The sequence below is a fragment of the Schistocerca serialis genome, chromosome 3 (genome assembly GCF_023864345.2).
Source record: "Schistocerca serialis cubense isolate TAMUIC-IGC-003099 chromosome 3, iqSchSeri2.2, whole genome shotgun sequence".
In the NCBI taxonomy this organism is placed as follows: domain Eukaryota; kingdom Metazoa; phylum Arthropoda; class Insecta; order Orthoptera; family Acrididae; genus Schistocerca; species Schistocerca serialis.
In genome coordinates this window covers 382,236,507-382,308,595 of record NC_064640.1, presented here as the reverse complement: position 1 = coordinate 382,308,595, position 72,089 = coordinate 382,236,507, and positions in this window count along the sequence as shown.

The window sequence follows — 72,089 nt, the reverse complement described above, 5'->3', positions numbered from 1 at the left end:
CCCTGGTTTTTCGAAGTAGGGTCTTAATGCGTGAATTCCAAATCTAGAATCGATCAAACACTGTTAACTCCGTAGTCTAGAATTAGCTGTGACAGATTTGTTGCTGTTGTGTCGAACAAAACTAAGCTTTCTTCGAAAGCTATACATAATCTTTGTGTTCAAATAGAGCTTTAGCCTCCCGTCTCGGAATTGTGAACAGCTCCGTATGATATTTCATACCAATAAACGAGAAAAAGTGTGAGCATATTGATATTCTAAGGTTAGGTCACGAGTGTTTCGATGAATAGTCTTACGGAAGCAAAGACAATGCTGAATAAAATGATACTGGGAAGCAGATAGAACGATAAATGATTTCATCCCATTTCGCTCATTTTTTAAAGGGTCCTTGAACATGCGTTCATAACCCATGACCAGCATATGTAGTGAGTGGGAGACTGTAATATACCCTGAATTCTCGAATTCCTGAGATTGTTGGAACGTCATTGGTTTTTTTTTTTTTCTTTATTGTGATTTCAGTCCCCTGCCCATATGAGGTAGGGGTCTGGCAGCAACACAGTCCGCCCTCCTCAGCTGAGTGACATTACAGTTACATAGAAAGAGGAAACTATACATAAAAATGGCGGGAAATGGGGGACATTAAAACATAATGAGTGGAGACAATGGGGGTTAAAATATACACTGACATGGGGACATTCACTGTGGGGCAGTTACAAAAAAAAGGCCTATATAAACTTAAAATAACACAGTTGGCGAGTCATTGAGCATATAAAATACACTGGAGTCACATGCGCAAGTTAAAAGTTGCCCACAGTTTGAAAAAACACAGAAAGAGAGACACTTAAAAGCTCACTGTAAGCGATGGAGCACACACGAAGAATGAAAGCTTCAGGGAGGGACCTGCCGAGGAAGAGAGGCCTGAGAGGAGGGAACAAGAGGGGAGAGGAAGGTACTGCGGGGAAGGGAGGGTGGGGGGGGGAAAGAAAAAATGGGGTTCGGGGGGCACGAAGAGGCAGGAGATGGGCAGGCAGGATATGGAGATGGAGGTAAGTTAGGAGGGAGCACAGACACACAGAAGGGGGGCATGGGAAGGGAAGGGGGTGTAGGAAGGAGGAAAACTGCCCAGGGGAAGGGAAAAGGAGGGGAGAGGAGTGCCTGAGGAGTAGGAAGGGGGAAGGTGGGGTTAGGTTTTGTAGGAGGGGCAGAGATCAGGTCAAAGCTCATCATCCAGGAGGGGTAGGTGTTGGAAGTCTCGTTGGGAAAGGAGGTGGACAGTATGGAGATGGAGAGTGGGTGGGACACAGCGCTAAAGGAGCGGCAACTGGCTGGGGATAGAGAAGATAGAAGACACCAGGGGATGGGGGAGGTCGAATTGGCAGATGATGTACAGGGTGCGGATGTGTTCAAGGAAAATAAGAAGATTTGGGAAGGGGATGAGGTCGTAGAGGATCCGTGTGGGGGATGGAATGCGGTTATGGAAGGCAAGGCAGAGTGCATGGCGTTCGAGGATTTGGAGGGCTTTATAGAATCTGGGAGGGGCTGGAATCCAAGCGACGCTGGCATAAGAAAGGATGGGACAGATCAAGGATTTGTAGGTGTGAAGGATGCTGTAAGGATGCAGTCCCCCTGACCAAGCAGACAGGAGTTTCAGGAGGCAGAGTCTATTGTGGGCTTTGTGTTGGATCATAAGGAGATGTAAAGTCCAGGTGAGGTGATGGTCGAGGGTGAGGCCAAGGTATTTCTGGGTAAAAGAGAGGTGGATGGACAACCATAAATGGTGAATTAAAAATCATAGAGCCGGCAGGAGCGGGTGGTACGTCCTATGATGACTGCCTGGGTATTGGAAGGGTTGATGCGAAGGATCCACTGGTTGCACCAGGTGGTGAACTGGTCGCATCATTGGTATCCTTTCGGACCTTTGTCTTTTTGGAAGTCCATTAGAGTTATGGGTTCAGTTTTTCACTTTCGTTCACAGTATAATGACAGGTACCTGGTTCGAATCCTGGCAGGCAGCACATACAAGGCTATCGCCGTTTGCGCCACATGATGTTATCTCTAAACAACAATTTACCGAAGTACTTGAAATCGTGTTGCGACTACAGAATTTTATTACACTGGACATGCACTATATGATCAGAAGTTCCGGAGACTCCCTATATAACGTTGAATCGACCACAACATGTCACAAGAGGCGGATGCGCCAGTATAAAAGCAGGCAGAGTGCCGTGGCACCAATGGCATAACACGCGACTAATTCATCATGTGGGTTGCAGTGAGCTCAACCCCTACAGTGCAGACGACATGGAAATTCGCAATCCCAGATCTCTGCGGCCAGATCAACAGAGGGCGCCAACGGCACTCTGGCCAGTTCACCAGGCGCCATACGCGGCGACAGTAGTGGTCGTTGGCAAACTGCATCTCTTCAGGTATCCACCATCTCATGTGCCAAAATTATTTCAGCATTTATCCGTTCGCGAGGCGGCTGATTTAGCCAGCGCCAAGCTCCAGATAGCAGTTGTATCACAGCCAGCAACCTCAACATCTCCGCTATGCCGTGCCTAGGACTCAACCATCAACTTATGGACAGCACGCTGCCTCCTCAACTGGGACTCTAAGAGCTCAGAGACGTGGTCGGTGAGATCTGGAATAACTATACTGTTGTTCATCTGATGTTCACTGAAGTGTGTGTAGCTCTTTCAAGTAACACCGGACTTTTTTATTTACATTGTGGTTCTGGAAGTCTAAGAGGCTCCAACATTTTGTTTCACTTACTGAAGAACCATCCTTTCTTTTGTTTCATTGTGGAGAATATTTTTGTGGGAATTGTGTTAATTAAACTTTTGTTCCTTCCCTGAACCTGGGCTCTTTACTGGTGCCTGCCAGTGACGGACACATCACGGGGAGTATATCATTTTCAGTATAGAAGCAGTAGCAGCATAATGGGTCGACCAGGAGAGCTCAGTGACTTCGAACGTGAACTAATTATCCTTCTAAAGCTGCTCTCATGAACTGTTGTTGATTTGATTGTGATGAGGAAACACGAATGAGCACTCACAGCTTAACCAAAACCATGCAGATCTGATGTACTGATGGACAGGTACTGCCAAACATTGTGGAGGGTGATGGTAAATAATAGCATGAAATCACTTGTGAGTTTCAGAGTGCTATCAATAGTGGAACTAGCACAATGGTTGGCGTTATAAGTTAAAAAGGAAGCAGTACATTGGTCGAGCAGCTCCTCATAAGCGACGTGTCTCTGTAGTCAGTGCTAATGAACGCTTGATGTGGTGTATAGAGCGACGCCACTGGACTATGGAAGACTAGAAACGACTGATTTGAGGAATGGTGAATCACGCTAGTCCAATGGAAGCGCTTGAGTTTGGCCAATTCCTGGAGAACAATAGGTTGCGTCATGTGCAGTGCCAATAATGAAATATGAAGGAGGCGGTTTTACGGTATGGGGACGTTTCTCCTGGATATGATGAGCACCCCTTACTGCGCTCAAGAAACACAGAAGGATAGGAATACATTTTATAACAGTGTGTACTGCTTACATTCGAGGTACAGTTCAGAGACGATGATTGTTTGTATCATCATGACAATGCACTCTGTAATAATGCAGCATGAGTAGGAAGATGAACTGTGCACAATAACATTTCTAAAATGAACTGACCTGCCCAAAGTCCGGACCTCAACCCAATGCAACACATGTGGAATAAGTTAGAACGTTGAATTCGTTCCAGACTCCAGCGTCCAAAAGTACTACCGCCTCTAGTCTTGGCATTTGAGGAAGAATTGGCTACGGTTCCACTGCAGACATTCAGACACCTAATTGAAAGTGTCGACAGCAGAGTTCAAACCGACGTAAAGTCAATGGGTGGACACACGCTACATTAATTTCCACTAATATGTGTCCGCGCATTTTTGATGAGACAGTGTATGGGAAGAAACGGACTGTGATCTACAGAGGACGAACATTTTGTTTAATAGACCTCGATAGTGAATGTGCTGCAAGACGTAGACATCAGAAACTTGATCATATTATGATTTGTCAGAAAAGAGGAAACCAGATTATCTCTACTCCTTAATGTGGTAATCATTGCGAACTGACTTAGTTTCTTAACAATAAGCGAAAGACTAATAACATTAAGTCATGTACCTGAAGTAAAAGCACCCCAGTTTAGTGATGTTTACCTGAACTAGATACAGCACTAAGTGCCATAGCTCCGAAGAAAAAAAAAAGATTAACGACATTCACAGTAGACGGAGCTGGAAGAAAAATAATTGATATGTTTAATTGCCAGATTTATCTGTAATACGGTAAGACGGCTACATAAATGGGGTGGAAAATAGATCAATAAATTATGAGGGAGTTAACAGAGCAGCTGGAAAGCCGAACAGAGACATTAACAAACAAACGGCCTACTTGTTAAAATCTTCGTTAAGACTGTACAGTTTAAGAATATGTAAGATCCAGATGCGCTCATATCAACATCGTAGATTAAGACAGCTGGTAACGACAGAGGATATATCTGTAACGTATTTAAAGCTTACCTCAACAATGACAGTGTTGTTCGTGATACAGCAAAGGAATGAAATGTTCCAGACAAGGAAAACACAGAGCACTGTATTTGAAGTCCTACTTCAGGGTATTTAAATTCCATCGAAAGAGCAATATTTGATGAAGTATCTACGCACATCATGCACTTCCCATAATTAGAAGGGGTTGGCTACAGTTTGCATGAAAATGCTGTGAGACGACGCGGCCATTTGGATGCACTTTTGATAACTTTTCTTATGTCTTGATAACATTTTTATTTTTACAACAAACTTACGCGGTTATACTTTACGTCATTTTCAAAGGCGGTGTTGTGTCAGTCACATAAAATTGTTCATTAGATACATTGTATTACGTCGACATTCCTTATCACGAGACAAGTACAAACTGTTCACACTTGTCTCGTGATCGAGATATAACACTGCATTTGAAAATAACCTAAAGTCGAAAGGCGTTACGGTGTTGGGAAAATGAAAGTGTGGTCAAGATACAAGAAAAGTTGTCGAACGCAAGGGAGGTTGGTTTGTGGGAGTCACCCGATAACGTCCTAGTTTGGTATCATCGGATTCGGATAAGCCGAATTTGATGACCAAGACGTCAACGTGAGTTCAGTATCATGCTCCTCAAACCACTGCAGCACGATTCTGGTCTTGGGATAGGGACATTTATCCTGCTGGAAGATGTCACCGCTGTTGGGGAAGACATTAAACATAAGGGATTATACGTGACACCAGATAATGTTCACGTAGTCCACAACTGTTATGGTGCCTTCGATTACTGCCGCAGGTCCCATGGAAGCCCAAATGAATTTCTCCCATAGCATAATACTCCTCCCACAGGCCTGCGTCTGTGGCGCGCTGCTTGTTGCGAGCAGCGGTTCGGCTGGATGACGGCTTACCTGTGCACGCCATCGACCTGGTTTAACGATGAAGGAGACTTCATCCGACCAGGCGACACGATTCCACTGATCCGCCATCCATTCTCGATGATCCAGTGCCCACTGTAATCATAACCGACGATGTTGTTAAGTCAACATGGGAACACGTAGAGGTCTTCTGCTACAGAACACCATGTTTAACACTGTGCGCTGAACGGTGCGCTCCACAACGCTTGTGCCTGCGCCAGCACTGCACTCTGTCGTTAGATCCGCCACAGATCGCCGCCTATCTTGTTTCAGAGAGTGGGCAAACCTTCGATCCCTATGTTCTATGATGAGGTATGGAAATCCAACTTCTTGTCGCTTACTCGTGCTTTCAGTAATTTTCAACAACTTTCCAAAGATGCTTACGACAGTAGCACGCAAACAGCCGACCAGCCTCTCTGTTTCCGAGATGCTCACTCCCAGGCGCTGGGGCACAACAATCTGGCTTTTTTCAATGTCGCTTATGGCGGAGGATTTCCGCATTTGTGCCACTTATCGTCGCTGGAATGATTCCCTATTTGTCTCCGCTCCGCTCATATACTTCTCTTACTGCATCACGTGCCCTCGGCGACTCTAGGCAGCATACAACCTCACGGTGTGCAGTGGTCATAATATTTTGGCTCTTCAGCGTATATTCAGAACCTCTTTCAACCAGAATAAATACTGTTAAGAGTATTAGAAAAATGAGACAATCTCCATCACAGGAAAAAGAGAAAAAAAGAGAAAAAAGTGACAACCGTTATAATACTGGAAAGTACATCTTATACATAGAATCTTTAACACTTTAACACCCAGATGATGCAAAATAAAGGCATAAATAACATTAGACTTTCATTTATTTTCATTCTAAAAATTATAAGAAACGTAAAGGAACTGAAAATTGTAATTTGGTTGTCTATTCGCTAATCGTCTCCTTAGGAGAAACATCGTTTTGTGTCTTGTGTGAATCATGTAAAAAAGAATAAAACGCTGGACTCTTCCTCGTCTTCTCCCTACGAAATCACTAAAGAATCATTCGCTAGCGCGGCCCACGTGAAACAGCAGAATTACACATTCTCTTATACACAGATCAAAAAAAGGTTTGCATAACCCCAGTTCCCAGAACTCCTGAAGATAGACGTTGATTGTGGATACTGTATCAACGACACAGTCCCTTTGTTCAGAGATGTCTCTAAACCCGCCCAAAGATGTAAACAACTATGCATGAGCAGCGCCTATTAGACGGAGGTGGTCTGAAATCCGAACAGTTCCAGTCATTCGTCCTGGAAGGAGGTACACGGCTCGTGTTGTCTGTAGTTCAACCATGCCTAGACTGTCAATGCCACGGTTCGATCGTGTCGGCATTGTTACTTTGTGCCATGAAAGGCTCTTAACAGGGGAAGTGTCCATCCGTCTCGCAATGAACCAAAGCGATGTTGTTCGGACATGGAGGAGATACAGAGAGACACGAAATGTCGATGACATGCCGCGCACAGGCCGCCCAAGGGCTACTACTGCAGTGGATGATCGATACCTGCGGATTTTGGCTCGCAGGAACCCTTACAGCAACGCCATCATGTTGAATAATGCTTTTCGTGCAGCCACAGGACATCGTGTTACTACTCAAACTGTGCGCAATAGGCTGCATGATGCGCAACTTCACTCCAGAGTTCCATGGTGAGGTCCACTTTTGCAACCACGACACCATGCAGCGCGGTACAGATGGGCCCAACAACATGCAAAATGGACAACTCAGGATTGGCATCACGTTCTCTTCACCAATGAGTATCGCATATGCCTTCAACCAGACAATCGTCGGAGACGCATTTGGAGGCAACCTGGCCAGGCTGAACGCCTTAGACACACTGTCCAGAGAGTGCAGCAAGGAGGTGGTTCCCTGATGTTTTCCGGTGGCATTATGTGGGACCGACGTAAGCCGCTGGTGGTCATGGAAGTTGATATTTACAAAATTTGTCATTTAAATGATACGCTTCTGTATGAAATGTCGATCGTTAAGATCGACCAAAGCATTCAGATTTTAGCATTCAAGTCCTTGTTACAAAACTTGTGAATTTCACTTTAATAGTAAATCCTAAACTATTAAATATGTGATCAATATTCAAGTTTTATTGGAGTCACCATGAAAATTTATGAAGGATGGTGGATTAAAATAACTGTGGCTTATTTCCCAGCATTACTACAGACTTAAATAGTTTCCATAAATGTTTCCCTTTATAGCCGATCTTAGGTCCTCCATATGTAACACAAATGCCTTCTACTGGGTTTCCCAATGACGTAGGTTCTCGTCTGTGTCACTCGCACACTACAGCGCTTAGGCCACAATAGACAATAGACGCCTGTGAATTTCCCCATCTCGTGGTGAATTTGCGCCTTTTGTGGCACACGGTCCTGGACGACAGGGTACGTTTCACAATTCCTGTAGGCTGACTCTTTTGGCCATATATTTAAATGAGAGCGCAATACTCGTTAACTCACAGTGTGTACAACAATCAGGACCACCACCTCTGAAGGTCTCGCGCTATGGTGTACAACACGCAATATGTGGTTTTCATGAGAAATAGGAAGGGTGGAAATGATTTTTATGTTGATCTCTATTCCAGTTTTCTGCACAGGTTCTGGAACTCTCGGAACCGAAATGATGCAAAGCTTTTTTTGATGTGTGTATATTCACACCAGATAATATAATTTTCAGTTTCTATTTTTATGTATAAATATTTGAATTATTACTGTACAGCATTGAATAGTTTACTTACTGGGCTTTCTATCTACGCCTTATTATAATGTTTCCACTCGTTCGTTTTAGCACTGACACACTACACGAATACGATAGTGTGTTACTCAATCTCTTTACAGGTGAAATGTGCGAATATCTCATTCATTGATGACACTTAATAAGTAATTTTTGAGGTATAGATGTCGTCGTCATCGACCGCACCCTAATCGTCGCACGCCGCTCTCGTCTCTGCAGAAAAAAATTTAAACTGACTGCCGTAAGTAGCTGCCAGAGAGGGCTCTCCAGACTCCGCCAGGTGGCGCTTCACACGCCACTGACGGATGCTGAACTCGGTTCACCTCACTATCTGCAATTGTGATTAGACCGCGAATCCTTTTAAGCTGCCGCACTCAGATATCCACCTCTGCACGGCGTGGTGCAAACGTCACAGACGAGGGCGTTATGCCACAGTGTGCGGATCGTGGTGCATGATTGGTCGAGGCGGCTGCCTCTACCGCGCAGGAGTCGGCTGACAGCCAGCCGTTCAGCGGGGCTTGGTCCATCGGCTGCCTCAGTTAGGACGACTCAGGGTACGGCAGGCGGACATCCGATTACAACAAAAACGGTTCATGCCATGGCAGAGGGAAGACGCACGACGGAGAGCTTGTTTCCCTGGAGGCCCCTGTCAGGCACAAAGCTGCTCCAAGCTGGCAAACTAAAACCAGACTGCGTCAGCTGGAATAGGGATCACCTGGCCATTTGGAGAGGGTGCAGCGCATTTCAACAGGTGCTCTGCACATACACAGTACTTCGCCAACGGGCGAAGGAAAGAGCGCAACAAGCGTTCCAAGCAGCAGTGCAAGTGCCACCAACAGTGAATCACATGTCAGACTTCCCTTCTCCACCAACAAAGCTGTCAGTTTTTACATCGACCACTCAGACCAACGAACAAGTCGGAGGAAGACAACCATTAAGCAACTAGCAGCCAGAGAAGATGTCATCCAGTAACGACTTTCTAGTGTCCATTATGGCCAGCATCATGGGCTCCTTGGTGACCTTGGAGCAGAGGAACATTCTGACCAGCCTAAAGGAGACATTCCAGAAATTCTGTGCAGTATCAACCACATTGATGAAAATCATAGCCCTCTTTGAGGCAGTCATTAACGTCTTCGCCCCAAGCCATGGCCCATATACCTTCACAGACTGAAAAGCTCACATTTTGTGTATATAATGCCAAAGATCTCTAAATCAAGACTTTTGAACTAGAAGACTTCTTACACCTTCACCATGTTGACATCCCCATACAAATAGAAACACGTCTCCGACCAATGCAGTCATGCAAGCTTTACAATATGGTGGACTATGACACTTATAGAGACAGCGACCATGGTGTGCGGATGACCATCTATGGACGTAGGACCATCACTCGCGTCTAGTCGCCTTGCCACAACTAGAAACACTGGAGGCCATGGCGATCGCCATTTCCATTGCATGTGGTGTCATTACACTCATCACAGCCTACCTTATCCCTAATAGGACGTTCTAAGAAGACAAATTTTGGCGCTGTTCGATAGCTTGGACAAAATATTCGAAGGAGGTTACCTGAACCCGAATTATTTCGCATGGAACCCCTATGGCAACTATCTGTATGCACTGGAAGGACACCTTGAGGCAGTTACCTTTGGTCCTGATGAGCCAACCATACACCAGATATCTTGTACATCGCCATGGTAAAATACTTGTGCCTGGACCCTCATCTTATCACAGTAACAGAATTAATTTCAGACTACAGTCCAGTGCTCAGTACCATCGCTGACACTGTCAACCAACTCTGCCCATCCTAGACCACCAATACAAACTCTCACCAGTACAGCACATGGCTCAGTAACAACGTCAGACCAACTCAAGACATCTCCACTACTGCCAACAGTGATTTCCACTCTCACTGGAAAACTGCACACGTCGTTCCAACAATTCGCCATCAGATCTGCACAGCCTACTGGGAAATAATACGAATTGTCTCCCTTGCTTCAGGACATGCAGACCTTGAGGCACAGAACCTGGAAATGGTGCCAGTGCTACCGAAAACCAGCAGAAAGACACGAGATGAAACGCCTCTCGCAGGAGTTACACAATCACGTCGTGGAAGATAGCACAGAAGTTTAGGAGGACAGACTGCCAACTTCATACTTCAGTCTCGCGACGAATGGTCGCTCGTAAAGGAATTGAAAACATCTCGTGCACCAAAGCATGCACTCCAGGGTCCTGCCTGCCTCCTCTGCGACCCAATGGCAAAGACAAAAATATTCACGAACACCTACAAACGTCAGAACGCTCTGGACATCCAAGACGACAACGCTGAAGTGGACAGGGCGCATCGATGGCTGCATTACCTTCATCTGGATGACCTGTAGGTTGACATAACGCCAAGACGACCCTCCGACAGCTGGGCACTCACTTGATGCTGGGATCATACGGCATTACAAACGCCCACTGAAGCAGTTACCAAGAAAAGCAATAGACCGTCATTACTAGGATTTTCAATAGTTCCCTCCACGTGGGCTACTTTCCATCCTGCTGGAAGATAGCAAGGATCGTGCCAATCTCCTAACTGGGCAAAGATTTAAGTCAACCAGGAAATCACTGACCCATCAGCCACTCACCTAGCATGGCCAAGGTCTTCAAATGGCTGTTACTGCAACGACTGAAATTCCTTCTCACCACTCATGACGTCATATGGCCAGACCAATTTATCTTCTAGCCATCCCTCTCTGCCGAGCTCCAACTGCTGTGGGCCTCAGAAAACACCGCCTACAACCTCAACTGTGTCAGCCATGCAGCAGCGGTGTTCCTGGATGTGGAGGAGGTGTGTGATAGGGTCTGTAAGGAAAACTTTCTCCTTCAGTTACTGAACCTTCACACTTTCCCAGACTACCTAGTGAAAGTTATTTTCAGCTTCCTAATGGAACAGAGATATTTTTTCAATATTGATGGACATCAATCTACTATCATGGCTTCACAGCAAGGAATTCCACAAGGTTCAGTGCTGTCCCCCACACTGTTTGTAATCTATGCCAATGACGTACCAGTGCTCTCCCAGGTGGTGCTTGCACAATTCTCCAACGGTACAACCTGCTCAAGAGTAGTAGACGAGTTACCGTCGTCATCAACGGAATGAACATTGTGGTGAACTGGGCAGCTGACCACATCACTCATCTGAACGCCACAAAAACAAGGGTCATAATGTTTACGATTTGCAGACCTGACCTTTGGGACAGATCGGTGTCGAGTAGAAAATAAATCACCAGGACAAACCTCTTCAAGAACCTCGGTGTGCATTTTTACAGCAAGCTGCTTTCCAAACTCCACCTGTATGAGAACAGAAAAAGAATCCTTGGGGTGGCGAAGACGCCTTTCAAAATATATTTCATCTATTCACGTGTTTTATTGTTTGATATGTAATTTTTAACCGAATTTTATTGCCTTCGATGCTTGACAATACTCGGGATTTTTTGAAGTATATTTGAAAGCAAGTTTCTTTTGCTACTCCTTTTCATACATTAATTTGTTCTGTTACTGTTTCAAAATTTTATCCTTATGGCTATATCATCTGCAAAAGAAGATAAACATGTTATTTACACAGACCTTTCTTAGTTTATACCCTTAAATATTTAACCAGGTTAAGGAATTTTGTTTCCTGGTACCATTCTTGTACTTTTTTCCGAATACGCAGTTGGATAGTTGCCCTGTCGGACTTGTTTCGATTTGAAAGGATTTAAAGAATCATGCTTAGAATTTTGATTTGGACTTCGTGTTAGTCAGAGCTGCTCTTATAATTCCTAGCAGTTAATGTTTCATTAACTTCCATTTCTACCAGTAAGTTATTTAGCACATCACTCTCGCTGGAGTCATGTACCTTTACTACAATTTACGAAATACTGTGTTTCTCTGAGAATACAACATCTTACTAAGGTTTTTAGATACACTGTTTTAATATAATGGTAATATCCGTGTAATTCATTTTGCTTTGGTGCCAAATTTTAATCATAATGGCAGATAACAGCAAAGTTTAATTTTTCTCTAGTATCACACTGCCCTGAGCAGTTTTGACAATTAATTTTGCAAGTCCTATGTCCAAATGTTGACACTGGTGTTAGCAGATATCAGCAAACATCATGTTGTCACAACACTGTACTGGCCTCAAAAATATCCAGTTCTAGATAAAATCAGGTTGAATATTTAATATATCACTTTTCGTAAGCACTAGTTCTTCATGAAGCCATACACTAATCTCAAAGGAGAACGATAAGTCTGTATTTCTGTGGAACGTGTGCTGCACTGAGTTCACTCGGTTTATGGTCGACATTTCCCGTGAATAATCACACAACAACAGTGAAGTACACTAGTCTCATTAAGGCTAGAACCAAAGATCTCTACGAACTCCAGCGGCTTACGTGTTACACAGTTTATGTAATTTGTTACAGATGGAATTAGTTCGGACGTAGCCACTATGAAAGTCTCCGTAACTGAGAAAATGTTTGATGTGATATAGTGCAGACAGGTGCAATAGCATCATGAACCTCAAATTCTGGAGTAAAATCACTTGTGTACCAACCAGGAAAACGAAATGAAACAAACGTGCTTTCCAAACTGGCATTCTATTTGTTGACAGTCTGAATGTTGAACATCACTAGAAGGAATAGCTTTCCTTCCATATCATGCATTGCGTCTACGATTCCGTTCCAGATATGCAGATATGCAGTTGTTTCTTTTTGCGATAGGTCTTGCGTACTTATTAAGCATTTTTCATGTAACCTTCAAACAATATTATTTTTTAAGGGTGAGGCAATGTTGACTAAAAACTGAATATGTTTCTTTTTCATGCGTCATACCTGTGCAGCACTGTTACGCCACCTGTTAATTCTCTCGGTGAATGTTTTGTGCTGTAGAAAGTTCCAACTTCATAATGAAAACCACGAAGTCTACTTTCCCCTCTCTGTGAGACACAATTTTCCACCTTCACGCGTAATTGTTGTCGCCGAGGCATTCACAGAGCTTACGCAAACTGAAGGCAGAGCAATCCTAGAGTGGAGGAGCACGGACTCGCAAATCCGCAGTTAGAGAAAAATACCCGAGCTCCTCGACTTGCGCACAGTTATTTTTAGATTAAAAATATTTCTCACTTTTGTTCTCAAAACCCCGTATAAGAAATAAAACAGTTTCCATGCCACTTCATGGTAACAGGATCTGGATAAAAATAATAAATTATGTGCTGTATAATGTATTTACTTCGATTTCAGTATACGTAGCTTCAAGTACGATACAGATATGTCCCCACATTTATGAAAAATCTTGTAGTTTAAGTTAAATTAAGACTACGCTATTTGATACTATTTATGAGACAAAAATCGTAGGTGGACGTATGTTTTGAATGTGTGCTGGTTCGCACATCGTGAAAAATACTCTGAAGGGGTATCTTAAATTTCAGTTTCCTTTTCTTATCTTTAATATAAAAAATCTCTTGAGAACCCATTTTTCAACATTTTTGGTACCATTAGCATATTCTCTGCCAACTAAACAGTATAATAATGGAAATTAGAAAACAAGTGTACAGAAATATTCACAAGATTTCTGTCACAACATGTATAAGTACATTATTGGGGACAAATGACGAGAGGTGCACTCAAAACACAATGAAAGTAATTCTACTTTTCATTAAATTTCAGATATTTTTCCACAAAAAACTTTTGTTAGATTTTAAGAATTGTCAGCTCCTCGACCGACGGCTTTACTCCACATTATACAACCTTCCGCTGCAATCGTGTTCTTCTGAGTTAGCGATCATCGTAATATACTTTCAGTTACTTAACTTTTGACTTCGATTTTGTTATATTTTTCAAGAAATCCGATTGCCTTATACTGTTCCAAACTCATACTGCTCCACTGAAGTGACAGACTCGACTTTAAAATGGCAGTTTTTGAAGTCATTGGGTCTGAAGAAGTCATAGTAGTATGTGTCAGGGCTCATCATATGATAACAGTCCTCTGACGTAGTGCGGCATTTAACATAGTTTAGCCCCGTATTTTGGAGGAGTCAGGTTCAGATTTAATGTTACCGTAGTTTTCTCTACTTGTGGCAGATATCACGAGAAACGCTTAGGCAAGGAGAACCGCCTGCTATTGATATAATGGCGGTCCACCCCTCACCGTTAGATCTTTATTTTATTTTTTTGTTTTAGACATATTGCGTTCCCCCCTGGAAAGGAGAGGGTGAGCACTTGTAGAATTTAATTCATCTGAACCAAAACAATATTGCTGCCTTAGTTGCAGCAGAATCTCAGCTCCGAGGAATAATTTGTCTCACGGCACGTTATTTTTTAACTCACTTGCACAAACATGCAGTCGCGGGAGCAAGAGCTGCTCTCACTATTCATAACATTTACTTGCGACAGTATTATATTCTTACCGTATATCTCACATTCTATAACCAACGTATAGTATGACAATTGCCAGGACAACAGAGGGAGAACAGACACGTCAATGACCGGACGGAGCGTTCGTAATTTTGTGAAAAAATAAATGAGGCACGTGGGAGATTAGAGCACGGAACTCCCGCCTTACAGTCCAGCACTGTGATCACACAATCACGAGGTGGCGGTTTTTGCAGTTCGCTCGGTGTTACACGTCTTTAGCTTGGACCGTTGTCTGTTTCGCTTTTCCTTCTTTTGTCACAAAATGGTTCAAATGGCTCTGACCACCATGCGACTTAACTTCTGGGGTCATCAGTCGCCTAGAACTAAGAACTAATTAAACCTAACTAACCTAAGGACATCACACACATCCATGGCCGAGGCAGGTTTCGAACCTGCGACCGTAGCGGTCGCTCGGTTCCAGACTGTAGCGCCTAGAACCGCACGGCCACTCCGGCCGGCCTCTTTTGTCACAGTTCAGTACACTTTCTTCCTGTTTTCATGCTTAAACTGTGTTTTGATGGGCTATCCACTGGACCATTTTACTACTAAATCTGAGGGGGAGGGGGTGCGATGGGGAGTTTCCCTTGTTAAAATGTTACCCTGACGTTAAACTCTTTTATGTTATTCTTAATTATTGCTCCAGGATGGAGACGAGTGAATTTCTGTTGTAATTAATAAACCTATTGTTTATTGTCTACCTGTGGGTAAGTTCTTCCACACGAAGCCCAGTGAGGCCTACTTCAATTGGCGGTGACGTTATTTGAGAATTTAGACTGAACTCTTGTGCTGCATCCTAGGTAGACAGTGTTATTACACTTTTATATTTGGTATGTATACATCAGATCTCCGTTTCCACGGCAACCACGGACGTAACTACCTTAGCGGTACTGCTTTCGTACAACATGCAACGTGTACAGGAACTGATGTTGGAGACTCCAGATGAAGAACTTCCAGGCATTGCCACCGCCGTTTCATTCATTCGGCAGTAAAGCAGAACCATGGGCCAACTACGTCACCCACTTAGAACAGTATTTCATTGTCCACGGAACTTCATATGAGACTCAACAACGCACTTTTTAGTGTACTTACGCAAGGGCTGATGTCTATCGCTTCTTGCATCAGTTAAATCCAGATGCACAACAACATGTCTTCACCTATGAAGATCTGAAAACTTGTTTGTTAGCATATTCGCAGGTTCGTGTGGGAGCCGCCAGCCGTGAATATTTTCGTTGTCATAAATGGAACGGAGAATCTTGCTGGGATTGGGTAGCTCAATTGCAGCGACTTTCCTGGGATTGCCATTTTCAGTGCTCCAATGCTAAGTGCATACAAACACATGCCGAATCGTTGGTTACGGATATGACTGTACACTGAAGAGCCAAAGAAACTGGTATCGTATAGGGCCTCCGTGAGCACGCAGAAGTCCCGCAACACGACGTGGCATGGACTCGACTAATGTCTGAAGTAGTGCAGGAGGGAACTGAATCCATCAATCATGCAGTACTGTCCATAAATCCGTAAGAGTACAGGGGGGTGGGGGGGTGGGGGGTGGAGATCTTTCTGAACAGCACGTTGCAAGGTATCCGAGATACGCTCAATAATGATCATGTCTGGGAGTTTGGTGGCCACTGCAAATGTTTGTACTCAGAAGAGTGTTCCTGGAGCCATTCTGTAGCAATTCTGGACGTGTGGGGAGTCGCGTTGTCCTGCTGGAATTGCCCAAGTCCGTCGGAATGCGCACTGGACGTAAATGGATGCAGGTGATCAGACAGAATGCTTACGTACGTGTCACCCGTCAGGGTCGTATCTAGACGTATCAGTTGTCCCATATCACTCCAACTGCACACGCCCCACATCATTATGGAGCCTCCACCAGCTTGAACAGTCCCCTCCTGACATGCAGGGTCCATGGATTCATGAGGTTGTTTCCATACCTACAAACGTCCATCCGCTCGATGCAATTTGAAACGAGACTCGTCCGACCAGGCAACGTATTTCCAGTCATCAACAGTGCAATGTCGGTACTGACGGGCCTAGGCGAGGCGTAAAGCTTAGTGTCTTTTGCGGTCATCAAGGGTACACGAGTGGGTATGCGGCTCCGAAAGCCCATATCGATGATGTTTCGTTGAATTGTTCGTTCTCTAACACTTGCTGATGACCCAGCATTGAAACCTGCAGCAATATCCGGCAGGGCTGCACTTCTGTCACGCTGAACGATTCTCATCGGTCGTCTTGGTCCCGTTCTTGCAGGATCTTATTCCGGCCACAGTGATGTCAGAGATTTGATGTTTTACCGGATTCGTGGCATTCATGGTACACTCGAGAGATGGTCGTGCGAGAAAGTCCCCACTTCGTCGCTGCCTCAGAGATGCTGTGTCCCATCGCTCGTGCGCCTACTATAACACCACTTTCAAACTCCCTTAAATCTTGACAACCTGCCATTGTAGCGGCAGTAACCAATCTAACAACTGCGCCAGACACTTGTTGTCTTATATATGCGTTACCGACCGCAGCGCCGTACTAGGCTTGTTTTCGTATCTCTGTATCTGAATACACTCCTGGAAATTGAAATAAGAACACCGTGAATTCATTGTCCCAGGAAGGGGAAACTTTATTGACACATTCCTGGGGTCAGATACATCACATGATCACACTGACAGAACCACAGGCACATAGACACAGGCAACAGAGCATGCACAATGTCGGCACTAGTACAGTGTATATCCACCTTTCGCAGCAATGCAGGCTGCTATTCTCCCATGGAGACGATCGTAGAGATGCTGGATGTAGTCCTGTGGAACGGCTTGCCATGCCATTTCCACCTGGCGCCTCAGTTGGACCAGCGTTCGTGCTGGACGTGCAGACCGCGTGAGACGACGCTTCATCCAGTCCCAAACATGCTCAATGGGGGACAGATCCGGAGATCTTGCTGGCCAGGGTAGTTGACTTACACCTCCTAGAGCACGTTGGGCGGCACGAGATACATGCGGACGTGCATTGTCCTGTTGGAACAGCAAGTTCCCTTGCCGGTCTAGGAATGGTAGAACGATGGGTTCGATGACGGTTTGGATGTACCGTGCACTATTCAGTGTCCCCTCGACGATCACCAGTTGTCTACGGCCAGTGTAGGAGATCGCTCCCCACACCATGATGCCGGGTGTTGGCCCTGTGTGCCTCGGTTGTATGCAGTCCTGATTGTGGCGCTCACCTGCACGGCGCCAAACACGCATACGACCATCATTGGCACCAAGGCAGAAGCGACTCTCACCGCTGAAGACGACACGTCTCCATTCGTCCCTCCATTCACGCCTGTCGCGACACCACTGGAGGCGGGCTGCACGATGTTGGGGCGTGAGCGGAAGACGGCCTAACGGTGTGCGGGACCGTAGCCCAGCTTCATGGAGACGGTTGCGAATGGTCCTCGCCGATACCCCAGGAGCAACAGTGTCCCTAATTTGCTGGGAAGTGGCGGTGCGGTCCCCTACGGCACTGCGTAGGATCCTACGGTCTTGGCGTCGCTGCGGTCCGGTCCCAGGTCGACGGGCACGTGCACCTTCCGCCGACCACTGGCGACAACATCGATGTACTGTGGAGACCTCACGCCCCACGTGTTGAGCAATTCGGCGGTACGTCCACCCGGCCTCCCGCATGCCCTCTATACGCCCTCGCTCAAAGTCCGTCAACTGCACATACGGTTCACGTCCACGCTGTCGCGGCATGCTACCTGTTGTGTCGGTAGCTGGGCCGACACCGTGAAGTTGAGATGGCTGAAAAGGCAAGCTAGACTAACGCTGTAGCCGATAGGGCACGCAAGGCTAACGCAGACGGGCGTGAAGTCTGGAACATGAGAACTTATAAATGAATAAGAAGAAAAGTATGTAGATGCTTATTACTTATCTTTTTATTAGTCCTTGGAATACATCTCTCTTGAATACTCGTAAGCTATAGGCACTGATACAAATGGCGCCTTGCTAGTTCGTAGCCATTAACTTAGCTGATGGCTATTCGGTCTCTCGGCTAATGAGAGAGAAAGGCTTCGTACATCTGGTCGGTAGCTAGGTTCTCGTACAACTGGGGCGAGTGCTCTCTCGTATCACGAGACCTGAATTGGTGGTGGCGCTAGGTCTGCGATTACACAGTGGCGACACGCGGGTCCGACATGTACTAAATGGACCGCGGCCGATTTAAGCTACCACCTAGCAAGTGTGGTGTCTGGCGGTGACACCACATTCCTCCCCCGCAAATCGGCGAACGGTCGTGTGATAAGGCTTCCGCCCGCCGTGGGGAGGACCACATGTTGACGTATGCGATGAGGTGGGGAGCCTAACAACAGGCGAGGCTGTGCCACCCGCACCCGGCCATTCGGTCCGAGGGGAGCTAGGAAACGCCTGCAAAACTAGTCCAGGGTGCACGTCAACATGCGGTGTATGCGCCCGTAAAGAGACAGGAGGGACCGAAGGGTCAACCTCCATAGCGTCGGGGTAGCCGACGCGCGATGACGTCATGTGGTCCGGAGCGGGCGGGAGTTCCATGGCGGAGGACAGCTGGTCACGGGAAGCGATCGGCGGCGCGTGACCCTGGGAGGCGCTTGGCGGCTGCAACGAAGCGTCGAATGCGGGCGGCGCCGGCGGGAGAACAAGCGGCGGCGGCGGCTGCTGCTGCTGCTGCTGCTGCTGCGGCGGCGGCGGCGCGTCGCCATGGGGCAATATGGAAGGCATCGTCGGTAACACCTGGGGATGAGGCGAGCCAGTAGATGGGTCCCCAGGGCGCTGACCGGACGGCACCGTCGCTGAAAGCAGACGGGGAGCGGCAGAACCCGAGCGACGACAGAGGCGCAGCTGATTGAGATGCCGACGCACCTCACCGGAGGCCCCCAAAACCAAATACATCGCGCGGCCGAGGCAGCGAAGAATGCGCCCTGCGAGCCAACGCCGTGAACCTCGATAGTTGCGATAAAATACAACGTCGCCTGGAGCAAAAGCAGGAGTCTGCCGCTGCACAGGAACCTGATGCGGCGGATGCAGCAAAGACATCAAGGTGCGATGAGGACGACCGTGGAGCAACTCAGCCGGCGAGCGACCATCTCGGGGCTGAGAGCGATACGAAGACAAAAAGAGCAACAATGCGTCCTCCCGAGAATGCGACTCTTTCAATTTCAACATCTGTGACTTGAAAGTCCGGACCAATCGTTCAGCGGCACCGTTGGACTGAGGCGAAAACGGCGCGGATGTCAGATGTTGAATACCATTGGCCTGGCAGAATGACTGAAATTCTGCGGACATGAATTGTGGGCCATTGTCGGAAACAATAGTCTGCGGAAGACCTTCAATGCAAAAGATAGCAGACAACGCTTGGATGGTGGTGGAGGACGTCGCGGAAGACATCCGGACAACAAAAGGAAAATTACTGAAGGCGTCGACCAGAACCAACCATCGAGCATTCCAGAATGGACCAGCAAAATCAATGTGCAAGCGATGCCAAGGGGAAGTGGCCTTTGGCCACGCAAAGACTTTCCGCGGCGGTGCGGACTGTTGTTCAGCACACGCCGGGCACGAAGAACACATATTCGTAATCGCAGCATCGATTCCGAACCAAGTACAGTGCTGACGAGCAAGTTGTTTCGTTCGCACTATACCCCAATGTCCTTGGTGAAGAAGCCGTAAAACAGAGGACTGTAACGAACGTGGGACCACGACTCTGGACTGATCATTATCAGAACGCAACAACAAAACACCACGTCGAACAAAAAGTCTCTCCTTGTGAGCAAAAAATCGGCGAACCAACGGATCCTCGATCCGAGACTTTGACAAAGGCCATTGCGTAGCAACAAAACGTAAAACAGTAGCAAGGACAGGGTCAGCAGCTGTGGCTGAAGCGACACGACGAAAATCAATCGGAAACGATTCGACCACTTCATCGGTTTCCGAATCAATGAACATGCAAGCAAGTTCGGAAGAATCGAATGCTTTATCCTCAGCAACAGGCAAACGGGACAACGCATCGGCGTTTCCGTGCTTAGCAGTGGACCGATACAAGATATCGTAGCGGTACTGCGAGAGGAAAATAGACCAGCGAATGAATTTCTGCGCTGTACGTGGAGGTACAGGCTTGGTCGGATGAAAAAGCGATGTCAAAGGTTTGTGGTCGGTGATGATGGGAAAGTGACGACCATACAAGAAATCATGGAACGTAGTAACTCCGAACACGAGAGCCAAAGCTTCTTTCTCTATCTGGGAATAATTGCGTTGCGCAGACGAGAGCAATTTGGACGCAAAGGCAATAGGGCGATCATGGGAGCCAACTTTGTGCGCAAGCACAGCACCGATCCCGAAATCCGATGCATCTACCATCAACAAAAGGGGTTTCTGGGGATCGAATGGCGTAAGGCAAGTATTAGAAAGCAACGCCGATTTCAACTGGCGAAAGGCGCGTTCACATTCCGTCGTCCAGACGAACGGAACACCTTTACGGCGTAAGCGATGAAGCGGAGCTGAAATAGAAGAGGCATTGCGCAGAAAGCGATGATAATAATTAATTTTACCCAACACACTCTGTAGCTGTTTCACATTTTGAGGGGAAGGCAATTCTTGTATGGCACGGAGGTGCTCTGGACTCGGATGTATGCCTTGGGCATTAATGACATGTCCCAGGTATGGTAAGTCACGAGCAAAAAACACACATTTGTCCTTCCTCAAGCGAAGACCATTTTGCCGCAAGACCTGAAATAATGTTCGTAAGTTCGCAAGATGATCTTCTTCTGTCTGTCCGGAGATCACTATATCGTCCAGATAGTTTGCTGCAGTAGGGACCGACGCACAAATAGTTTGTAAATATTGCTGAAACAAGGCAGGGGCGGATGCACACCCGAATGGCAGTCTTTTGAAGCGGTACAATCCAAGATGCGTGTTAACCACCAATACGCGCTGGGATTCGTCGTCCACCGGTATTTGCAAGTACGCATCGGCTAGGTCCAACTTTGAAAAATATTTTCCCGGGCACAGTTTAGCAAAAAGATCTTCCGGGCGGGGCAAAGGAAAAGTAGCAGTCACTAGCTGTGGATTCACTGTGGCCTTGAAGTCCACGCAAAGTCTCAATTTTCCGGAAGGTTTTGGCAAAATTACTAAGGGTGAGGCCCAGAGAGAAGCTTGCACACGTTCAATTACACCCTGTGATTCGAGATCGTGTAACGTTCTTGCGACCTCATCACGCAATGCGTGGGGAACATTGCGCGCCCTGAAAAATTTCGGTTGCGCGTTTACCTTCAGTTCTAAATGTGCTTCATAGTTTTTAGCGCAACCTAAGCCCGGTGCAAAAATGTCTGCAAATTCGTCACACAGCCGAGAAACACTGTCTGTAGGCACAGTTTGATTCACTGATAGGACCTGATTTACAATAGACATGTTAAACAACTTAAATAAATCTAGACCAAACAAATTCACTGCAGAAGAAGAACGAAGAACGTAAAATGACACAAGTTTTGTTTGTCCCTTGTATGTTGCAAGAAGGCTGCACTGTCCTAACACAGGAATTTTCTGTCCGGAATATGTAGTGAGCTTAACATTTGCGGAACGCAACGGAGGTTTGCCCAGTTGTTTGTACGTGTCGTGATTGAGCAATGAAACTGCAGCTCCGGTATCGAGCTGGAATGGTATCACTTTGCCTTCAAAGTCTAAGTCCACAAAAAGTTTATTGTCCTGCTGACGACAAAAGCGACTGTTTTGTGCAATTTGAATAGACACTGGTACAGAATCACTTGCTAATTGACGTGATTTCCGGCGACGTCGACGCACAGTTTGTGTGGGACGAACACAGTTACTGTTAGAGAAAGTGTCACTGGACGAAGTGGAATTAACGACATGAATGTCCATAGGCGAAGGTCCACGAGCCTGAGTGTCCTTGGTTCGATTCCGGCGCGAAGCAAAGGGCCTGGAATGATTGTGATTGTCTGATCTGAGCTTTTTCTGGCAAACACTTTGAACATGTCCTGTCTTATTGCAGAAAAAGCAAATAGCTTGGCGTGACGGGCAATGTTCACGCGAATGTCTAGTAGCACACCGCGGGCATGATTTCACTACATTTGTGTGCTGGCGCGGCACACGTGGCTTAGCGCGCGGCGGCAGCTGCGTTTGTTTGTGCGATGGCAGTTGACCGGGCCGCGCAGCGCGTCCAGCGGGCCGGTTAACGTTACACACGGCTGGCGAAGTTTCAAAAGATTCCTGAGCACAGTCAAGTGTGTCCTGTCTATCCAATATGTCTATCACTTGTTGAAGGGAGGGATTAACTAGTTTCAAAATTTGCTCCCGTATGCGAACATCAGAAACGTTCTGTGCAATGGCATCACGCACCATTGTATCTGAATAAGAAAGACCACAGTCACATTCAAAGGCACAGTCCCTAGTAAGTCCTTGCAATGTTGCTACCCACTCCCTATTAGTTTGACCGGCCGTACGTTTTGTACGAAAAAACGTATACCGTTTTGCAACCACATTAACTGTTTCTTTGAAATAGGCATCTAATGCAGACAAAATTTCCTCGTAGGACAGAGTTGCTACGTCGCGTCGGGGAAACAATTTCACTATCACACGGTAGGTGGACACACCGACACAAGAAAGCAAAAACGGCTGCCGCTCATTACCTTGAATTCTGTAGGCTGCTAGATGAAAGTTGAACTGGCGAGACCACTCGTGCCAGGTCTCATCGGCTGCCACGTGTGGTCGAAAGGGAGGTGCAACAGCGTTTAGTGGCAACGGTAGCGAAGAAGCGGCGGCGGCCGCATCGGTTTGAATGGTACGTTGACCCTGGACGAGCTGTCCAAGGGCATCCAGTAACGCCTGCGTCTGCTGATTCTGCAAGCGATAAAATTCGGACAGTACATCTGGAGAATGTGGCGAAGCCATGACACAATTAAATGTAAGCAATCAAAATTAACTCTTTTATCTCGTCGCCAATGTTGTGTCGGTAGCTGGGCCGACACCGTGAAGTTGAGATGGCTGAAAAGGCAAGCTAGACTAACGCTGTAGCCGATAGGGCACGCAAGGCTAACGCAGACGGGCGTGAAGTCTGGAACATGAGAACTTATAAATGAATAAGAAGAAAAGTATGTAGATGCTTATTACTTATCTTTTTATTAGTCCTTGGAATACATCTCTCTTGAATACTCGTAAGCTATAGGCACTGATACAAATGGCGCCTTGCTAGTTCGTAGCCATTAACTTAGCTGATGGCTATTCGGTCTCTCGGCTAATGAGAGAGAAAGGCTTCGTACATCTGGTCGGTAGCTAGGTTCTCGTACAACTGGGGCGAGTGCTCTCTCGTATCACGAGACCTGAATTGGTGGTGGCGCTAGGTCTGCGATTACACAGTGGCGACACGCGGGTCCGACATGTACTAAATGGACCGCGGCCGATTTAAGCTACCACCTAGCAAGTGTGGTGTCTGGCGGTGACACCACACTACCAGTGTTAAAGATTGCGATGGATCTCCGTATGCCACGGCAAACTGGCTGACACTGACGGCGGCGGTGCACAAATGCTGCGCAGCTAGCCCCATTCGACGGCCAACACCGCGGTTCCTGGTGTGTCCGCTGTGCCGTGCGTGTGATCATTGCTTGTACAGCCCTCTCGCAGTGTCCGGAGAAAGTATGGTGGGTCTGACACACAGGTGTCAATGTGTTCTTTTTTCCATTTCCAGGAGTGTATATTACGTCCAGCCTCATCGTCAAATGTGTGGTGTCTAGGAATCCTGCGTACTCTGTTCGCTAGACAACATTCAAACAGTATTAATGACTTTTATTAAAAAATAAAAAGAGACGATACTTACCTTTTGCAATTATACAGATGTGTCGCAAGCAAAGGACCACATAAAAATAATCTATCCTTTTCAGTATGAACAATTACCAAGTCTGTGATACACAGAGAATGCAAGCGATGTAACTAGATCTGACGCTGCTATACAAGTGCATAATCTTAAAGCTGCTTTTCAACTGGGTCGTCACCAGTCGGTCGCGGCGCTTGTATACTATTGACATAGGGACCGCTGCTGTCGCGTTGTCGTCTTAGAGAGGAGTCGTCAGCGGACGATTGACTGACGTCTTCTCACAGCCATCTCTTCTCTATCGTTCGCGACTGACGTGCCGGAGCTTGACTTTACGCCGTAACAGAATACGCACGTCTATACCAGTTTCTTTGGCGCTTCAGTATAGTACATTCTCCAGATGAAAGGCTCCGGAATGACCTTCTCAAATTAAATGACCTATCTTTATCAACTGGCCTCCCACTCATTCAGGCTTTTGAGTAGTCAGTCCTCTGCTGCCACACGTGCAAGACTCACCACAGGTACTTGTACTCCTTCTACAAAAGACATCACGAGCTGCTGACACATCCAGATGTTATCGGTATGCATCACTTCTGGCATCACAAATCATCACCAGCAATGCTGCTTTTGCAATGCGAAGTACAAAGCCTATGGCAAAACTAGACAAGCAGGGGTTTGACAACCCACACCTAAAAGAAATATTGATAGTAACGGTTTGGAAACAATCGACTGACTCACAGTAAGAAGACTACGTGCACGGAATGGATGTCCTTCATGTGCATCCCATCTGCCCATCCCCAATAGGTTGTTTGTAGGTAGTAATCAACACCTTCCCCATCATCTTCCTAATAGTTACTGGCGCCGCCTCCACCATCATGCATTGACTCACCATCACTACAAACCTTTGAAGAACTACTGACGATTTACAGCTATGACACAATTGAGGTGGGTGGCTAATACTCTGGTGAATTTAAGTATTTGGTGGCATCACTGTCGACTTGTACTCTGGTCATTGTCTCGATATAAGTCACAGATATCTTGTGTTTAGATCGCTTTAATGTTCAGGGTCTGGTAGTCCATAATTCGACGAATTGCATCCAAACTGTTGCGCTTGGTAGCCATCGTCAAGAACTTTGTTTCGAAAAATGCCTGTGTTTTCCTCACCGACTTTGAAGCGCACGTCACCTTGAAACTCTCGGGCCGCCTCGATTTTTTTAAGGCCCAAAATGTCCCTTTCACACTGTGGGACAAGCTTCACCTCGAGCTACAATAACTGTCAGAAGAAGGAATCCTGACTACAGTAGCCGACTGGCAGTGGACTCCTCCTGTTGTGGCAATCGGAGAGCCAAATGGATCTTTACGAATTTGTGGCCATTTTAAGCCCACATTAAATGCACAATCTGTCAGCGACACATGCCCCATCACGAAGGTAGAGTATATCATGGCAAAAATTGCCGGTGGCTCACTGTGTGCTAATCCGTATGTGAAGGAGGTCCATTTATGGCTGTTTTGGATGAAGTCTCCAGTCACATCAATTACTGACGTGATGCCGTTGCAATCGATACCACCGGAGGGGGCGCCTGTCAGTAGTTGGCGACACCCCGCAACGATTCCACTAACATCGATAGCAGTCCCACAAGACGACGCCGTGAGAAACGATGCATGGCCCCTGGATACGGTCTCCCTCGGCTGCCGGCAGTAGCGATCTCTGCAGACTGGATAAAATTCAGTCATGCGGCGGCCAAAGAACAGTTCATTTGGTCGTAGGCTAGAGACGAGTATATCATCTGCTGTCTATGAGACTGTGTGTTTGTGTTGTAGTAGATTGCTGTGAAACTTGGATATAGGATTGCACTACCGGACTGAATGAAAGTTAAGTAGAGATTCAGTTATTGCGTATTGACGTGGATTAATTATTTTGCTCTTGTCCAGATCCCTAGGGTGACAGTTAGCTGCTCCGCTACTCCTGGCCACACATGTTCGTATGTTGTATCACATGGAGGGACACCACAATAATTAATACCCCCAGATGGCCTTACCCTATACTGTCGCCAGCCCTTTGGCATTGCCATCCTGCCTGAAAGATATTTGGAACAGCAGACAGAAAGAGTTCTGGGCACAGCCAATTACCTGAATGATATCCTTGTCACTGGTAGAAACAAGAAGGATGTTGGCACCCCGTTTGTGACAAGGCTTTTTGAGATTTAAAGTAGGCGCTCCTTCATCCAATGGGCCTCATGGTTTACGACCCTGCGAAGTTACCGATTGTAGCAGCAGTTACGTCGGAGTATGATCTTGGGATCGTTCTTTCTCACAAAGTCAACAGAGCGGAGTTCCGGATTACATTCCCCTAGAGAACTCTGACACTCGGACAACGCAGTTTCAGTCGAATAGAAAAAGAGGTTCCGGCCATCATATTTGGTCTCAAAAAAGTGTCACGATTTATGGCAAGCGTTTGTTCTTCTAATACATAATAAGCCACTCTTCGGCGCCGGCAAACAATTAGGTTTCTCTCAGAGTGTGCCGATAGATTAGCCCCTTACTTATCTGTCACATGTAACAACTTACTCGACGAGAGATCGGTACCAAAACACTGGGAATTTGCACAACTTACAAGAATACTCACGAAAGGAAACAGATATAATCTGCTGAATTACAGACCCATATCACAGACGTTGATTTAGAGTAGTGTAGGGAAGCAGCCTACTCACGCTGTAGTAAATTCACATCAGTTTCCATTGTGTGCCAGCCAGTCTGCTGTAACTAGCTCTGACGTCATTAATGTTGCGCAATACCTTAAAAATCAAGCAAATGAACTAAAACTTTTCCAGCATGTCAGGAATAATACTAAATTAATGTGTGTTAAATATCAGTTCGATAACTTCAGCTATTTTCGAAATTTGGACTTTTTCTGAAAAAATCATTGGCGCAACAGAAAAGAGCTAGAGACTTCAAAATTTATATTTAGATTCATCTTTCATAATTATTTAATAAAAACAGTACTTTGGATTTCACAAATTAAGATTTTAGTGGAAATTCATGATTTTCTGGTTTTCATCTCAAAACTGAAGGAAGCAAGATAGATTAAGTAGGCTAATAAATAAGGCTAGGATGTTTAGATTTAAATAGGTTGGAGGTCCGCTATGACTATGAAGATGTGAAAAGTTTCTTTTGAATACCTATAAAATTATAGCGATAGCGGATCTCAAAAGGGCCAGTTCAGAGCTCATCTACTGCGTGCAGGGCAATTAAATTAACTCTCTCGCCCAAAATATTTAACTTAGCCACGTCAAAATTTTATTATCAATACTTACCTGCGTGCTGAATGCACGTTTAAATTAAGAGCTTCATCGGCCATCAGCAAAAGAAGCTATAAATTATTATGTAACTTGAAGTGGTGCATTACTAGCCCAGCGGCTAGTCGGGAGAGCCGATTTGATCAGGCGTTCCCTTAGCCGTCTGCACCGCAGATTTATATATAAGAACGCTGCGCGAGGAAGCAAGGCCCCAGTTCTCTCCAGACGCTGAATGACACGCCATCTGTGTCGGGAGTCGCGTCGCATCGGTATCACTGCTACAAACAGCCTCGGGTGCCGTATTAAGTTACTAGAGATACGCGGAACCATGAAAACATTTCAAGTGAAGTGTTAATTCTGGGATGATTTTCATTATCTAGCTTCAGTTTACGTATTGTCGTATTTTCACGTGCCGTCGCGGGACAGACATTCTACCAAATATTTAGCGTGGCGTTTGATGAAATATTTTCATCAAATTATGGCGAGCATTCTTTTTAACATTTAATTCGGACATTTATAGTTGCATCAGCGCATTAGACTCTGAACTGCTCTGTTAGTTAGGTTGTAGGGATACTTGTGTTTTTTATCAGTGAATTTCAGAATACACTCAACTATTTTGGAAAATCGTTTTTGATTAGAAATCCCGGACAATCTCCTAATTCCTCAGAGCTATAAGCTGCAGCTATAATGGTATTCTCAGATGAAGTGGGCACTAGCAACTCTAATTACAGGCTTCACGTTTGTTAAATCACTTTCTGGGTGCTAAAAAAGTAAATAGAGAGCCAGTGTTGAGAACGGCGAAAGACAGCATTAACAACATTCTAAAAGCCTGAAACTGATTCAACATTCAAACATTTATACAGCAATAGATTATTTTTACAAAACTTATTCGCCGCCCCACAGTAGGATTTCGGAACATACATTGTATTCAAACATTATGAATTGTCTCAAAGGTGACTGTCTATTGACATACAGTCAGCACGGATTTGGAAAAGATGTTTGTTGTGAAACTTAGCTAGCTATTTATTCGTCGAAAGTAATAAGTGCTATCGACATTGTGTCTCAAACTGATTCCATGTTTCTAGATTGCCAGAAAGTTTTTTATATCGTTCTCATAAGAGACTTCTAACCAGATTTCATGCGTATGGAGTATCACTTCAGTTGTGAGACTGGATTCATGATTTCCGGTCAGAAGGGTTACAGAACGTAGTAATTGATGGAAGATCATCGAGTAAAACAGAAGTGATCCCAGGCGTTCCCCAAGGAAATGTTATAGCCCCTCTGCTGTTCCTAATCTATATAAACGATTTAAGAGACCATCTGAGCAGACTGCTTAGATTCTTTGCAGAAAATTCTGGAAATTATCATCCTGTAAGGTTATCAGAATATCAGAACCAATTGCAAAATGACTAGTGACGGTAAGTATATGATGTGAAAAGTGGCAATTGCCTCTGAATATGAAGTGTGAGGTCATCGCGTGAGTAATTAAAGATATCCGCTAAATTTTGATTATACGATAAATTACACAGATTTAAAGGCTTTCATCCAACTAAATACCTCGGAATTACGATTACAGACAACTTAAATTGGAGCGATCACATAGACAACATTGTGGAGAAGGCCAACCAATGACTGCGTTTTATTGGCAGAGACCTTTGAAGATGCAGCAAGTCTACTAAAAACTGCCTAAACTACGCTTGTCCGTCCTTTGCTAGAGCATTGCTATACCCCATGGTATCCTTATCAGATAGGACGGACGGAAGACATCGAAAAGGTCGAGAGAAGAGTAGCCAGATTTGTATTATCATGAAACAAAAGAGATAATGCCACGGATATGATGCACGAGCTGGGTGGCAATCATTAAAACAAAGGTGTTTTTGGTTGCAGTGAGATCTTTTCACGAAATTTGCATTACCAACTTTCTTCTCTGAATGTGAAAATACGTTACTGTCGCCATCTCACTTGGGGGGAAATGATCATCATAATAAAATAAGAAAAAACAGAGCACGTACAGAAATATTTCACCGTTCATTTTTCCCACGTGCTGTTAGAGAGTGGAAAGTATACAGGCGGTCGGAAGAACCCTTTGCCAGGAAATTAAGTGTGAATTGCAGAGAAGTCATGTAGATGTAGATGATGTAGATGCAGGGGCATATCACCTAGTACGTTTTTGAGGGTGTTCTAAATAAAGTCCCTGTAGACAGAACTTGAAAGGCGTGCTGGGAGAATCCATGGCTCTACCATAGAGTCAGCTACAATTTCAGTCTACGCATTAATCTTAAATTTTCTATGACGTCTGGTCTGTACTGTAGCAGGACGATTGCCATCGGACCGTATGTGTTGCTTGAGGAAATTTGTTATTTCATTTCTTCGAAACGTTATGTCATCTGTAGACAAAACACAAAAGAGAGGAAACGGATTGGCAATACCATCGGCAAAAATTCTCCCGTTGTGGGTGATGTCATGCGTAAGGCTCTTCATGCGTTGCAGGGTTTTTCCATGCCAAATCAGCTGAACTGTTGTGATGACTAATTTCCAAAAATTCGTCACACTTCTTAAAGTAATCATTTAGCAAAATGAACAGCGTATCACCGGCTCTGTGGAGTAGGTATATAAATTGAAATACACGGCCGGAAAAAATCCAACACTCTCAAAGACTGTATTCACTGGCACCAGGGAACAATATGTGCATACTGAGAAGCTACAGTGTTAGTGACTCCTTTGTCACGGTCATCGGCGATCAGGTGGCGCTCAGGCTTGTCTGTGTGCCTTCAACTTTTCTTCGCAGACAGTAACTGTGCTTAGAGATGAACAGTGAGTGCAGCGTTCGTTCCAGGGTACAACGATGCCTCACTGTCGAGTACATAACCATTTTGAACAACTGCAGCCGTCTGAAAGGGTCAGCGATAACCAAGATGGATGCATCGACGGATTTCTGTACTTGTACACAATGTATCGGTGATGTGTCGCTGCTTTGAGCAGCTGTCTGTGGAACATTTCCACATCTGTAGACCAGGTTCTGGATGTAAGTGTAGCACAGACGCATATTAACATCAACGCATATTTCGAGTGGTGGTGGCCGATCTAACATCATCCAGGGAAGAAATTCGGGCAACTGTTGCACCTGCTGTGTGACCGAAGACCATTGGCAATCGTCTGCCTGTAGCAGGATTAAAATCACGTGTGCCTCTAGCCAGGTAGCCACCGACATCATGCCACTGCCAAGAATCTGTCTTTATGCAAGTGATTGGCATATACGCACACGGCGTTGATGTGGTCAGCGGCCTATTTTGGAGTGCATGCGTCCCACGACGCACAGGTGCCACCCATGCCCCATGGTGTTCGGAACCATCAGTTACAGCTCGCAATTACATTTGTGTTTCTGCAGGGTACACAACCAGTGACCGCTACCTTGCACAGATTGTTATCCTCGTGCTGCTGCCATTTCTTCAACAGGAAGGTGATGTGATTTTTCAGCAAGACAATGCACACACATATACGACTGCTGCTACGCAACGTGCTCTTCTTAGTGTACGAGGTGCATTCAAGTTCTAAGGCCTCCCATTTTTTTTCTCAGGACTGGAAAGAGATAGAAACATGCGCATTGTTTTAAAATGAGGCCGCGTTCATTGTCAATACCTCCCAGAGATGGCAGCGCCGTACGGCAGATGGAATTTTTCCGCCAGCGGCGAGAATGAGAACTGTTTTAAATTCTTAAAATGGCGACGTTTTCCTTACTTGAACAGCGTGCAAATCATTCGTTTTCTGAATTTGCGTGGTGTGAAACCAATTGAAATTCATCGACAGTTGAAGGAGACATGTGGTGATGGAGTTATGGATGTGTCGAAAGTGCATTTGTGGGTGCGACAGTTTAATGAAGACAGAACATCGTGTGACAACAAACCGAAACAACCTTGGGCTCGCACAAGCCGGTCTGACGACATGATCGAATAAGTGGAGAGAATTGTTTTGGGGGATCGCCGAATGACTGTTGAACAGATCGCCTCCAGAGTTGGCATTTCTGTGCGTTCTGTGCACACAATCCTGCATAACGACCTGAAAATGCGAAAAGTGTCATCCAGGTGTGTGCCACGAATGCTGACGGACGACCACATGGCTGCCCGTCTGGCATTTTGCCAAGCAATGTTGACGCGCAACGACAGCATGAATGGGACTTTCTTTTCGTCGGTTGTGACAATGGATGAGACGTGGATGCCATTTTTCAATCCAGAAACAAAGCGCCAGTCAGCTCAATGGAAGCGCACAGATTCACCGCCACCAAACAAATTTCGGGTAACCGCCAGTGCTGAAAAAAATGATGGTGTCCATGTTGTGGGACAGCGAGGGCGTAATCCTTACCCATTGCGTTCCGAAGGGCACTACGGTAACAGGTGCATCCTACGAAAATGTTTTGAAGAACAAAGTCCTTCCTGCACTGCAACAAAAACGTCCGGGAAGGGCTGAGCGTGTGCTGTTTCACCAAGACAACGCACCCGCACATCGAGCTAACGTTACGCAACAGTTTCTTCGTGATAACAACTTTGAAGTGATTCCTCATGCTCCCTCCTCACCCGACCTGGCTCCTAGTGACTTTTGGCTTTTTCCAACAATGAAAGACACTCTCCGTGGCCGCACATTCACCAGCCGTGCTGCTATTGCCTCAGCCATTTTCCAGTGGTCAAAACAGACTCCTAAAGAAGCATTCGCCGCTGCCATGGAATCATGGCGTCAGCGTTGTGAAAAATGTGTACGTCTGCAGGGCGATTACGTCCAGAAGTAAAGCCAGTTTCATCGATTTCGGGTCAGTAGTTAATTAGAAAAAAAATCGGAGGCCTTAGAACTTGAATGCACCTCGTAAAACAACTTTTCTGACCAGGAAGAGCATCTCTCGCCAATTGAATACATGTGGGATATGGTGAAGTGGGAATTTACTCGTCCTCCAGGCCCTGCAAGAACCACTGCTGAGTTGCGACAGAGGTGTAGGGTGCTTGGGACTCTCTATTGCAGGATATCATTCGACACCATTATGATCGTTTGCAAGTGAGAGTAGACGCCTGCATTGCCACCTTAGGGAGTTACAGTGTATTAAAGCCATTGTTTGAGCATCCTCTACTGTGAAATGTGTTTTTCATTTGGTCTGAATTTGTTATAATATATTCTTGCAATGATGAACTACCTGTCAAATCAGTTTTTATTAAAGGAACTTATGATTGTGGATGCTGTATTTCTTTTTTCGGCAATGTAAACAGTCAGTTACATTTCTGTGAGTGCTCATCATTTAGCCATAAAAATAAGTTTAATTACCTATGGACTCTTTTGTTTAATTGACACGTTCCACATCGCAGAGTATCTCCTGAGTATTGCTTATGGAACATGGAACTTGGTAACTGAGGAGGTAGTATGAGGCTGCTCGGGACGGTGAACCGCCTGGGCGGCGGCCGTGTTTCTGCTGCTAGACGCCTCCTATTGCATCACTGGACATCAAAGATTTTTTAAACCGGATATCGTAGATAAGCCAATTCCGTGAGCGGTCACTGAGCATTCTCATTAGTGTCGATATGAATACATGAATTTCAAGCGCCAGGCAGGCTCGCCATGGAGGTTTCGTTACTGCAGGCGTCTTAACCATGTCCACTAAAATATCAAATTCGAGAATACGGTAAAGTAATAGCTTGTGGTATCGAGAATAAAGTTTTCATGGTGCTGTGGGGTGAAGCCCTTTTCGAAACTCCTTGACAGATTAAAATTGTGTGCTGGACGGGCATCGAAACCAGAACAATATCTTTCATGGGCGATGCCCTTGCTGTCCGGGCTGTTTAGGCACGACTCGTCTGAGCTATCCAGGCACGACCTACTCTCTCAACGTCTTTAAGGTTGGAAATTAGAAAAGAGCTAAGCACAGAATTAAACCTGTGAGGGTGGATCCTGAGTTATGTTTCTATAGCTCTGGTGGTAAGATCATTACGAATGACGGGCAAGGTCCTGGGTTCGAGTCCCATTCCGACACAGTTTTAATCCATCAGCAAATCTCAGAGTGTGTTTCGCCCCCATAGCTTACGGTAAGAGCTTGGGAACGTCAGTTGAACAGGGACTGACGTATTGGAAAATAAACATTAGATCGAAATTGACAACTACCACTTCTGATTTCAGATGACAGAAACATCACATGTGTATTGGGTACTGGCAGAGAATCAGAAAGGCAGTAATTCAAAGTTCAGTACTTTTGAGTGAGTTGGCAACATCTGTTTAATACGATAATGCTAAGATAATCACAATCGTATTTGAAACTTCCTGGCAGATTAAAACTGTGTGCCGGACCGAGACTCGAACTCGGGACCTTTGCCTTTCGCGGGCAAGTGCGCTATTAAAGCTGTGAGGAGGGTTCGTGAGTCGTGCTTGGGTAGCTGAGTTGGTAGAGCATTTGCCCACGAAAGGCAAAGATCTCGAGTTCGAGTATCGGTCCGGTACACAATTTTAATCTGCCAGGAAGTTTCATATCAGCGCACACTCCCCAGCAGAGTGAAAATCTCATTCTGGAAACAATCGTGTTTGTTTTTGGATAAAGTCTGTTGTTTCGAGCATCTTTCTAGGTTAGTGTACGATACAGACATTCCACAATGGCACTGACCAGCACAAATCAGAATTCGTTGATGATTCACTTTCGACGTGGTGGAAGCTGCTTGGTCCTTATGTAGAACTGCTCAACACATTGAATATGAGTTGACAGGTGTGTGTCATCAATGGTGCCAGTGTTCGAAAGCATCATATTACTAGCCACTCCTGATCTCAGAACCAACGTAGCTCCAATTAAAACTAATGTTGCCCACTAAGTGCCATCCAGAAACGTTTGTTAGAAGCTGGGCAAGAATCTATGGAGTACTTGGATAAACTTACTCAGCATTTCGTCACCGTGCAGCCCGTCTTTCCCAGTGAAACTAAATATGTAATAGAAGGAATGAATGGCGAAAAGCTATAGTTACTGACGATAGTAGGTCATCTAATGAGATTATGGATCACTTTTGACAGTGAACCACGACTGCTGTAAGGCTTAGGCGGTTTGTGGCACAATGCTTCTGTTGAGAAGGGAGTGGAACAAATACACATTTACTGAATTCAAAGCAGACACTACACGTTTATAGTAAAACTTTGAAGCATCTGATGAAATACATTGTTGTTATGTGGGCATCTGCGGTTACAGATTAAGAAAGGAAAGGCTGTTCGAGAAGTAAAATGTCTATTGAAACACACAATGTCTTTCTAGAATGAAATTTTCACTCTACAGCGGAGTGTGCGCTGATATGAAACTTCCTGGCAGATTAAAACTGTGTGCCGGACCGAGACTCGAACTCGGGACCTTTGCCTTTCGCGGGCAAGTGCTCTACCAACTGAGCTACCCAAGCACGACTCACACCCCGTCCTCACAGCTTTACTTCTACCAGTACCTCGCCTCCTACTTTCCAAACTCAGTAATTTGACCAGTGCAAGGTAAGACATACTAGTGGTGTCTATTGTGCAAAAAGTGATTCGGAATATATTGTTTATCAAAAGAGTTGCTGTGGACACCATAGGGGAGGTGGGGCTAGTTGGCATATGGGGTGAGTTAGCACACTGCTTCTTTTTTCTACCGCTGTAAGAACTGAGCGCTAGGATCCCAACAGTCAAACTCACAAACGACGTTGTACTTTCTATTGTAGGTTCAGTCTGATGAGAATTCCCAGAGAGGAAGGACTTCATGTTTCTTGTTTATAAGACGGGTGAGTATTATTTTTCACTCTATGGTTTTGTTATTCCGTGAAGCTCTAGAATAAGTCTGGGAATTTTACGCATCTGTGGTGGGTAGAGGAGAAAATAATAATATTATTAGAGTACCGAACTGCTTCGTAAGACTTTATGTGTAGCAGTGGGGCATCCATCTTGTCTAAAATCCGTTGTTGCAGCACGTTGGCATCATAGCTTACGGGCATGTTGGCATAGACCATGTTGCGTATGCCAACTTACCCCTCACTCACATTTTTTTTTCACATAGGTATTTGCTGACGTTTTTTAAACTACTTTCTGATACATTTCGTCGAAAGCTTGCCATGATGAATTACAAGAGGAAGACGGAACGAGCAAATGATACTGCTTAGAACATGAAGAATGCCGTATGTGCTCACATTATCGACGAAAGAAGCCTAGCCGCCACAGCAGAAGAATTCAACATCCCTGTATGGAGCTTAGCCAGGTATTGCCAAAAAGCAAGAGACTGTGATGCTTCCACTGATGAAGTCCCTGATGTTCTAAGTGGATAAAAACTTCTGGAAGGTATGAATCAGCCAAGTGACATAACTTCAAAAAAAATTGTTATGTAAGCTTTTCCCTGTGGGCGTATTGAACTCTAGCTACTACACATGCCTGTCAGAATATCAGGTTCACAACTGATGACATACTTCGTATTTTGTGTTACAGGTTTTCTCTCTTGAACAGGAGTATCTGTTAAATGAATACGTTAAGAAAGGTTCAGGTCTTTTTTTCGTCTTGAGCCCGATGAGGTTAGAAAATTTGCTTTTCAATACGCCACCAAAAATGAAGGTAACGTACCACTTTCTTGGGAGGAAAAGAAAATAACGGCATCTTACTGGTACACGTATTTTATGAAGAGGCATCGGAGTTTACCCATCCGAACACTTGAAGCAACAAGCCTAGCCAGGGCCACCAGTTTTAATGAAGTAAATGTGAACAATTTCTTCAGTTTGCTTAAAAAGGTTTTGGATAGACTGAAGTTGCAAGCTCAAAATACATGGAATACGGATGAAACGGGGATCAAAACTGTACAGCAATTAGACAGAGTGGTAGCACGGAAAGGTTTCTCTGCTGAAAGAGGCAGTCTCGTAACCCTAGCAACAAGTGTATCAGCTAGAGGTAATGCTATCCCTCCATCCTTCATATATCCTAGAGCAACATACCAACCACATTTTGTTCTAGACGCTCCAGCTGGCTCTGACGGTGATGCCAACAAGTCAGGTTGGATGGTAGAAACAAATTTTATCAAGTTCTCCAAGCACTTCATTCGCTATTCTAGAAGTTCGAAGGATTGCCCAACACCTCTACTGCTTGACAACCACGACTCTCATTGGTCTATTGAAACACTTGATTTATTGAAAGAAAGTGGGCTGATTGTCCTATCATTTCCCCCACACTGCAGTCATAAATTGCGGCCTCTGGACCGGAGTGAATTTGGCCCACTCAAAATATACCAGTACTGCTTGTGATGCTTGCATGAGTATTCACCCTGGCCGAACGATTTCAATTTATGACATAAATCGAGAACACAGATTTTCCGCTTGCAACAGCCCCACCCAGTACCATCGCAGGGTTTAGAGTAAACGGGATTTGCCCTTTCAATCCTGACATCTTTCACGAATTCGACTTTCTGCCATCATCTGTCGCCGGCCGACGTGGCCAAGCGGTTCTAGGCGCTACAGTCTGGAAGCGCGTGACCGCTACGGTCGCAGGTTCGAATCCTGCATCGGGCATGGATTGTGTGGTGTCCTTAGGTTAGTTGGGTTTAAGTAATTCTGTGTCCAGACTTTGAATGCTGACGTTGTAACTGATCCGCTTCCTCAATATGCCCTTCCATCTCGCCTTCCACTGATGCACCTACTCCAACTAGCATCGTACACTAGCATCGTCCCGAATTGTAACATCAGAAGAAATTTTCCCTTTTCCAAAAGCAGGCCCACGAAAACTGTCTAAGCGTGGCAGGAAAAGGAGAGACACTGCTATCTTGACAGACACTCCTACCAAAAATGTACTGGCAAAAAGTATGCAAGTGTCAATTATTAGGCCTATATTAGAGAAGACAGGCAAAAGTGCTGCAACTCAAAAAAGAGGAAGGGAAAACGTTCTCGGGGAAATGATTAAGAAATGACGGAATCTGAAGACGAATCGTCAGATATAATAAGCTGTGTTGATTCTGAGGATAGCCTCGATTTCCCAATAAATACAGACACTAAAGAGGAATATCAGCTCAAGTCTCCACCATTTCGAGTGTGCCCACCAACACCGAGTACTAAAGAGAACAGCATGAATGTAGTTCATGAAGACAATGCGGAGCAGTATCACGTGGAAGACTTCTTGATGGTGAAGTATTTTGCACGTCTCTATACTGGAAAGATATTGGAAACTGATGATGATGAAATATTTGTTTCCACAATGGTGAAAGAAGAGAAATTTTGGTAATGGCCTGACGTTCCTGACTCGATTTATATAACAGAAGCAAAATTGTGCGAAACCGAAAACCACCAGTTCAAGTGAGCAATCTACTTTCCTTGTGGACATGAAGTTGTGATTCTACAATTTCGTTGCTATTTTTATTTTATTATCATGTAATTTTTCTATGTCCATTTACTGACTTAATAATATTTCAATATTGTTGCCATTTTGATGGACTCTGATCCAAATATACTAGCAATGGAAAGATCTAAAAGTAAGAATGTCTTAACATCATTTGTCCTTCATATTGTATTGAAATAAAAGTGTCTTAATTACTAACTTCTGTTTATTCATCAGAACCTGTGAACCATGCCAACTTACCCCAGCACGTGTGCCAACTTGCGCCACATGTGGGGTGACTTAGCATAGATGTAACGTTTCAGTAAGCGTGTTTTTTACGAATTCAGGATGCAATTCTAAGTGATTTTTCATCATTAATTAATAGCCAAGGGATACCACTATCTGCAGTATCTATCATATAAGCGGAAAGTGCTATAGGACGAAATAGAAAAATCGTAGAATAAAAACTATGCCAACTAGCCCCGGTCTCCCCTAAATATCCGTTTACCGATGAATCCTGACTTTCGACTTAGCAAACAAAAATCAGTTGGTGCCCGTTGGCAATGAATTTTTTACTAGCATTTTTGAATCTCACTTCTGTGATGTTACATAAGACTCGTAAACGTTGGCACTAAGTCTTGGACTCATATATTTTCGTTATGGGTCACAAGACAGGACAGGCAATCATTTTACATTGAGAGAAAAGCATTTTATGGCACGATATGGTTATAACTGTGAATTTTTCTTTTTATTTATCATTAGTTTCCAGTGATGTTTCACAGAGTTCAAGACCACGGATCGGCCATCTCCCGTCCTTCATATGAAACAAAAGAAAGAAGACAAGAATAAATAAAATAAATCATTGAGAGTTGTACCCTTTCGTGATTTTGGCCCGCCTTGTATAACAGACGTAAAAGGTAGCCAAAACATGTCCACGAGGCACCCTATATCTTGTTGCTATAAATTTAGAGTTCCTATTGCTATATGATCTTCTAGAACTAATATGATGACGTGCTGAAAAGTAATGTCTCTACACATTTTATGTGAAAACTATTGAAAATTTTTAAATAAAACGAACTTTATTAGCATTACACATCATTATTTTTCACGTCTACATATTTATTTCGCAAAGTAGTCACCCTGGCGATGAGAACATCTCTCTCAAGGAGTAACCAGTTTGTTGATGCCGTCACTGTTGAACGTTCGACTCCGTTGGCGGAGTCACGTCACGTCTGCTTGCTCCGCTTCATCATTATCAAAGTCATCGAAGGTGTTCTTTAAGTTTTGTAAACAGACCAAAACCGGATAGGGCTAACACGGGATTGTAAGGAGGATGATCCAGAATAGTGAATGTAAAGCATCGTATTGTTGTAAAAGTCGTAGCGCTCGTGTGTGGACTGCCATTGTCACGCTAAGGGAGAGGGTGCTCCACGTGTGGACGAGCTCTTCCAATACATCCTTTCAGTTATATGAGGGTCTCGCAGTACCTCTCAGATTTTATTGTGGTGCCTTTAGGTATGAATTCCAAATGCACAGCCCCTTGAACAACCCAGAACACTGGCAGCATGACTCTGACTGCTGATGGCATGGTCTTCGACTTCCTTGACGACAGTGATCCTTTGTGGCCCAACTCCATTGAGTGAGTATTATACAAGTACGAAGCCATTTGTTCTTATGACCAGGGCTCATCGTAAAATAAATGAGTCAAAGTCCGTTGCTGTATGGTTTAAAGGCGATGGTGTTTGTAAGGAAATTAAAGTGTCTGTTGATTATCTTGTATTATCGACACTGAAATGGTGTACCTTTCCTTTCCTTGTCTCCCGTGAGATTTTTTTTAAAGGAAAATAAAAAAAACGTAGTATACATTCATCTTGCCAAAAGCGGAGAGGCAATTCTTCTTGGTGTCATACGTTCAGAGGCGCCCTGGGATGCTCTCTTTGTGAAGCACCTCTGGCCATATCTGAGGTGCAGATCATGATCTGCGCTAGCGCAGTGCTGCTCTGACGTCAATTTGGGTGTGGCGCTCGCGTGTCTCTCTAGTTTTACTAAGAGTGCGCGATTTTATTCTGCATCCGGTCCGGGCGGATTCTGATATGGCTGAAGGCCGTCCCGCGAGGCTATAAGTAATGAATCTGGAAAGAAAGCATCAGTCGTCGTGCAGCTGCACGTGCGACAGCATTGGACGGCGATCGGAGATACCACGCTATAGGAGGAGATTTAGGCATTCTCGGCCGACGGGGTATAAGGTTCAAATGGTTCAAATGGCTCTGAGCACTATGGGACTCAACTGCTGTGGTCATCAGTCCCCTAAAACTTAGAACTACTTAAACCTAACTAACCTAAGGACATCACACACATCCATGCCCGAGGCAGGATTCGAACCTGCGACCGTAGCAGCAGCGCGGCTCCGGACTGGAGCGCCTAGAACAGCACGACCACTGCGGCCGGCTGGGGTATAAGGCCACTGATGATATAGAAGTTAGTAAGAGTAGTAAAGTCAGAGCGTACGTGATTCAGCAAGGCCCGTCCGTGTTTTGCAGGTGTATTGTGAACATTACAGTTACGAACAATGATGCAACTTCTCATGTTTCTCTTGTTTTCGGAGTCAAAATGGTGGACACAGTTGTCACAGTGTTGTGAAGGAACCCATCACCCTCACAATCAGACGCAAAAGATATGTCTGACAGATATCCAGTCTCCACTGTTTCGTGCCAGGAGTGCACACAGTTTACTGTAACACAGTTCTTTAATGACGGTCTTCATAGGCTCTGGTGATATGCCACATTTACCTGAGAGCAGTGACTGTTAACCGACGATTTGCTCTGACGAGGTCATTAATCCCAATTCCGATTAGTCTGATCGGCTACCGTACGTCATCCACTCCGAGCTCTGTCATACACGTGGAGGTTAGCACTACCGTTTGCTTCATTACGAGCAACATAACATAACAACATAATGTCGCACTTTAGTGATGTCGATAGGCTCATCAGCATACACAGCTTTCACTCTTCTATGGATCTGAATTGGACACACGGTCTTTGCGGTAAGAAACTCAGTCACAGCATGCATTTACTCAAGTACCGACACAGTTACGTTATTAATCATCATGTTACACGCTAAAATTCGGAGCCATCTAGGGAAAAAGGGTTACAACTGGCGACAGCGAAGCGGAAAAGTCAACCAAATCACGTGCGCGACAGGTAGTACATCTACATTTACATCTTCATGGATACTCTACAAATCAAATTTAAGTGCCTCGCAGAGGGTTCATCGAGCAACCTTCACAATTTTCTATTACTACAATTTCGTATATCGCGTGGAAGGAATGAACACCTATATCTTTCCGTATGAGCTCTGATTTCCCTTATTTTATCGTGGTGATCGTTCATCCCTATGTAGGTTGGTGTCAAAAAAATATTTTCGCATTCGGAGGAGAAAGTTGGTGATTGGAATTTCGTGAGAAGATTCCGTCACAACGAAAAACGCTTTTCTTTTAACGATTGACAGCCCAAATCCTGTATCATTTCTGTGACACTCTCTCCCATATTTTGCGATAATACAAAACGTGCTGCCTTTCTTTGAACTTTTTCGATGTACTCCGTCAGTCCTAACTGGTCCTAACTGGTAAGGATCCCACACCGCACAGCAGTATTCTCAAAGAGGCAGACAACCGTAGTATAGACAGCCTCCTTAGTAGGTCTGTTACAAGTTCTAAGTGTCCTGCCAATAAAACGCAGTCTTTGGTTAGCCTTCCCCACAGCATTTTCTGTGTGTTCCTTCCAATTTAAGTTGTTCGTAATTGTAATAATTAGGTATTTAGTTGAATTTAAGGCTTTTAAATTAGACTTATTTATCGTGTAACCGAAGTTTAACGAGTTCCTATTAGCACTCATGTGGGTGACCCCACACTTTTCGTTATTCAGGGTCAACTGACACTTTTCGCACCATTCAGATATTTTTTCTAAATCATTTTGCAGTTTGTTTTGATCTATTGATGACTTTATTAGTCGATATACGACAGCGTCATCTGCAAACAACCGAAGACGGCTGCTCTATTGTCTCCCAAATTGTTTATATAGATATGGAAGAGCAAAGGACCTATAACACTACCTTGAGGATCGCCAGAAATCACTTCTGATTTACCCAATGACTTTCCGTCAATTACTACAAACTTCGACCTCTCTGACAGGAAGTCACAAATCCAGTCACATAACTGAGACGATATTCCATAAGTACGTAATTTCACTACGAGCCGCTTGTGTGGTACAGTGTCAAAAGCCTTCCAGAAATCCAGAAATACAGAATTAATTTGAAATCCCTTGTCAATAGCAATCAACACTTCATGTGAATAAAGAGCTAGTTGTGTTTCACAGGAACGATGTTTTCTAAACCCATGTTGACCCAGTGTCAACAGACAGCCCTCCTCGAGACAGTTTATAATGTTCGAACGCAACACAAGCTCCAAAATCCCGTTACACATCGATGTCAACAATACGTATGGGCCTGCAACCCAGTGAACTACTCATACCACCCCTCCTGAACACCGGTGCGACCCGCGCAACCCTCCAGTCCCTGGGCACGGATCCCCCGCCGAGCGAACGGCCGCAGACGATTGCCAAGCATGGAGCTAATGCATTAGCACACCTCGAAAGGAACCCAATTGGCACAAAGTCCGGACCAGAAGACTTACTTCCAGTATGTAATTTAAGTTGCTTCACTACTCCGAGGACATCCACCTCTACGCCTCTCACGCCGGCAGCTGCTCCCGATTCGAACTCCGAAACACCCACCCCGTACTCCTCCGCGAAGGTACCCCAGAAGGCCTCCAGCACCGTCCCCGACAGTATCCCCACCGCCAGAGAAAGCACTGATTACTTCTCGCCGCCAACATACTTCACATACGACCAGAATCTCTTTGGACCCTCCGACAGGCTTCGAGATAATGCTTCATTGCGGAAACCGTCACAGGCATCTCGCACTGAAGTCCGTCCCAAACTTCGAGCCTCTGCAAAAGATCGCCAATTCCGGGAACCCTGCGCCCGCCCAAACTTGGCATGTTTGTTTTGTTGCCTCCGCAACAGTGCCCCAACCCGTCCCGCGCAACAAGGAGGATCAGCTCCGTCGTCTGTCAATGCATCTGGTACAAATCTCTCACTTGCTGCCGACTCAGGATTAACTCAGGATTACTTGCCACCAACTGCTCGAAACAACTCTCAGAGAATGCGCCCAGCACAATCTCGGATGGTACCCCATGCGTACCTCCGGAAACGAACACGAACTTCCGCCAACACATCGAGGATAAATCAAAGTTACCATCAACCACTATCATATGAGTCGAGTACGCTCTCGGAATCAAACCCAAGCCCTCCCCGAACACCCCAGCAACCGTACCATCCGAATTGGGAGGTCGGCAAAAGGAGCCAATAACTACTTCATTGCGGTTGCCAACAGTGACCCCCGCCCACACCAACTCACAGGAAGTATCCACCTCAACCCTGCGACAAGCCAAACCACTTGTAACAGCAACATCAGTATCAACTGATACTGAGAATGGAATCAAAAAATTGGAGGCATTACTTGTCAGCAAGCCCTTGTTCATGTGCTTCCAGATCTGCAAATATGATAAAATCATTAACTTGCTCTTAGTATATCAGGTTCGCTGAAAAGTTCCATTTGAGGCCGTTGCTGTTGTGTGTACGCAACGTAGCGTGACTCCGGTGCGGGAATATAAGCTCCGACTTGTAGGCAACAGATCAGTGTGGAGTTCGTCTCTTTCCGACGTGTATGTGGTAAACGCGGAAACGTCAACTTTGACAACGTTACTACCGAGTGCGTCCAAACCAACGTGCTGTTATTCTTTTCATGGCAGCCGAAGAACAGACGCAGGTAAACATCCATCGTGGAATGAAGAAAGAGTACGAAGAAGTATGTCTGTCGAAAATCACCGTTGAGGAATACAAGGGGTGTTGGTACTTGATGATAACGCACGTCCCCATATCATAAGTTTCGTAACTTACACCAGCTCAAGCGGGAGACACACGAGAATATACCCTATAGTACTTAACTCTCCTCATATGGTTATCACTCTTTGGGTCCCTCAAAAAAGGCCTTGATGGGTCGACGATTCCTGTCAGACGAGGATGTGCAGCAGGCATTTACGAAGTTCTTCAGTCAGCAGGACACGGTGTTTTACCAAACGGGTATCTTCATCCTGGTGTGACGGTGTGACGATTGCCTCAGTGTTCACGGCGATTTTGCCTCATTGGCATAGGGCCTTCGAAAGGAAGCTTTTTGATTGCCGCTTGTAGGAACAGTAAAAAAAAAAAGTTCAAGTGGCGCTGACCACTATGGGACTTAACATCTGAGGTCATCAGTCCCCTAGAACTTAGAACTACTTAAATCTGACTAACCTAAGACCTAAGGACATCACACACATCCATGCCCGAGGCAGGATTCGAACCTGAGACCGTAGCGGACGCGCGGTTCCAGACTGAAGCGCCTAGAACCACTCGGCCAAACTGGCCGGCGTAGGAACAGTAGATTCGATCAACAAGCGAGAGTATTACGGAGATGCTTCGTGCACTCTAATGGGAATCGCTGGAGAGAATATGGCGCTCTTTTCGCGAAATACCACTGAGAAAATTTGGAGAACTGGCATTTGAAGCTAGCTGCAGAACCGTTCTCATGCCCCCAACGTACATTTCGCGTAAGGACCACGTATTTCCCATTTACTACCTGGTACCACAGTGCGCGCGTCTCCGTATCAAAGTGTACGTGGTGCACTGGACGCCATACCATTGACCATGTCACTGTTGATTGTCGCCTCTCTATGGCATTATTCGGCCGTCGTCGAGTCAAGATGCGATGTATATCACTTGCCGTTGACGTCCTGGTAATCGGTAGTTACATGTGTACGTAACTGTGTTCCACAAAAAGGATTCTATGTGGGTAAGCGATGGTGAGATGTGAGCCACCGCTACCGGTGCCAGATGAGAAGGTGATGGCAGTTCGTCTATCAAGGTGCCTATCAGACTCGTTTGCTGTTGTGTCCACATCTTTATCATCGTGCTTACATAAATAGCCACTGATCGGTCGTGGACGTGGGCTAGTCCAAGATTTCCATGACTATTTGGAAGAGTGATGTTTTCGTATCAGACCTTAAAAAAACAACCCTGTGTTCACAAAACATCCTAATGCCGCCAGGATTCGGCGCGCCAACACAACCGGCATAGGAAGAACTTGGGGCAGATGGGGGATGTGAGAAGCTAGATAAGTGTTGGCAAAGGTGACCCGTTGTATCATGTCCAGAGCCCTTAACCTGTGACTTCTAACACTCGCATGAATTGTTTGAAGAAGATGTCCGTAGCTCAGTGCCGTCTTACGTCGAATTTCTGTAGTGAAGATAATTCCCAAGCATTTCATCCTGTTGATAAGCTGTAACGGTGCAAGACTCCCCGATAGGAGTCCTCTCCCGGTATTCACCGCCCCCAGCTTTACCATGTTCATACGTCAACCCGTTGTCATACCATACAAATTAATCCCATACAAATTAATCCAATTCAAAGCCGCTCTTGTCTCTTCACCCGACTCTGCTAAAAAACTAGGTCATCCGCGTATATTCTGCATATAAACTTGTTGTGCCTTATCTTCATTCCTTGGAGTCGTTTCCGGAGCCCGCAGAGCAGCGATGGTATACGGCATCGTCGACAGCACACATCCTTGTCTGACCGATCGTAAGATGATGATGGGCCCCACCATGCGTCTATTGATGAGCACTCTGGGTGAGGCGCCGTGGAGTAGTCGCTTAACAACGGTGACAAAACTCTCTGGGAACGTCATCGCCTCCACGAGATAGGCGTGGCTCATCCTGCAACAGGCGTGATTGAAATCTATCGATACCAGTGCATCACGGAGATGACATGTGGTTGCTAGTGCGATAACATAACGATAGTCGCCGAGTGTCGTTTGTATATTACTGTCCCCTCCTATTTGGGTTTGGTCGAATGATATCACTTAGCGCAGTACGCGTTTAAATAGTGGTGCAAGTATCCTGGTGTAGATCTTGTAGTCGCAATTAAGAAGGGTAGTGGCCGGTAGGTCTGTATCCCTGTGTCGCCGGATGGTTTTTGGATAGGGGTGATCATTTCTTCCACAAAGGCCGGTGGAAGAGGCACATAGGGAGACATCAATTCGCGGTACACGGCAGTCAATAGCGGAGTCATGAAATCCTTAAATCTACGATAAAACTATAACGGAAGCCGGTCGGGCCCCGGAGACTTGTTAGACGCTCTCTTATCGAACACTTCTATTACGTCGTCTTCTATGACTTCCCCAGTTAACTCTCGGTCGGCGGTCACGTCGTGGCATGCGGTAGCGTTCGTAGGACATCTTGGAAGGCCACCTGATCGCGTTCCGCTTCTGCATAGAGATGACCGTATTGTTACGCAAAGGCGTTGGTAATGTCTTTTTGCGTTGTCATGCGGCAATCATCCGGCAGCACGACCGTCTGTATTAAGGTTCTGCGGCTACGTTGTTTTTCTCTGATAACGTGATACATCCACGATGATTCTCCACTGACTCGGCGTCGCTTTGTGGAAATTATTTGGGCCTGAGCTCGTTTTATAGCAGCCCTCCGAACCTATGAAGCCGCTTGTACAGAAAGTTCGCGGAGAATTGTGAAATAAAATTCCGTCTTGTGGCGCCTCCACATCATCTGCTGTCTTCCATATGCAATTAATAAGCAGACGGACGTTCTTTACAGATGAATAGAAAAACTGCCAGAAGCCGACCACGGGGAAGATCAGTTTGGATTCCGGAGAAATGTTAAGAACACGCGAGGCAATACGACTAATCTTAGAAGACAGCTAAGAAAGGGCAGACAGACATTTATAGCATTTGTAGACTTAGAGAAAGCTTTTGACAATGATGACTGGAATACTCTATTTCAAATTCTGAAGGTACCAGGGGTAAAATACAGGGACCGATAGGCTATTTATAATCTTTACAGAAACGAGACGGCTGTTGTAAGATTCGATGGTCATGAAAGGGAAGCAGTGGTTGAGAAGGGAGTGAGACCGGGCTGTAGTCTATCACCGATGTTATTCAGTTTGTGCATTGTACGAGCAGTAAAGGAAGCAAAAGAAAAATTTGGATTAGGGATTAAAGTTCAACGAAAAGAAATAAAAATGTTGAGGTTTGCCGATGACATTGTAATTCTGTCAGAGACAGCAAAGGACTTGGAAGAGCAGTTGAACGGAATGGAGATTGTCTTGAGAGGACGATGTAAGATGAACATCAACAAAAGCGAAACAATAATAATGGAATGTAGTCGAATTAAATCAGGTTATGGTAAGGGATCTTGATTAGGAAACGAGACACTTAAAGTAGTAGATGAGTTTTGCTATTTGGGCAGCAACAAAATAACTGATGATGGCCGAAATAGAGAGGATATAAAATGTAGACGGGCAATGGCAAGAAAAGCATTTCTTAAGAACAGAAATTTTTTAACAACCAATATACACTCCTGGAAATTGAAATAAGAACACCGTGAATTCATTGTCCCAGGAAGGGGAAACTTTATTGACATATTCCTGGGGTCAGATACATCACATGATCACACTGACAGAACCACAGGCACATAGACACAGGCAACAGAGCATGCACAATGTCGGCACTAGTACAGTATATATCCACCTTTCGCAGCAATGCAGGCTGCTATTCTCCCATGGAAACGATCGTAGAGATGCTGGATGTAGTCCTGTGGAACGGCTTTCCATGCCATTTCCACCTGGCCCCTCAGTTGGACCAGCGTTCGTGCTGGACGTGCAGACCGCGTGAGACGACGCTTCATCCAGTCCCAAACATGCTCAATGGGGGACAGATCCGGAGATCTTGCTGGCCAGGGTAGTTGACTTACACCTTCTAGAGCACGTTGGGTGGCACGGGATACATGCGGACGTGCACTGTCCTGTTGGAACAGCAAGTTCCCTTGCCGGTCTAGGAATGGTAGAACGATGGGTTCGATGACGGTTTGGATGTACCGTGCACTATTCAGTGTCCCCTCGACGATCACCAGTGGTGTACGGCCAGTGTAGGAGATCGCTCCCCACACCATGATGCCGGGTGTTGGCCCTGTGTGCCTCGGTCGTATGCAGTCCTGATTGTGGCGCTCACCTGCACGGCGCCAAACACGCATACGACCATCATTGGCACCAAGGCAGAAGCGACTCTCATCGCTGAAGACGACACGTCTCCATTCGTCCCTCCATTCACGCCTGTCGCGACACCACTGGAGGCGGGCTGCACGATGTTGGGGCGTGAGCGGAAGACGGCCTAACGGTGTGCGGGACCGTAGCCCAGCTTCATGGAGACGGTTGCGAATGGTCCTCGCCGATACCCCAGGAGCAACAGTGTCCCTAATTTGCTGGGAAGTGGCGGTGCGGTCCCCTATGGCACTGCGTAGGATTCTACGGTCTTGGCGTGCATCCGTGCGTCGCTGCGGTCCGGTCCCAGGTCGACGGGCACGTGCACCTTCCGCCGACCACTGGCGACAACATCGATGTACTGTGGAGACCTCACGCCCCACGTGTTGAGCAATTCGGCGGTACGTCCACCCGGCCTCCCGCATGCTCACTATACGCCCTCGCTCAAAGTCCGTCAGCTGCACATACGGTTCACGTCCACGCTGTCGCGGCATGCTACCAGTGTTAAAGACTGCGATGGAGCTCCGTATGCCACGGCAAACTGGCTGACACTGACGGCGGCGGTGCATAAATGCTGCGCAGCTAGCGCCATTCGACGGCCAACACCGCGGTTCCTGGTGTGTCCGCTGTGCCGTGCGTGTGATCATTGCTTGTACAGCCCTCTCGCAGTGTCCGGAGCAAGTATGGTGGGTCTGACACACCGGTGTCAATGTGTTCTTTTTTCCATTTCCAGGAGTGTAGATTTAAGTGTTAGGAAGTCTTTTCTGAAAGTGTGTGTCTGAAGTGTAGCCATGTATGGTAGTGAAACATGGATGATAAACAGTTTACACTAAAAGAGAAAACTTTCGAAATGTGGTGCTACAGAAGAATGTTGAAGATTGTATGGGTAGATCACGCAATTAACAGAATTAGGAAGACATGAAATATGTGACACTGCTTCACCAAAAGAAGGGATCGGTTCACAGTACATGTTATGAGATATCTGGGATCAACAGTTTAGTATTGGAGGGAAGTGTGGGGGGGGGGGGGGGGGGGCAAAATCATAGAGGGAGACCAGGAGATAAATACAGTAAGCAGATTCAGAAGGATGTACGTTGCAGTAGTTATACTGAGATGCCTAGGCTCGCAGTGAAAAGAGTAGCATGGAGAGCTGCATGAAACCAGTCTCGGGACAGAAGACCACAACAACAACAACAACAACAACAACATGATCCGCAGCTCGTGGTCGTGCGGTAGCGTTCTCGTTTCCCGCGCCCGGGTTCCTGGGTTCGATTCTCGGCCGGGTCAGGGATTTTCTCTGCCTCGTGATGACTGGGTGTTGTGTGATGTCCTTAGGTTAGTTAGGTTTAAGTAGTTCTAAGTTCTAGGGGACTGATGCCCATAGATGGTAAGTCCCACAGTGCTCAGAGTCAACAACAACATGAAAAACATTAACACATATGCTCAGAAATTAACAGCGGAAATTCCCATTCATGGTCTGAGGTTCGAATCAAACTTGGGGAAGGGCAGGGTGCGCTAATAATATCAGAGAGTATGGAAGGGAAAAGACTGCGATGGAGATGTTCTCGAACAAGGAGGACAGTGCAGTAGCTGGGAGTCGAGAAAGAAGATTAGATTTGCATGAGAAGAGTCCACTCGGCGGGTCCGACATCTCGCTCTGCAAATACGAGTGCGCTACCAAGAAATAACCTATGACAGTTTGAATACCACCGACCTGTGCTCGTGCCAGTCCCAAAGAATCGCAACCCACTTGATAATGTACTGAAGTACATAATCCCAGTCACTATAGCATAAAATTCAGCAATTTAGGCCGCTTTCCTCACGGGTAAAATATAAAAGTAGTCTGCTCAAACAGTAAAATAGACGATGTAGATAGTGACGAAATTCTTTAACTACATTAGATTACGCTCTTAATTGGGAAAACCACACCCTAGAATTAATTAAACCCTTTAGTTCAGCTACCTCTGCAGACGCATGTTTACTGCTGTACGACATTCAAAAAGGGAGGTACTAATTTATATTATCTATTTCGGTTCCCAAGTGAGTTATGGCGTTATTTTCTGGGAGAAAGTCAACATATAGGATTACTGTTTTCATACTTTAGGGGAATGTTATAGGAGTTTGTAAAGGAATTATTTAAATTTTTTTATGAGTTTATAGACACTAATTCAACTACCAGAGATTAATGCGTAAAGCATTTGCTTAACAAAAGAAGCTTTACGTTCTTCGTTTATCAGTTTTAGAATAAGTTACCTTTCGCTGTTATCCTGTCCTAGTGTTAAGATGTGTTGTGCCATTTTATTACTGATAAATTTTGTTAAATAATGAAAGTGATTTTGAAGCAGAGCGATTTCGTCTTTTGTGATACCATGGGTCCCAGATCCTGAAATTCTGTAAAATTATTACCATTATTTTAATTTTACGCAGAGAATTTAGATGGAGGCGACGATCTTCACGGCGACGCTGCTCAACAATAGAGGTATGTGAATGTGTTCATCTTTTTCCCTTTCGTGCCTGTTACCGTCAATTTCAATATATTTGCTGCGACATTCAGAACCTGCAGTCTCACTTTTCATTTAATTTGGAAGTCCACCCATATACGTTCTAAGATGAATAAATGCATTTAACTGTAATTCTTTTTATCCAGCCCACGAGGGATGATTGCACTCAAAATGTACGTGCCTCTACCCCGTTCGTATGTTCGCATACATTTGAGTGTGTAAAAGCGTAACTATATTTAAGACTCATTTCCTAAACAGTATTAACGCTTAGTCTTGACCACTCATTCACGAATGTACGTGCCCTCTTATTTGATGTAGTCAGTCGGCCGTATTCGTAAATAACATTATTTGTAAAATTCAGTGGCTTAGTTTCCACAATTGATCTTTGCCTGTGTCGCAACAGCGCTTCACGCGAAATATTTATTACCTGACATCCACAATAACTTTTATTTCAAAATTTCGACGACCGACTGAATAAAGATTTTTCTGACAATAACAATAGCAAAACAATAATATAAGAGGACGCGTTGCAACTTATATCTGAAAATAGCGTCCGCCTCGATGGCTGAGTGGTCAGCGCGGCCGAATGTTGTGCAAAGGGGCCCAGGTATGATTCCCGGCTGGGACGGAGATTTTCTCCGTTCAGGGACTGGGTGTTGTATTACCGTCACCATCATACCATCCCCAACGACACATAAGTCGCCGAAGTGCCGTCAACTCAAAAGACTTGCACCAGGCGACCGGTCTACCCAACGGGAGGCCATTGCCACGTGACATTTCATCTGAAGATAGTGCTTAACGCCTTCAGAGAGATCTTCAGAGAGCTTCGCATTTTGACAACAGTTTCACAGTACATACATTCATATATGTCGTTTGTAGATACAAATACTTCTCAAAAATTAGGAAAAACAATAATTTAAAAGTAGGACTAGAGAAACAAGTCACATAATTCGGTAAAGATGTATTCACCAACCAGTAGGAAAACTTCAAATATCTTTGCATAAAGTGATGGAATTTAAGAATGAATTATAGAACCTTCTATTGGACAACTCGCACTTCAGCAAAGAACATCTTCACAGAAACTCATCAAGTTAATGTTAAGGTTATTTTTTCTTGCCATTATCACAATAGCACAACAACATTTCATTATGTTAATTCACATCATTCGATTGCTCTTGAATAAAATGTGCATCTTTGACTTCTTTCCATGTACGAGAGATCCCTGTCCAAGTGATCTACGGAATACAAGTTATGTAATGTAATATAATTTCAAGCTTTTCCTCCTTAATACGTTATTACTATTCTTAGACAGCTCACATTCGCTATTACGGTTACTTCTGCTACCTCAAACAAATAGTAAGTCAGATGGCTTTGTCTCTACGTACTTAGAAATTGTCAGTCAGTTTCTTATCACTTAAGAAGGGACTAAGCTTTGTTCACACATAACGAAGCTTCAAACAGCTATTGAAGTTTTAGAAAAATAGTGATGTCCACATGTACAATAATAGAGGAAAATGACCGTTGTTATCCATTATTAAAGCAGTCAGTGGCTCAGAAAGGAGTTCAATATGCAGCAACAAAAAGTTTTGATCACTTGCCCAATATCATAAAAGGTCTGACAGGTAGCAAAGCAAGTTTTAGGTCAAACCTAAATTCTTTTCTCTTGCCCAGCTCCCATTCTATCGACGAATTTTTATTTAAAAACTGTTAGACTGCAAAAAAATTAGTTACTAAGTACATTTGCACGAGTAGAGCTAAAAATCATGTGTTCATTAATGGTAATACTAATCACGTATACATATTCTGCAATGTAAATCGCTCCACGTCATTTAGGTAAACGAATCGTCCAGATGATCTATGGAGCATGTAACTACCTAAATAACACACACTCGTACACATCACACACACACACACACACACACACACACACACACACACACGCACACACACAAACAAACAAACAATAATGTATTGTTTCTTCATCAAAATAACATATATTTAAACACGACGTCATAGACCCTATTATTTGAGTGAACTTTCTCAGATAAAGTCTTTGGCTTAGTCGCTCTGTTGACACGTATCAGCCATTAATTCAAGGTACGAACTTCCATTGGTACTATCATTTGTTCTTTACTGGCTGAATGAGACGGCTCTGCGGCTATAGCAAAACAAGATAAAAGCATCTTTCAGATGATCTATGGAACATCAACTACCTAACTAAACCACACACAAACACACACACACACACACACATACACACAAGCGCGCGCGCGCACGCTTGCACGCATACGCGCACTCACAGACTAATCTATTGTTTCTCCAGCAAAATAACATACATTTAAACACACGTCACAAACCATATTATTTGTGTGACCTCTCTGAGATAAGATCTTTGGCGTAGTCGGTTGGTTGATACGTATCAACCAACTAATTCAAAGTAACGGGAAGTATTCCGATTGGTACTATCATTTGTTATTAACTGGCTAAATGAGACGCGTCTCTGGGATTACAGGAAGACTTGAGCAACAGGACCGTTTCAATCTGAACCAAAGCTTTTCCGTCACACTGCATCACATAATGGCTTTCTTTAAGTGCCTTTTAGTAGAAGGAACCCGAATTTGAAACAACATCAGATATATTAATCACATTTACAGCTTCAGAAAGGTTCATATGAATCTGATATTTAAACAAGATTAACATCTTCCTTTTTTGTCTACCTCTTTCCCCATTACAACTAAGTACTACCAATTCCGTCATTAAATGGTTCAAATGGCTCTGAGCACTATGGGACTTAACATCTGTGGTCATCAGTCCCCTAAAACTTAGAACTACTTAAACCTAACTAACCTAAGGACACCACACACATCCATGCCCGAGGCAGGATTCGAACCTGCGACCGTAGCAGTCGCGCGGTTCCGGACTGAGCGCCTAGAACCGCGAGACCACCGCGGCCGGCGATGAAGATGAAATGGGAGATATGGTACTGCGTGAAGAGTTTGACAGAGTACTGAAAGACCCAAGTCGAAACAAGGCCCCGGGAGTAGACAACATTCCATTAGAACTACTGACGGCCTTGGGAGAGCCAGTCCTGATAAAACTCTACCATCTGGTGAGGAAGATGTATGAGACAGGCGAAATACCCTCAGACTTCAAGAAGAATATAATAATTCCAATCCCAAAGAAAGCAGGTGTTGACAGATGTGAAAATTACCGAACTATCAGTTTAATAAGTCACGGCTGGAGAATACTAACGCGAATTCTTTACAGACGAATGGAGAAACTAGTAGAAGCCTACCTAGGGGAAGATCAGTTTGGATTCCGTAGAAATGTTGGAACACGTGAGGCAATACTGACCCTACGACTTATCTTAGAAGCTAGATTAAGGAAAGACAAACCTACGTTCATAGCATTTGTAGACTTAGAGAAAGCTTTTGACAATGTTGACTGGAATACTCTCTTTCAAATTCTGAAGGTCGCAGGGGTAAAATACAGGGAGCGAAAGGCTATTTACAATTTGTACAGAAACCAGATGGCAGTTATAAGTGTCGAGGGACAAGAAAGGGAAGCAGCGGTTGGGAAGGGAGTGAGACAGGGTTGTAGCCTCTCCCCGATGTTATTCGATCTGTATATTGAGCAATCAGTAAAGGAAACAAAAGAAAAATTTGGAGTAGGTATTAAAATCCATGGAGAAGAAATAAAAACTTCAAGGTTCGCCGATGACATTGTAATTCTGTCAGAGACAGCAAAGGACTTGGAAGTGCAGTTGAACAGAATGGACAGTGTCTTGAAAGGAGGATATAAGATGAACATCAACAAAAGCAAAAGAAGGATAATGGAATGTAGTCGAATTAAGTCGGGTGATGCTGAGGGAATTAGATTAGGAAATGAGACACTTAAAGTAGTAAAGGAGTTTTGCTACTTGGGGAGCAAAGTAGAGAGGATATAAAATGTAGACTGGCAATGGCAAGGAAATCGTTTCTGAAGAAGAGGAATTTGTTAACATCGAGTATAGATTTAAATGTCAGGAAGTCGTTTCTGACAGTATTTGTATGGAGTGTAGCCATGTATGGAAGTGAAACATAGACGATAAATAGTTTGGACAAGAAGAGAATAGAAGCTTTCGAAATGTGGTGCTACAGAAGAATGCTGAAGATTATTATAGTACTGATTAAGGCTCAAATGGCTCTGAGCACTATGGGACTTAACACCTGTGATCATCAGTGCCCTAGAACTTAGAACTACTTAAACTTAACTAACCTAAGGACATCACACACATCCATGCCGGAGGCAGGATTCGAACCTGCGACAGTAGCGATCACGCGGTTGCAGACTGAAGCGCCTAGAACCGCACGGCCACACCGTCCGGCTACAGTTAGTATCTGTTTTCCTAATTTGTGGATGTTCAGGGTGCTTGCTATTTCCTGTAAATGTTTTGTCACGAGTGAGAAATAAATGTGTAATATTCATTACGATTGTAGTTTACGATTTCGATTATTCTGGTTTCTTCCTAGGAAGTGAGAGGGTAATTACTATTGCCAATGTATGATAATATAGTATGTTGTTTGAAATGAGCAAGCAAAAGGAAGGCCCCATAATTACTAATTACTGTACTAAGAAAATCTTGTGATGCACCAGTTTAAAGTAATTTTTGCTTCGCAGAAAGGAGATTTTTGCAAAAATTATACATCTGATTAGCTAGTATTCTTCAAAGTGTTTGTCTAGTAGAGAGATATTTAAGAGTAAATTTAAATTCATGACTTTTCTAATGACAGTAATGACTTAATTGATATGTTTTGTACGAAGAGGGCTGTGTCTTATACTAAAGCTTTGCAAACAACTTACACAGTTTTCAGCTGTTCGTAACTACTGTACCTTAATATTACATATTTGAATGTTTCTTAGCATAAGCAATTCAATAATTCTATGTGCAGGATTTCATACAGACCTTCCATAATCAAGTGATACGTTGTAGGCTCTCCATTTCATTTTAATACTATTAATGTTATTTGACAACAGCTCATACAACACATTACGCCTCATCAACTAGGAAGTTTCTAAAACAACAGTGAAGTCAATATTCAATATACATCTAGTGTCTTATTAGTATATTTTGTAATGTTCATGAAACGTGAGGAGCTGCTGCAACACAGTAACGTATTGAGGCCTTAAGCCGAGCGACTTCCTTCAAATTGAATATTTACAATCATTACTGTGTTACAATCAACACTTTTCACTAAGCAATTCTCTTACAAAAAACTGATATTTCATGTAATCGTTCGCCAATATTTTTGCATTACTTTAACAGAACACATTGATAAAACTCGTGGATTTTCATTGACAGAATTTTTTTTCGATAGAAGTACATGAGCATTATAGGAAAGACCGCTCATATAATTTATTTCTTATATCTCAATAGTAGATAGGCACTGTCACACTTTCCTGGAGCATATTTAGATTTATTTCCAAGTTTGGGGATGATTGGGCATCCGGATCATCCCGTTATCAAGATATTCACGCACCAGTGACGAGCTTCCTCATGCAATTCACACGAACGTAAGTCTGCAGCGTGCATCGATGCAGTACCGAATCAACACGTTTGCCAAAGTCCACAAAATATAGGAAAAGTAAAGCAAGTACGAATAGTGTTTAAAATTTCATCAACAATAGCATCATTACAGACGGAGCAAAAACTCGATTTCAGGAAGAATGGGCAATAAAAGCCGGCCGCGGTGTCCGAGAGCTTCTAGGCGCTTCGGTCGGGAACCGTGCGACTGCTACTGTCGCAGGTTCGAATCCTGCCTCGGGCATAGATGTGTGTGATGTCCTTAGGTTAGTTAGGTTTAAGTAGTTCTAGGGGACTGATTACCTCAGATGTTAAGTCCCATAGTGCTCAGAGCCATTTGAACCATTTGGGAAATAAAATGAAGAGCAAGAGGCACATTCCACATTTCTATATTTCCGGATAGTGTTTAAAATTTCATCAACAATAGCATCATTACAGACGGAGCAAAAACTCGATTTCAGGAAGAATGGGCAATAAAAGCCGGCCGCGGTGTCCGAGAGCTTCTGGCGCTTCGGTCGGGAACCGCGCGACTGCTACTGTCGCAGGTTCTAATCCTGCCTCGGGCATAGATGTGTGTGATGTCCTTAGGTTAGTTAGGTTTAAGTAGTTCTAGGGGACTGATTACCTCAGATGTTAAGTCCCACAGTGCTCAGAGCCATTTGAACCATTTGGGAAATAAAATGAAGAGCAAGAGGCACATTCCACATTTCTATATTTCCGGAAAGCATTTGACACGGGACCCCATTGCCGGCTGTTAACGAAGGTACAAGCAAGTGGAATATATTCACAGATATTTGAGTGGATGGAAGACTCCTTAAATAATAAAACCCAGTATGTTGTCCTCGACAGCGAGTGTTCATCAGAGAAGAGGGTATCGTCAGGAGTGCCCCATGGAAGTGTGATAGGACCGCCGTTGTTCTCTATACACATAAATGATTTGACGGAGAAGGTGAGCAGCAATCTGCGGTTGTTTTCTGATGATGCCTTGGTGTACGGTAAGGTGACGGAGTTGAGTGTCTGTAGGAAGATACAAGACGACTTAGACAAGATTTCTAGTTGGTGTGATGAATGGCAGCTAGCCATAAATGTGGAAAAATGTAAGTTAATGCGGATGAGTAGGAAGATCAAACCTGTAATGTTCGGATACCGTATTACCAGTGTCCTTCTCGACACAGTCAAGTCGCTTAGATATCCCGGCGTAACATTGCAGATTGATATGAGATAGAACGAGCATGTGAATAGTGTGGTAGGGAAGGGAAGTAATCGGCTTCGATTTAGTGGGAGAATTTTAGGAACGAGTGGTTCACCTGTATAGCAGACCTCATATAGGACGCTGGTGCAACCTATTCTTGAGAACTGCTCAAGTGTCTGAGATCCGTACCAGGTCCGATTGAAGGAAGACATCGAATCCGTTCAGAGACGGTCTGCTAGATTTGTTACCGGTAGGTTCGAACAACGTGTAAGTGTTGCGAAGATGCTTTGGTAATTCAGATGTGAATCCCTGGAGGGAAGACGTTGTTGTTTTCGAGAAACACTACTGAGAAAATTTAGAGAACCGATATTTGAAGCTGACTGCCGAATGATTCTACTGTCGCCAGCATAACGGTGCCTAAGAACCATGAAGATAGAGTACAAGAAATTTTGGCTTATTCGGAGTCGTACAAATAGTCGTTTTTCCCTCGTTCTATTTGCAAGTGGAACAGGAAGGGATATGACAAATATTGTGTCCATTTCAAAGGATCTGGTCTGGAATTTGTGTTATATGTTTAAGGGAGACCATGGAAAACATAAATCTCCATGACCGGATGGGTATTGTGGCCGTGGTTTTAATGTGTCTCATTAAAACGCCAACGTACTCTGCTAGATACATCGCATTATTTTAGACACTCCGTCCCAGGATAAAATGTATAACGAGCATCATCACTATTTGACAAAGGTCAGTGCTGCCATAATTAATATTAGTGGAGAGAAGAATATCAGTATGATCCACGTATGCCAGTATATGTGAGCAATGAACATGTTACCAAATTCTGCAACATATCAATACGAGTAAAATGCTTCGACCGTGGATTAACGTCACTGCCATTCTTGCAACTGAATAACATTGTCCTGTCAGAATAGCTCGCCATTCGAGAGATCTTGAGTGAATTATCCGAAGGGTGCATAAAATAATAATTTCTGTACAATATCTGACAGATGTTTCATTGGTCCCTGAGGTCCTCTCGACGTTTAGAAGTTTCGAGAGTCTTTTAAAAACCCTAATACCGACATTTATGTCACCTACTTTTACTAATTGGCTAACTGAATGGAGATTTGATTATTAAAGGCGAAAAGAGAAACTCAAAACAATCAAAATTCTCAATAACTTCCAAAATCAAAACATCTGAAATACTTAGAACTACTTAAACGTAACTAACTTAAGAGTGCTGAAGATTAAATGGGTAGATCACATAACTAATGAGGAGATATTGAACAGAATCGGGGAAAAGAGGAGTTTGTGGCACAACTTGAAAAGAAGAAGGGACCGGTTGGTAGGACACGTTCTGAGGCATCAGGGGATCACCAATTTAGCATTGGAGGGCAGTGTGGAGGGTAAAAATCGTAGAGGGAGACCAAGAGATGAATACACTAAGCAGATCCAGAAGAATGTAGGTTGCAGTAAGTACTGGCAGATGAAGAACGTTGCACAGGATAGAGTAGCATGGAGAGCTGCATCAAACCAGTCTCAGGACTGAAGACCACAACAACAACAACAACTTAATGACATCACGCACATCCATGCCCAGTTCCAGACTGACGCGCCTAGAACCGCTCGGCCACACCGGCCGGCGATTTCAGGAACAGATACAGAGCCTAAACTAAACGTTTTGTATCTCACGATACAAAGGGCAAACACACAAGATTTGACAGTACACAGAAAACCCACTGTCATAAGAACCACGGGTCACAACCAATCAAACCACACATTGGCATAGAAAGCAAGCTTCTGAATCTTGCTCAACAAATTAAACAGAGCAAAGGTAAGAAAACAGAACTACACCCATGATTTAAACACAATAAAATACAACAAGTTGAGGTTGGGGTTGTTTGGGGAAGGATACCAGACAGCTAGGTCATCAGTCTCATCGGATTAGGCAAGGATGGGGAAGGAAGGCGGCCGTGCCCTTTCAAAGAAACCATCCCGGAAATACAAGAAGTGAAGCATGGCTACATGACAGAGAAACTTAACTATAAAACGAGCAAATAGGTAGGGAATGAACACTTCATATGCACGTAAGATCATACACAACAGTACAGGACAACCCAATGTACAGGACGCCACATTTCCCGCACAAAATAAATTTGCACATACTTACCTATAATAAGAAAATATTTCACAAAATCTTAAAGAAACAAGGATTTCGAATAAGATACAGAACAGACAACACGAAAACAAGAAGAAACAAGGAAAAACTCAGAACACACGAAAGACACATAGTAAATTTCTACAGATGAAACGTATCCCAACTAATATGCAACTCTTTTCAGTCAATATACGTAGCACAGATGCGCAGAAATTTTAGAAGAAGGTATTTGTAACACCTCAGAGCACTAGAAAGTAAATGCTCAAATAGCACATTTTCTGACCACCTAATAGCCCAATCATCATCCAACTAAAACATACAGCACTAAAATCCGCCATAACCTACGCCAAAAACTTACAGTACCACAGAAGAAACAGTCGACATACAGAAGGCTATAAAATCCGACGGCTATACATCATGCAATAGCACTCTATTTAACACATTAAAGGAAGTATCACATAAATACAACACAAACGGATATGAAACACACACACACACACACACACACACACACACACACACACACACACAGAGAGAGAGAGAGAGAGAGAGAGAGATGAGGTAGAGTCAACGAAGTTAAAATTAGTCGCCAGTCGGAATGTAAAAACAGGTGAACATCAACACAGACCAAACTCGCAGCAGCAACATAAATATTGTGTTTTGTGAAGTTCTAGAAAGTGTAACTTGCGAGTGCAGTTCTTTAAAAAACATGTATCCTATTTTTCCGTGAATTTCCATAACAAATGAGCCTGCAGATGAGGACACACACTATAAAAATAACTAAAAGTATTCCGAAATTACAGCAGCAAGATATTTTCGAGCAACAACGTTTCGTTTATCTTGTAAACAATAATAGCATCATTTCGTTGCAGATGGCAAGCTATGCACTAATTTTTGCAAAGTCTTGCAGGAATTAATATTGTAGAAAATGAGGTCGAAATCAGAATAGTCACAACATATTTTTTAGCCTTAGTTTCTCACAATAACTATTATTTAAAATATATTGGGTTGAAAGAAATAAAAGAACTTACTGATGAAGGCAGAAAGGTGTAGAAACGTTAATGGGGATTAAAGGAACTTTTTTTTTTTTGCGTAATAGGTAGATCTTAACTCCCACAATGACGACCAGTCGATTCAGTTAATATTTGTCAGTTACTTGTCTACTATCACATGCTACGCTCCAGACGCTATTTCTTAACATACTTCCTATCACTATTTGTACACACTGCTTGGTCTCTCCGAACGATGATTACTCTGTCAGGTACATACATGTGGCGAATGATAAATAATTATGTATCTGGGCCACAGTTCTTTTACACAGCAATTAAATGTTTCTGGCCTTAGGAATAACACAGTGGTGTGCAAAACGTAAGGAGGGAAGTAACTGTCGCATGATTTGTCACTGTCAAGTAGCTTAGATCAATAAAACTTGGACCATACATACAAAGAATCGCTGCAAATTAGTACAGAAAGTAACTGAAAGACATACGCAAAGAGACGAACACAAAAGCCACGCCGGCCGCGGTGGCCTAGCGGTTCTAGGCACGCAGTCCGGAACCGTGCGGCTGCTACGGTCGCAGGTTCGAATCCTGCCTCGGGCATGGATGTGTGTGATGTCCTTAGGTTAGTTAGGTTTAAGTAGTTCTAAGTTCTAGGGGACTGATGACCACAGATGTTAAGTCCCATAGTGCTCAGAGCCATTTGAACCATTTGAACAAAAGCCACTTTTATTGGAGAACAATAAATACACTGAAGTCATCGCGATTAATGATCGTCCCTTCTCCTGGGTATTACAAAAGGAAAGTCATGGTTCTTAACAGGGTGTGTGACCACCACGGCGCGCAATGTACGAGGTTCTACAACGTGCTACCACACTGGACACAAGGTTGATAAGGATTTCTTGTGGCAGGACGTTCTATTCCTCCACCAGCGCGGCTGACAACTGCTGGACTGTCCTTAGTGCAAGTGGACGTCTTTCCAACGCATCCCACACTTGCGTTATGGACCTTAAGTTGGGGGAACGGGCAGGTTAGTCCATTCACCGAATATCTTCTCGCACTAAATGTTCCAGCCTATGATCACATGAGGATCCGTAATGCGTCCAGGAACGTTATCGAACATGATCGTTTTGCTGTCCATGTGTTGTGGCGGGAGGCATAATGTTGCATGGGTGTACTGAGCTCCACATCATTGAAGACGGTGTACGCACCGGAAAACGTTGTTGTGACACTGCACTCCTTCCCCATGTGGTTTTTTTTCAGGGATGTATTCGGCCCTGATTATTATAATGAAAATGCACGAATCTATCGAAGAACGCAGTTAGACGAGCTCTTGGAATGAGATGATGTTCGGCGAGCGCACTGGCATGCCCGTTCCCCAGAGTTAAATCCCACTGAATACTAACCATCGCCAGCAATTGTCAATAGCGCTGGTGGAGTAATGGAACGCCCTATCGTAATAACTCCTTACCAATCTTGTGGCCAGCGTAGAAGCACGTCGCTAAGCATGTACTGCCATCCTTGATGAACACACGCCATTTTAAGAAACATGTGCCTTTTTTAATGTCCAGATGAGCTTCATGAATCACGGTGACTTTATTATATTTTTTGTCTTGGAATAAAAATGTCATTTCTATTCGTATAATTGCGTATTTCTTTCAGTTAACCTCTTTACTACAGTGTTGCAGTAATTTTTATGCATGATTCAATTTTTATCGAGTTATGTTACTTGGCAGTGGCATCATGCAATAGTTACTTTCGTCCTTACGGGTTGCACATAGCGTACGGCTTACATTCAGTTTCCCAGGTGCTTTTGTTCTCTTTACTTTAGTAATCATTTGTGATCACTTATATCAGTTTCTTCGTCAGCGGCCTCACAGGTATCAGATCTGTTCTCTTATATAAATGCTGTATACCGTGAGGAAATTTTTCTCTAACTGTCATTAACGAAATTGTACATGCTCAATCAATTTCCAGATTACAAAAACATTCTAGGAATAATGCGACGTGATTGAGGACAGCGCACATTAATAAACTGAAGTAACCTTCCAGTTGCTTCTGTGAATGATTCTACTGATTAGTAGACTTATCGAATTAAAAGTATTAGTCTGGCTTTAATCACTGAACTCAACCGAATTATTTGGTATGCAAACATACTTTAACGAAGTTTAGCTCTGCTGGAACAAATAAGCCACTTTCTCTTCCATGCAATATGTCCTTTCTGTAAACCCATACTTTTACTCCAAAGACATTGTTACTATAGACTCCTTATTTGAGTAGAATATGAGCACTTCTTCAAAGATATTTCAAACGTTGGTCTATTTTTGCGAATCTACTGCAGTTGAATAGTCCCGTGTGCTTGGCCTTCTACAACAGAGGCAGCCAAGTATTCGACTCGCGAGCCTTAACCGGCATGAGTGCCGTAGTGTTCAGCCTGTCTGCACTTTCCCCCACCATCACAGCGCAGTGTCTAGAGGTAAGAGGGAGAAGCTGCAAAGGTGACGCATTGAAATGTTGTTGCAGTCGCACTGCATACGACTTGGTTTTATCTTGCAAATTTCTCAACAACGTAGATCAAAACAAAGTAAATTTCAGTATTATTTAACCTGCTGAAGACATAATACACTCCTGGAAATTGAAATAAGAACACCGTGAATTCATTGTCCCAGGAAGGGGAAACTTTATTGACACATTCCTGGGGTCAGATACATCACATGATCACACTGACGGAACCACAGGCACATAGACACAGGCAACAGAGCATGCACAATGTCGGCACTAGTACAGTGTATATCCACCTTTCGCAGCAATGCAGGCTACTATTCTCCCATGGAGACGATCGTAGAGATGCTGGATGTAGTCCTGTGGAACGGCTTGGCATGCCATTTCCACCTGGCGCCTCTGTTGGACCAGCGTTCGTGCTGGACGTGCAGACCGCGTGAGACGACGCTTCATCCAGTCCCAAACATGCTCAATGGGGGACAGATCCGGAGATCTTGCTGGCCAGGGTAGTTGACTTACACCTTCTAGAGCACGTTGGGTGGCACAGGATACATGCGGACGTGCATTGTCCTGTTGGAACAGCAAGTTCCCTTGCCGGTCTAGGAATAGTAGAACGATGGGTTCGATGACGGTTTGGATGTACCGTGCACTATTCAGTGTCCCCTCGACGATCACCAGTGGTGTACGGCCAGTGTAGGAGATCGCTCCCCACACCATGATGCCGGGTGTTGGCCCTGTGTGCCTCGGTCGTATGCAGTCCTGATTGTGGCGCTCACCTGCACGGCGCCAAACACGCATACGACCATCATTGGCACCAAGGCAGAAGCGACTCTCATCGCTGAAGACGACATGTCTCCATTCGTCCCTCCATTCACGCCTGTCGCGACACCACTGGAGGCGGGCTGCACGATGTTGGGGCGTGAGCGGAAGACGGCCTAACGGTGTGCGGCAGGGTAGCCCAGCTTCATGGAGACGGTTGCGAATGGTCCTCGCCGATACCCCAGGAGCAACAGTGTCCCTAATTTGCTGGGAAGTGGTGGTGCGGTCCCCTACGGCAGTGCGTAGGATCCTACGGTCTTGGCGTGCATCCGTGCGTCGCTGCGGTCCGGTCCCAGGTCGACGGGCACGTGCACCTTCCGCCGACCACTGGCGACAACATCGATGTACTGTGGAGACCTCACGCCCCACGTGTTGAGCAATTCGGCGGTACGTCCACCCGGCCTCCCGCATGCCCACTATACGCCCTCGCTCAAAGTCCGTCAACTGCACATACGGTTCACGTCCACGCTGTCGCAGCGTGCTACCAGTGCTAAAGACTGCGATGGAGCTCCGTATGCCACGGCAAACTGGCTGACACTGACGGCGGCGGTGCACAAATGCTGCGCAGCTAGCGCCATTCGACGGCCAACATCGCGGTTCCTGGTGTGTCCGCTGTGCGGTGCGTGTGATCATTGCTTGTACAGCCCTCTCGCAGTGTCCGGAGCAAGTATAGTGGGTCTGACACACCGGTGTCAATGTGTTCTTTTTTCCATTTCCAGGAGTGTAAAATGGTTATCCGGCACAAAACGTCGGTATGTGTACAGATGCTGACAATTTCATGGATTTTCGCACTCAGTTTGCCACTTAGTAGTGACTGGTTTAGTCTCACAATTTCTATTGCACACATATGTTGACCGGAATATTTGCAACCTCATTCTGCAGGTGTGGAAACTCTACCTGAGGAAATCAATATAGACGTCTTGGACAGTTTTAACGTAAAAGCATTTGTCTTTAAAACAGGAATTACATTGCAGATCAATCAGTCATACCAGCACATGCACGGGGACGCTTTCAACTGAAATAGCAAACTGTCGCAAACACAGCTGTGAAACAAATGTAAGAGAGTCAGTGTCCTAAAAACGTTTCGAAAACTATTGTTGCACCTCTTTCAAGACCTGAATTCTTTCTTCAAACCTCCATTTTTTATCAGCAGTGAATTTAGGGAACTGTACTGTGTTTCTGAGAATTTGTCCCTTCCATAACGTGATTTTTTAAAGACATACCCAGCAAATGAGAAATAATTTGTTGCTCACTTTGCAATGTCTTACTATAGGCAGTGTGCACTGAAGTCGACTTCAAACGGGCGATCTGTAATCCATTCCGGATGTTCTAATTTTCGTTCCTACTCTCCTTTTTCCTTCATAAATTGAACAATAGCGGCTTTTAAATAGAAAAATCGTTCCAGGTATATCCTTCGACTAAACAAACGTACTTTTCAGTAATATATAAGGTCTCCATACCCTTGGTTCAGTTATGTCGAAAACTGTTGCAACTGGGAGTAGAATAATGCATGAGACTTCTGAAATTTTAGTATTCTTACCACCAATTTCATCACGTGCTCCATGCCAGCAAATTTAGCACAAATGCTTTTTGATGTACAGAACAATGATGTACGTCTGTCCATCTTTGTAACTGTTTGATCTTGTGAACTAAATCTTTAAATTTTTTCTACAACACATTGTGATATCGTTTCATAGCAAATTTGCAGTACGTGTCGATTATGCAACTGCATAATAGATACTGAGACTCTTCAACATCCTTATCCTTGAAGCCCATACATTTTTAAAAGCTTGTGACGATACATGGCCAGCTGACTCTTTTTATTCAAAAACAATGGACTTGTGAACCTCCTTCATACCACAAAGAAATAGCGATCAGTAAACGGTGATGACACCACGATTCTGCCGAAACGAAGAGAGTTAGTCTACCGAAAAACGTCGCACCACAATACTTGGCACAATGTCGCGACGTAAACCACTTACATATCTGCATCTACATAGATACTCCGCAAGCCACAGTACGGTGCGTGGCGGAGGGTACCCTATGCCATTACTTGTCATTTCACCCCGTGTTCCACTCGTAAATAGAGCGAGGGAAAAATGACTGTCTGAACGCCTCCGTTTGAGCCCTAATTTCTCATATTTTATCTCGGTGGTCCTTACGCTGTGTATGTTGGCGGCAGTGGAACTGTTCGGTAGTCAGCTTCAAATACCCATTCTCTAAATTTTCTCAATAGTGTTTATCGCAAAGGACATCGTCTTCCCCCCAGGGATTCTCATTTGAGTTCCCGAAGCATCTTCGTAACACTTAGGCGTTGTTCGAACCTACCGGTAACAAATCTAGCAGCCCGCCTGTGAACTGATTCGATATCTTTCTTCAATCCGACCTGCTAGGGATTCCAAACACTCGAGCAGTACTCAAGAATAGGTAGCATCCTATATGCGGTCTCCTTTACAGGTAAACCACTCTTTTCTAAAATTCTCCCAATAAACCGAAGTCAACGATTTGCCTTTCCTACCACAGTTTTCATATGCTCGTTCCATCTCATATCGCTCTGCAACATTACGCCCCGATATTTAAACGACTTGACTGCGTCAATCAGGGCACTAGTAATACTGTATCGGAAGATTACAGGTTTGTTCTTCCTACTCATCCGCATCAACTAACGTTTTTCCACATTTAGGGATAGCTGCCAGTCATCACACCAATTGGACATTTGGTCTATGTCGTATCTTCCTACAGTCACTCAACTTGGTCATCTTACAGTACGCCACGGCATCATCAGTCAACAACCACAGACAGCTGCCCACTCTGTCCGACAAATCATTTCTGTATATAGAGAACAGCAGCGGTTCTACCACACTTTCTTTGGGCATTGCTGACGATACCCTTGTCTCTGTTGAACACTCGCCGTCGAGGACAACATACTGGATTCTATTATTTAAGAAGTCTTCGAGCCACTCACGTATCTGTGAGCTATCACTATGAAAATCTTGGAATAAGTATATAGAAAAAGAAAGACCTAACGTAAAAATAAAATGGAAATGATACTGTGACTAATGAAGGTACTAAAATTTCCACCACTGTTCATCTTCGACTCTTCGATGTCAAAACCTCGATAATACTTTGAGCCTTGCATTAATATATTGTTAATTTTTTTATCCCTTGCTATTAGACAGTGTCTCAGTTTACCCAACAGTAATATTCGTACACACCACAGATACGTGTCTTATTAAATGACATAAATCCACCTGATGATATAGGTTTAAAATTTCTAAATTGATAGTGTAAATAAAAATAAATTGTGCCCTGTTGCGATACACTCAATTGATTTTCATAACAGGCATGGTAAAGCCTAATCAGCCACATTCGTGTTCAAATAAACTTTAATAACTGATACTAGTTCAAAGAAGCTACAGTTCTGCCAAGGACAATATTTTATGAAAATGCTTTATTTAACACTGCTGAGCATCACGATACAACGACAATTATCAAGTGAGCGTAAACTTATCATCACGCGTATAAGCCTGGAACATCGTACATAATGACAATAATAAAAGTCATGAGCATAATTTGTATAACACCAGTTGCTTGTTAGTCGACATAAATACATAAAATCAAGTAACTGGTCTCACTTACATATATCCTAAACTATTCATATATAGACACATTGCACTATGTAAACGTAAGTTCAGAAGAATGTGAGTTAATAATATTTCCATAATTTAGAAAATTTATTAATGGTATTCGTTCTCATAGTATTTTATTTTTTGATTAATGACATGCCTGACCTTCGCAGATGGTTCTGTGTCGTAGATAAGGACTGCAGTACGTACCCCTGAAAGAAAGAATTCACACATTTGAAATATGCACAAATAGACGTACATCTTTAGATCAATAAAAACAACAGTAATAATTTTAGGAATATCCTTTGTTTGGTATACAAAATGATATCAGTTAGCCCAATAGAAGCTCTAGGGATATTTGAAAATATTAGCTGTGTAATCCAGGGAAATATCACTAATACGATATCACAAGTAAATTTATGGCTACGGTTTCAGAACCGTTTACCGCTCAAAGAGGCTGAAAGAGGTGCTGGATTAGAACACAAATGCCACCGCTGCCTTTTAGTATTTTCCTCGAAAAATTACTCACACACTGGGAGAAGAGGTCGGGATAGAAATTTTCGGAAGAGGCGACTGTCTGATATTCGTCGATTTGGTGTTCCTGGAATACTACGTTGTAAGTCAGGATACAAACTCATCAGTAGCCATCTGACAAGCATGATAAAGATGTCTTATGGACTTCGCCATAGATCACGTTATTGAGCTATATGCATCTACATCATTTCCGTTTGTCTACTAATAGCATTTACGGATCTTGCAATGCGTCATCTTCTTGGCCTTTTTCTATGTTTTGGAATCCAGCAAAGAAGTTCCTTGGTCCATCTACGATATATTCGCCTGGCTACATGTCCAACCCACTTCCATTTCACCTTCATTAAGGGCCGTAATTACGTCATGTGTGTGTGTGTGTGTGTGTGTGTGTGTGTGTGTGTGTGTGTGTGTACTGGTAATCCTCAACAACCATGTCGGCAGCGTTGTGTTACATTGGAGACTTGTGTATCATCGCAGTAAGTCAGAACTGGTATGACGTGCTGACTGTACTCTTTCTTTTTCAGACACGTTGGAAGGTTTTCAATCCGAATTTTGTTCACCAAAAGTACTCTATTGTTTACTTCTCTGCCAGTCCTTCTAGCCATTGTTGTGAACTTCCTAAATATAAAATATTATCCACTAATTCTCTGACAACATTCTTAAACTGGGCTATCATTTTTTCGATATGTTGGTGAGTGACTAATTTTCTTTTATTGTAATGAATTTTTAAACTTACTCTGTCAAGTTTTTGTATTCGTTGTTGATCTGTTCTATACCCAAACAATGTCATGTTATCAGAGCAATGTTTTAATTTTTTAGATATATTATATTAACAAAGTGATATTGAATCTCCTTCACTGATGTCTGTTTCAGTTCTGAATTTCTTACTGTCTTGTTGTAGTCTATTGGAAGTTACTGAAGCAGAATCAAAATCTTTCTCAAAATCGTTGAATCCCGGGCATGCTGGTAATTCAAATCACTGCCTCGTTCGCTAATATCCTGCGTGGCTGACAAATACTCCCTTGTGATACAATAAATACTGAAGCAAGCATATTCCTTTACCTTATGTCGTCCATGTTGCACATTTTTTACGGAAAATGCGACTGTTTTGACAACAAAAGTTCAAATAAAACAGTTCATCTGTGGCAGGTGGAAAACAGCGATATCTTGTTACATGTGTGCCAGCTGGATGAAGCTAGTTGTTTGTTTTGGTTTCATTTTGCTACAAAAAGTATAACAGGCACCTGTTATCGTCAGACCTTCAAAAAAATGGTTCAAATGGCTCTGAGCACTATGGGACTTAACATCTATGGTCATCAGTCCCCTAGAACTTAGAACTACTTAAACCTAACTAACCTAAGGACATCACACAACACCCAGCCATCACGAGGCAGAGAAAATCCCTGACGCCGCCGGGAATCGAACCCGGGAACCCGGGTGTGGGAAGCGAGAACGCTACCGCACGACCACGAGCTGCGTCATACCTCCATATCAGCATTTAAAATGAATAATCTTAGTGCCATATGACGATAACAAGTGCCTGTTGTACTTTTTGCAGCAAATGAAACCAAAACATACAATCAACTAACTGCATACAGCTGGTACACGTGTAACCAAATACCGCTATTTTCCATCTGAAGATGAGAGTATGAATTCTCGAAACGCGCCGTGGGAGAAAATAAAAGATGTCTGACACAGGTACATTGTTTTATTTGAACTTTTTTTGGCATGTCCCTTTGCGTGGTTAAAAACGGGTGGCTTTATTTTCTCTCTATGCGTTAACGTAGGAGGTTATTACGTTTCCTTCGTCAGCGTGCATTCCATTCCATTCTCTTGTGTTTTAATCACTTCGTTGGAACTCCGAATTTTTACTTCGATGTTGAATAACGGAAAACTGTACGACAAAGGAGAAATTTCTGTTTTGGAAAATATGTTTGTAAGTCTTTAAGTTTTGACAAATAATACCTCATTTATGACTTTTGTGAATTTGTCGATCATAATTGTCTGTTACATGATGTTGTTCTGCAGAGACATGTAGTTTAAGTTCGTTAACATACACAGATCGACTGTACCCAGATACACAGTTATACAGATAAAAGGCCTTGATTGGTGGTAGAACAGACATCTCGTTATTTTAAAATTATCTTATTCGGTTGTAGACATTCGAGTTGGGTATTTGCCTCGCAAAAATGGTGAACTATCTACAGCAATAAATCAGTGTCAGTCAACCGTCCCAGCTAGCGCATCGTTGTCATTCGGTCGAAACTCTGTACGCTATCCATTGAACTAGAAGCACGTATTACCGAACTCAGGAAGAACGACAAAAGACCCTGAGAAAATAATACGGCCTAAAGAGGAAGGACAAGAAAGTAAATTGCAAATAAATTAAATGTACGAGTCAACTGTAAAACGTCAGAATTCATGTAATACGTACGTCTGGTCTTCTACTCAACAGTTTATTAAACCAGCAGTGACGAATTCCTGGGAGTTGCGTGACTGTTTTTGAGGGTCACGTAATAATCCGCAAAAATCTTTTCGTAATTTTTAATCTTGTCATGTCTGTTGTGCTGTAAAACTGGAAGAGCTGTAACCACTTTCTGGCTATAGACATTGGTTACATTTTTCTTATTTTATAGCAGACAGACGTTAAAATTCGTTTGTTGCGGCTTTTGATTCCTCTACTGCCTCTCCTTTGCCGAGCGCTTAATTGCTGCCATATGGAGTACTCCCGTCAGGCCCAGTCAAAATTTCTCGCGCCTAAAAATACGTTTGCTCCAAAGCCGACTATGTTGTATGCAGAAAATCCGGCAAACGTCCCGGCTCCTGTCGTGAATGCCACGCCGACTAAGCCCTACGCAGTTGCACAGTAGCAGCCCACAAAATGTGAGAGCTACCGTGTCTACATAGCGGAGAGGTTCCCAATTACGACAGCATATTCATCTATTGTTCATAAACCGTATCCCCTTCCGTACAATCAAATGGTACACCTAAATAACATCAATGAGTATCCGATGAACAGCAGATTACGTAATGTCATGACTGTTTTGGCGGGAGGGGGGGGGGGGGGGGGTACACCAATGATCAAACCCTTATGAGCAGCTGTTTAATAATTTGTTAGTCTACCTTTGAAACACAATACAGCAGCGGGTCTGCATGGGATGAATTCGACAAGTTCTTCTACATCTACCTCTACTTTGGCACTTCGCAAGAAACCCTAAGAAGCGTGGCAGAGGGAACCCTGTACCACTACTGGTCACTTCCTTTCATGTTCCAATAGCCTACAGAACGAGGGACAACCGACTGTGTGCCTCTCTACGAACCCTGACTTCTCCTATCAGTTATTCGGTGTCGGGAGGAGGAGGAGATTAGTGTTTAACGTCCCGTCGACAACGAGGTCATTAGAGACGGAGCGCAAGCTCGGGTGAGGGAAGGATGGAGAAGGAAATCGGCCGTGCCCTTTCAAAGGAACCATCCCGGCATTTGCCTGAAGCGATTTAGGGAAATCACGGAAAACCTAAATCAGGATGGCCGGAGACGGGATTGAACCGTCGTCCTCCCGAATGCGAGTCCAGTGTGCTAACCACTGCGCCACCTCGCTCGGTGATTCGGTGTCCTTACGCGAAATGTATGTAGGCATCAGTACAATTGTTCTACAGTCATCTTCAGATGCCGATTCTCCAAATTTTCTCAGTAGTGTTGCTCGAAAAGAATGTCGCCTTTCCATTTGAGTTCTCAAAGCATCTCCATAATACTTGCGTGTTGTTCAAACTTGCCGGTAGCAAATCTAGCAGTCCGCCTCTGATTTGTTTTGATGACTTCCTTCAATCCGACCTGGTGAGGATCCCAAGCACTAGAGCAGCGCTCAAGAACAGGTCGCACTAGCATCCTATATGCGGTCTCCTTTAGAGATGAATCAC